Source organism: Vombatus ursinus, unplaced genomic scaffold, assembly GCF_900497805.2.
Source record: "Vombatus ursinus unplaced genomic scaffold, bare-nosed wombat genome assembly UNPS02014170.1, whole genome shotgun sequence".
NCBI lineage: Eukaryota > Metazoa > Chordata > Mammalia > Diprotodontia > Vombatidae > Vombatus > Vombatus ursinus.
In genome coordinates, this window is record NW_020953948.1 from 2346208 (window position 1) to 2418296 (window position 72089).

A 72089-nucleotide genomic window follows, 5' to 3' on the forward strand; every position below is an offset into this window, starting at 1 on the left:
TTGTCTAACTGCTCCTTCTCAGTTGTTTTTGCTGGGGTTGCACCCAGGTCATGCCCATGAACTGTGGATGTTTCTTCAAGGTTCTGTTCTCTTTTCACTATATACCATCTCACTTGCTGATCTCATTAGCACATGTGGGCTCAATGATCATTTCTATGTAAATGGTTCCAGCATCTATATGTCCAGCCCTAATCTCTCTCCTGAGCTCCAGAGTTGGTATAATAACTGTCTCCTGGACTTCTGTAATTGGATATCCTGAGAACATCTCTAACTCAACATGTCTGGAATGGAACTCCTACATCCTCAAACACTTCTTTCCTTCTAAACTTCCCCATTACTATTGAAGGTGCTATCATCTTCCCAGTCATCCAGTCCTTCAACCATGGTGTCATCATTGACTCTTCACTGTCACTCACCTCATGTATCCAATCTGTTTCTAAGTCTTGTCATTTTTACCTTTGCAACATTTCCCATCTACATCCCCTTCTCCCCACTCCTATAGCCACAATCCTAATTCAGGCCCTCATTACCTCTATCTGGACTACTGCAATAGCCTTCCAACTGGTCCCTCTGCCTCATATCTGTCAACACTCTAACCCATCCCCTACTCAACTGTCAATGGGATTTTCCTAGAGTGTGGGTATGTCTGTGTCACTTCCTTCTCAATGAACCCCCAAGCACATAAGGATCAAATATAAAGTACTTAATGTTGGGCATGTCCAATTCTTCATAACCAATCTCTGTACACCTTACCTTCTCCTTTTCATACCCCACCACCCCATACACTCTCCAGTCCATCCATACTAGACTCCTTGCGGTTCCTGGAACATGGCATGATGCTTTCCATTTCTTTACTCTTTCACTGGCTGTCCCTCATTTCTGGAATACTCTGCCCCCTCCTTTCAATTTCTTAGTTCCCCTGGCTTCCTTCAAGACCCAATTTAAATCCCACCTTTCCCAGGAAGCCTTTCCTGGTTCCTCCAGCTACTAAAGGCTTTACTTTTGACATGGCCCTCTTATGCCACACACACACACACACACACACACACACACACACACTTTGTATCCTCTTTCTACCTACACGTTTAGATGTTCTCTTTTCCATTAGAATGTACATTCATTGAGAGCAGGGACCTTTTTGTTTTTACTTGTATCTCTAGAGCTTAGCAAAATTCATGGCACACTGTAAGCATTTAATAAATACTTGCTGAGTGACTGATATTCCCAAATGCCACCAGGATGGTTATACCTAGGCAAAGACTGTTTGAATGGGGATATCTTTACATAATTTTGAAAGTGTGGTGGAAGAGAGGATATCAGTGACTTCTAAATTTAAGGGCTTAAAATTTGGAGGAATGATTCCAGACTTAGTGTAGAAGACCTGTGCCGTCCAGTCCATGGTTCAGTCAACTTCAGTGATATGGAGGCTATGAGTCTGGGAAGCTGTCAGCATAACTGGCATACTTTTAATTTTTAACTTTGATGTTTCTGAGGATTTCCAGTATCTGCCAATTCCAGAATGCCACTACTTTGCCTGACGCAATATTTGTCACCCTCAGAGTCACAGCATGGACTTTGCTTTCAGAAGGACACATGGGTTTCACAGTCCATGGAGGCTCTAGGACCTTCCTTTCCTATAGGTCTTTCCTGGTAATTGAAAAGGAGATACCAACAAGTACTTGTGTTTTTTCTTGGTTACAGGAACACAGGTGTAGTGCTTCCAGGCAGGAATGATGCTCACTGAACAAGGTCTGCCTCCCTGGAGGTAGGAGGAGGACCTAGAGGATGAAGGGAGGGGGAGCCCAGGCCCCTGTTCATCCTGAATATGGACCCTAATGGTGATAATTACGTGTCACAGAAACTTTATAAGCACTGCCTTTTAATCCAACACTGACTTTGTTCTGGACAAGGGCTGGACTCATGTTGTATTGTGTTATCTCAGGTATCAGAGGCAAAGCAGAAACTGGAAATCATTTAAGGGAGGAGACCTTTGTGGGAGAGCTTTCTCATTGGAATGTAACTGCAATTACTCTCACCCTGAACATGGTTTGTCAGCTCCATATAGACTGAGAGCTTTGGGGGTGTTCAAGACATCTTGTCTGGATGCTCACTCCAATTTTCCTGTTACTAATCATTGAGCTGCCCTTTTCTGTGTCGAGGACAGAAAAGTTCCTCTCCTTCCCACAGAGCAGTCCTCATGTCTCCCAAGATGGGGACCTGATCATTGGGGGATTTTTCTCCCTATATTCTCTTGAAGTAAGCAGTTTCACAGGATCTGAACATCACAAGGCCTGCCATACTTATCAGTAAGTATGTCCATGGCATCATTTCTGAAAGAATGGGCTTGCTCCTTGATGATTGTGAAAGGGACCAATTGGAAAGGCAGCCAAGTATCCCCACGAACTCCAAACCAGCCCCTAGGTTGCCCTTAAATGGAAATAAAAGAAAATCATACCTTTTTCTACTCTGGGGTATAGGAAAGAGGTAGCAAAATGCACTGGATGACCATATTGATAATAAATCCATATTGTCCCTGCCATCCTGTGTCCTACTAAGGCTGTCCCAAAGATGAATTGACATTGTACTTTAGTTCAATTACAAAAAGCAATTATTTTATCTACTTGTGCAATATTCTATAGAACAATGGATATAAGGGTATAATTGCAAGATAGCAACTTGTCCCAGTGCCATTTGGATCTGAATTCCATTGAAAACTGAGAACAAGATGGCAACAACAGTGGTAATTTTTGGAAGAGAGGCAATGAGGTGTAGTGGATAGAGAGGCAACCTCTGAGTCAGAAAGACAAGTTCAAGGGCTGCTTCTGATACTAGTTGACTGAAGAATACTGGATAAATTACTAATTCCATTTCTATCTCCCCAGTACCTCTATTGTTTTTTTTTTCTTTTTGGTGAGGTGATAGGGGTTAAGTGACTTGCCCAAGGTCACACAGCTAGTAAGTGTTAAGTGTCTGAGACCAGATTTGAACTCAGGTCGTTCTGACTCCAAGGCTGGAGCTCTATCCACTGCGCCACCTAGCTGCCCTACCTCTATTCTTTAAATAATAATTCTTTAAAGCATTATGTTGCAGAACTGTTTCTAATCTGTATTAATAGAGGTGATTTTGTCACTTGAAATTTTCAGATCTGGATAAAATAACAATATCTCATGTTTATATTAACACTTTAATATTTGCTAAGCACTTCACATCTATTTTCTCATTTGATATTCCAATCCTGTGAAGTAGGTGCTATTATTATTGACATGTTACAAATCAATCATTCAGTTGATCAACAAGGATTTATTACGTACCTAATTTATTTCAGGCATTTTATGGATAAGGAAACTGAGGCTGTCAGGAATAGTGTTTTATTCAGGTCACAGAGTAAATGCCTGAGGTAGGATTTGAACGCATATCTTACCAATTCCATAATTGTTGTCCTATGGATGGTAGTCTGGCATTGAATCAATCAATCAATAAACATTTATTAAGGGGCTGCTATGCACCAGTCACTGGGAGAAATACTGGGGATAAAAAAAGAAATGAAGAGAGAATGGTGAGAATGAAGAATGCGTTTAGGAGTAGTAAGGAAGAAGAAGGGAAGCAAGATAGTGCAATGGATAGAACACTGGGCCTGGAGGCGGGAAGATCTGAGTTCAAATCCAGCCTCAAACACTTACTAGCTGTGTGACCGTTGGTGAATCATGTAACTGTTTGCCTCAGTTTCCCCATCTGTAAAATGATCTGGAGAAGGAAATGACAAATCACTCCAGTATCTTTACCAAGAAAACCCCAAATAGGATCACAAAGAGTCATATATGACTGAAACGCCTGAGCAAAGGGAGAGGGGAACATGGAATCACAAGAACGTTTATGAATTTGGAAGTAGAATTGAGTGAGGAGCCCAGTGCTATGACCTACTAGCAGGGCTAGGGGAGTGTTTAAGGGGAGTGGAGTTCCAGTTCAGACATGCTAATCCAACAGCAAGAATTCTTGAGTCTCTTTCGCTTTGGCTGATAATCTGCTATAAAATATCTGTTCATTCATCTCTTTTTTTTTTTTGTGAGGCAGTTGGGGTTAAGTGACATGCCCAGAGTCACACAGCTAGTAAGTGTGATGTGTCTGAGACTGGATTTGAACTCAGGTCCTCCTGACTTCAGGGCCAGTGCTCTATCACTGCACCACCTAGCTGCGCCCTGTTGATTCATCTCTTAAGTCATTTATCTTTATCTCTTCTGTGAGCCCAGGCTCCCACTGTCAATTTCTTTTTCTTTTCTTTTCTTTTTTTTTTTTGGTGAGGCAATCGAGGTTAATTGACTTGCCCGGGGTCACACAGCCAGTAAGTGTCATGTGTCTGAGGCTGGATTTGAACTCAGGTCCTCCTGACTCCAAGGCCTGGAGCTCTAGCCACTGTACCACCTAGCTGCCCTACCCCAATTTCTTTAAGTGAAACTATTTCATGTCACTATTGATCTCTTTATCATGTTTAACTAGTCAGCAATTTCATCTACATTGGGAATTCTCTATGAGGAAACTCTCTCTACTGATGCAGATAGGCACCTACTCTTCAGTTTATGATCTTAGAGTTTCTTGGGGCACTAAGAAGTTAAGTGACTTGCCCAGGGTCACTCAGTCATATGTTTCAGAGATCAGAGTTGAACCTAGGTTGTTTTTTTAAACCTCTGACACCAGCCCTCTATCCACTATGCCATAGTTGCTTTTATCATCAAATACAATGACTTTTTAATCAACCCTAATCCTTCCTCACCCTCTCTGCAGTGTTTAAACCTGTTATGTTTGAATTAACCTCCTTCTGACAACTTCTCTATACTTACTAACAGTGGCTTGCAACATCCCAATTATATTTTTACTCCCTGAATATTTCTTCTCTATCTCTATTTGTGGGGAATTTCTCCTCTCATACTCCTTAAGTGTGGATATTCTTGAAGGGGTTGGGTTTTTACACTTTCCTCTTGGTATGTATATTTTTTTCCTCTGTAATATCATCCTCTCTCACAACCTTATCCATCACCTCTATCTCAGCAGCTCCCATGTTTCAGTCTCTGGCTTCAATTGCTCTTTTGAGATCTAGTTAAGTAATTCCTGAAATATTTGCATTTGAATATCCCGACAGCAAGCTTATATGAGAAAACAGATAAAAATGATCTTTCCTCTAAACTAACTCCTCACTTTTATTTCTCCATGACTGTTAATGACAGTACAAGTTCCTTAGACTTCAAATGTTGAATCTTTGACTTATTCCTCTTCCCCACATCCCATATAAATCATCAAGCTCATAATTCATCTTCAATCAATTCTTCTCTTCCAGTCTCACTGCCCCCTCCCTGGTTCAGGTGCTTAATCAACATGAATCCTAGAATTATTGCAATACCTTCCTAATTGCTCTCCTGCCAACATTACAAACCCTAGTCATTTTACTATGTGTTTTAGTGGATTAAGTTTCCTAGACTACAATGACATTGTAGCCCATAAAAATTGATGGTGCCATGCTGCCTAGAGAATAAATCTGTATACCCTTAGCTGTACAGAATCTAGTCCTTCCAATAAAATCGTACAATCTTGTGGACCACTACTATGTAACCCAGCCCTTATACTTTAGTCAAATTGAACTGGTTGTAGTGAATGTAAGCAGAATGAGGGTCAGGACTTTCATCTGGTTCTTTGTTGTGATTTTTCATATATTTAGCATTTTTTAAAATCAGGAACTAGGAATAAATTCCTAGGACTTAAGTCAATGAGTTTAAGAAGGATGAAGAGTTAAGTCATACAAAGTCAAATTGCAGGCATCAGGTTTTGGCAATTTATTGTGTCCAGTAAAACAATGACTTTCACATGTTCTTGTAGTCCAATTGAAAATTCTAGGATTATTTTCCAAATCTTATTTTTACTCTACTTGAAGTTATTTCTTCCTCCCTCCCTTCTTTTCTCCTTCCTTCTTATCTTCCTTTCTTCCTTCTTTTCTCCCTCTTTCCTTCCCTTCCTCCCTCCCTGTCTTCCTTCCTACTTTTCCTCCTTCCTTCCTTGCTTCCTACATTCCTCCTTGCCTTTCTTCCCCATCCCTTTCTACCTCCATTTCTTTTCTCTCCCTCTCTTCCCTCCTTCCCTCCTTCCCCTCCTTCCTTCCTTTCTTCTTTCCTTTCTCCCTCCTTCTTTCCCTTCCCTCCCTCCCTATCTCTCTCCTCCTTCCCTCCTTCTTTTCCTTCTTTCTTATTATTGCCCCTCCATCTCCAGTTTATGATCCCATGATTTTTTATAAAACATTACACTGTTTGCTCATAGGATAATAACAAACAGAATCATAGATTTAGAGCCAAATGGAAAATACAGGCCATTTAGTCCAAACTCTTCATTTTCAAGATGAGGAACTTGAAGCTAACAGTAGTTCTGACTTGCCTGAGGTCAGGAAGGTAATGGGTAATAGGGGACAAAACCAGCATTTGAACTCTTGTCCAGTAACCATTGCAAAGCCAGTTTTCTTGCCATGGTGTCACATCATCTTTTACTGAACTAGCAGTGCACTACAACCCCCAGATAGTCTTAGGACTAACTGCTATATAGCCACAGCTTGCCCACCTTCTCCTTGGGAAATATATTTTTGATCTCAGATATGAGACTTCCACTTATATTTACTGAGGCGTTCAGCATAGTGGGAGAAAATGGACAAGAGTCATACAGTATGTTTAGGCTTTGGAGGGAGCTTCTAAATTCACAATAATGGCAATTTCCTGACAGTATCTACCCTTCATAACAGATGGATGCATAAAAATTACCAGCAAGTACTGGCTCTGAAGTTTTCTGTGGAGATCAACAAGAACCCCAGTCTGTTACCCAACACTACCCTGGGATATCCCATCTACAATGCCTACCCTAGTGATGCAAGGACCATGGAGAGCTCCCTGATGTGGCTGTCAGGATCAAGCCACATGATACCCAATTACAGCTGTTCAAGGCAGGACAAATCTGTGGCTCTCATTGGAGGAGCTACATATTCATTATCTGTCCAGATGGGGACCCAGGTGGGAATAATGAAACTTGCATCAGTAGTGTCTTTCAGAGGCTGCCTCCCCCGAGTTTTCCCCATATTATGCAGCTAGGAGAGAATTAAAATCATCTATTTTAGAACTAGAATTGACCTTGGAGGTCACCTAAAGCAGCTTCATCATTTTACAGCTCAGAAAACTAAAGAAATGGACAAAGTAATTTGCCGAAGCTCTTACGGACACAACCCAAGTCTCATTACTCCCAGGTGGCTGCTCTTTCTACTATACTATCTTATCATTTTGCCTCTCAAACTCTGAGATGATCCTGGCTATCAATAAATTCATCTTTTTAATTAAAAAAACAGATTTATGTAGATACTACTGGGTGCCGCATGGAAATACGCAGATTATTTTGGACAATGGCAAAAGAAACTATGCATTAAATGAAAGGGGAAGAGGAGGACATGGGAAGGAGACATATCTTACACTCTTAAAAAGTCCATACATAAAATATACCTATGTAAAATATTTTAGATTTACTTTCCACCCCCGTGTGATAGTAACATTAATTGATGCACTGAAAATCAAGTGTATGAAGCTATTAGGATGACTTTGCCATATCTGTCACTGCTTTGGTATTGAGTCAAATGAATAATTCATCTACATTTTGCTATTGAGCATTACATAGAACAGCTTTCTGGGTGGTATAGAATGACATACAAATTCACCTCTGCCCATAAAAAAATTGGTGTTTGTCTTTTTGTGACCTTGAATGCTTCTCAAACTTAGAGAAATCCAGGAAGTCATTTAAGAGGTAAGAAGATAAGTTTGTGGATAACTTCCATCCATTTCAGAAAGAGGTCTCTAAATTGTCAGGTTGAGATCTGCACATCTTCTTGAGCCTTGCAGTACCTACACTGTCAGATATCATCATCATCATCATCATCATCATCATCATCATCATCATTATCATCTATTACTTTAAGTTTTGCAAAGTGCTTTAGATACATTTTCTAGACATACTCTATAGGCCTTTTCCAGACTTTGCTGAACTGAACCTCCAAGAGTCCTACTCAGAAACATATGACTTTCACGGAATTTGGATCTGGAAGGGACATTAGAATATGTATATGCTTTGTTTCTATTTATTTGCATAAATAATATTTTCCCTGTCTACCAAGCTTTCTACAGAATCTAGGTTTTTTGAAGTCAGAAGGTTTCAGTGTATGTGTGTGTGTGTGTGTGTGTGTGTGGGACTAGGCATTTCACTTGCCCTGTTGTTCAGTCATATCTGATTTTGTGACCTCATATAGGCTTTTCTTGGCAAATATACTGGCATTGTTTGTCATTTCCTTCTCTAGTGGATTAGGCAAACAGAGGGTAAGTAACTTGCCCAGGGTCACAAAGCTAAGGATATCAGATTTGAACTCGGGTCTTGCTGACTCCAGACCCAGTGCTCTACGCCCTGAACCACTTAGATGCCGGCAGACATCTCACTTAGCAGGCACTTAATAAATGTTTGTTGAACTGAATTCCTAGCATCCATTTTGATTCGTGCTTCCTGGTCTGAAGACCATGTTACTTGTCAGGGAAAATAAAGAGTTGGGCAGGTCCCTTTTCTCTGCATCCATCATCACCATTCTGTTCAGAATCACCAAACCTCTGAGTTAAATGGAGAGCCCTATGAGGACACTTAACCCAACCCATACATGAACAAGAATTGTCTCATGTGTGACACACCTGACGATTCTTCCTTATGGATTTTCAAAAAGATCTCCAGGGATAGGAAACCTATTGCCTCCCAAGGAAGCTCATTAGAAAGCGCCTTTATCTTTTTTGGAATTTTTTCCCCTTTAGCTAAAGCCTACGTTTCCCCTTGAAATTTCCACCCCTTGCTCCTATTTCTGCACTCTAAGGCTAAGTAGAACATATTTAGTCCTCCCTTCCATAAGACAGTCCAAGTATTTGAGGACACCTAGAATATTCCACCTAAATTATCCTTTCCCCAGGCTGAACCTTCATTATTATTTTAAAAGATTCTCATATGGAATGAACTTGAGATCCATCACTAATGTGGATGCCCTCCAATGTCAATGTCCTTCCTAAAATGTGACATCAGTAAATGAATGTTATACTTACAATATGATCTGAGTAGAGCAGAGTACAGAGGTGACTATCATATCCTTATTCCAGGAAGCTCTGCCTCTCTTAATATAGACCAGCACAAGCTCATATTAAGCTTGTAGTCCACTAAAACGCCAAGATTGTCATTTAAACGAATCATTATGTAGCCATTTCTCATCTATCTTGGGCTTGTTGAACATACTTTAATACAAATGCAAGACCTTAGATTTCCCCCATTATACTTTATCTTATTAGATCTAGCCCAAGATAAGTCAAGCAACACCTTAATCGTATCTTGACTGTTATCAATTGTGTAAGATACCCTTCCCAAATTTTTGTGTTTTCTAAATTCGATTGGCATATTGGTGATATCTTTATTCAGTTCATTGTTTTTCTTTTTTACAAAAAGGTTAAATGGTACAGGGCTGAGAACAGACTTCTGGGACACTCACTCGGCAATGTCCTCTCAAGGCAACATTGAATCATCAATGACTACTCTTTGGGTCTAGTTATTCAGTCGTTTTGAATGCACCTAAGTGAATTATCATTTAAATTTTTTTTCTTTGCTAGTTTAAGCTCATTCTGACCTTCATCAGTCCTTGTGATATTCTTATGTGACAGGGCCATACTTTCGTATTTGTCCTTAACTATTTGCCCTTGCTTCTATTTTGTTTATGAGTCAATGAATCGGCAAGTATGCATTAAACACCTGCTTCATGGGGCATTATGCTAGTTGAAGAGTGAGGGGGATGGGAATGTAACTAGAAAGAATGAAGCAATCAGCTCTTGAGGAGCTTGTGTTCCCCCACAATTGACAACAAATGAATATCTAACTATATAGAGAATGAATAAAAAGAGAAATAGCACAAAGTTGCCAAATACAAAGTAGCTTGGGAGGGAGGGCATTACTAGTTAGAAGGGAAGGATTAGGAAAGATTTCATATAGGAGGTTTTGCTTAAACTATGTCTGGAAGGAAAAGAAGGTTTGTCTAAGGTAGAAGGGAGGAGGTAATACATTGCAGGCACGGGGGATTTCAAGTACAAAGGCAGAGAGATGGGCAATATAGTGTTATGTGAGCAAAAGAGAGAAAAGGGAAGTTTGGCTAGATTGCAGAAGGTGAGAGGAGGAGGCATGTGTAACGAGTCTAGAAAACTAGGTTGGTGCAGGTTTTGAAGGGCTTTAAATGCTAAGCAGAAAGGTTTATCCTAAGGCCAACAAGGAGACATTGGATTCAATTGTATAGAGAAGAGATATGATCATATCTCTCACTTTGGGCAGATAGAGGAGAGATATGGTCGTATCTATCACTTTGGCAACTGTGCAGAGACTTGCAAAGGGGAGAAAATGAAAGGCTGGTGTAATGATCTAGGTCAGGTGTGGGGAACCTCGAGGCCACATGTGGCCTTCTAGGTCCTCAGGTGTGGCCTTTTGACTAAGTCCAGGTTTCACAGAACAAATCCTTTCATTAAGGGGATTTGTTCTGTGAAGTTTGGATTTGGTCAAAGGGTCACACTCAAGGACCTAGAGGGCCACATGTGGCCTGGAGGCTGCAGGTTCCCTACTCCTGATCTAGGTGAAAGGTGATGAGGTCCTTAAATAAAGTGGTAGCTGTATGAATAGAGAGAAGGAGTAGAATTGACAGATGCGAAAGTAGAAATAGTAAGATTTGGCCACTGTTGGAATATGTAAGTTTGTACATAACTTTTCTCTTTCTTCCTCAGGGGTTAGAGACAGATGACGGCACTGTGGAGAGGGCTGGGCCTTGAGTTAGGAAGACTAGTTCAAATCTAGCCTCAGCTACTTACTAGATGTATGACCCTGGGCAGGTCACTTAATCTCTGTTGCCTCAGCTTCCTCAACTGTAAAATGGGGATAATAATAGCACCTACTTTGCTGGGTTCTTATGAGAATGAAATGAGATATCTGTAAAACGTCCTTAGAACAGTGCCTGGTACATTGCAGACACTTTATAAATGCTTATTCCCTTTCCCTCATCAGTGGAATCGGTTGTCTTTGTGTCATGAAAATGTCATTCTTTAGAGATCCTTCCTAGTATGATTTGTCCTACAGAATTTCATGCCACAGATTCTAATCTAGCCTGTTTCTAAAGTCTCTGTAATCTACCATTCCCAAATCTAATGTGTAGGTCAAATTATTCCCAGCATTTTCTTTCTTGTCTATCAACAATTCTCAGATGAGATGGACCTTTCCTTCCGGGGTTACCACCATTCCCACCACAGCACACAGTTCTTCATGGGTTAAAATCATATCCAGAATAAGATCATAGGTTTAGAACTGCAAGGGACTTCACAAACCATTACATTTTTACAAATGAGGAAACAGTGGCCTGGCAAGATTGAGTGACCATATAGGTAGTTAGCACAGAAGAGTGCCATGCACAGGACTTTTCTTGTAGGAGATTGAAGTTAGCATTTTGGAAGGTTAAGACATTATTGACCTGTTTACTTTCAGCAGAGAGAAAGTACTAGCAGGTCTCAGGGTAATTGTGCAAGCTTGTAATTTGTTTCCTGAACTCTATCTCTCTCTTCTCTTCATTTACAAGTGGTTTGTATTATGCCTAGGTGACAATAGCGCTTCTGTTTCTGCCCCCTACTGATGACTGCCAAGTATTCTCCACCATACTTCTCCACAGTATCATCGGTTTGCTTTGTAATCCTTTGTATTTAACTTTTATGAATGTAACCCCTGTCCTAAGGCCCATTGGTAGGGGACTCGCTCCTTATTGGTAGAAATGAAGGTCTTGCCCAGGGTAAGGGGTTGGGAAGAGTTGCTGAGAGTGGAGGAGCTTCAGTTTTCAGCCCTTTGGGGACTGTTCAAGCTGGAATTCTTTGGAGCCCTCCGAGCGAGTTCCCTTTTGAGTTTCCTTTGAGGATTCTCCAAGTGAAAATCTTCATTGGGTATCAAGTCAGCTTCCAGCTTCGAGAGAGAAAATGGGAGAGGACAACCCCACTACAGGTGTTGGAAGGAAAAAACCCTGGGAAGGCATGAGAGGAGCAAGCAGTCTTCACCATGTACCTATCCCCAGCTTGCCACTTTGGAGATTTCTTTGCTATTCACTGTGTGTGTTCATCGGGAAACTGGTATTAGGTGGGAAAAGGGTCAAGCTCGGGATTGGGGTCCACCCTTCTTCCCAAAGTGACAAAGTGATCAAAAGTTAGGTGGGACCTGATCATATCCCCTAGGTTAATAATATTTAAGGGAGAAGATAGATATACTTCTAACCTGGTATGCCTTCTCTCTGAGGAGAGTGGAGTGGTGGCCTCTGAACCCAACCTCATGCTTCCCCTATTGGCAGGAATGAAAGTCTCCCTTGGAGAGGGGTGGGAGGGGGTTAGAAATGTCTATACTGCCCCAACTTTGAACCACACAAGGACAGTGTCCTCCTTTCCACAAGTGGAGTCTTACCATACCCGTGGGGCTCACTCCCCACTCCAACTGTTACATACATTTAAAAACATTATTATGAGAAGGAGTCTATGAGCTTTGCCAAACAATCAGATAGGTCTATTACATGCAAAAATGTTAAGGACTCCTGGTATATTTGGTATAAAAGGTAAGAATCTCTGGCATTTTGCCTGAAATATAGATAGATAGATAGATAGATAGATAGATAGATAGATAGATAGATAGATAGATAGATAGATAGATAGATGGAGAGAGAGGCAGACAGAGACAGGGAGAGAGACAGACAGACAGACACACACACACACAGAGGGGGAGAGAGAGAAAAGAGAGATAGAGAGAGGAAGTTTTTCTCTCTTCATTTTCAGTTTAAATCTTTTTTGATTACACTTGCAAGGCTCTAAATAAATTTGATATTATTAGCTCTTGTTAACTGTTGTCCATCTCTCAGAAGGAGAATATCATAACTGTATTTAAATTGTGATCCCCAATCCACATAATATTCTCAAACATCATCTCCTAAACATTCTATTTTCTTCTCAGGTCTACCTTTATCTTCTAAATTATTTGCCTTGGATGGACTGTGGTGATGATACCACCACATATGCCCCTAATATTTTGATCTAACATCCCTAATATCTAGACATCCTCCTCTTTAGCAATATTTTTTAGGTTCTTTCTGGGAGTAGTGATCATTTGTGTGAATGAATCATCAGAAGTAGGGAGTACTGCAAATCTTGGAAATTTCTCCATCATGTTTTGGATACATACTGCCAAAAGATAGAAGACCACTCTATTATGGATATCATCAGGTCAATAAGCTCACCAGGCCTCACCAAACACTCTGACAAAGCTCTTCTTCTTCTGGCCCTGGTGGATGAGTTCTCACCTGCTCATAGCTGTGGATCCACCTTAATGGTTCCTTGGAAGACATCATATGTAGGTGACTTTTTCAAACTCTGGGTTGGTGAGTTCCTTACACTTCCACATCAGTTGCATCCTATTCAGCCTGTCTAGTTTCCTACTCTTCTAAATATATCTCCTATTTATTCCTGTTTCAAGGGGTCAGTGTTCCTTCTTCCCTGTCTCTTCTGGGTGACATTCTTCTGCTCTTCAACTTCCTGACATTGGATTTCCCTTGAATCTATGGGTTCTTTGGCCTCTGTTTCCATTTTGAAACCCTTTTTGGTCATTTTATTTGTTTTTTAAAGAAGTTATTTCAGGGGCAAGTAGGTGATGCATTGGATAGAGCACTGACCCTGGAGTCAGGAGGACCTGAGTTCAAATCTGCCCTCAGACACATAACACTTACTGGCTGTGTGACTCTGGACAAGTCACTTAACCCCAATTGTCTTACAAAAAAAAATTGGGGCAGCTAGGTGGCACAGTGGATAGAGCACTGGCCCTGAAGTCAGGAGGACCTGATTTCAAATCTGGTCTCAGACCAAACACTTGACACTTACTAGCTGTGTGACCCTGGGCAAGTCACTTAACCCCAATTGTCTAAAAAAGAACAAAAAGGAGTATTTCATACTTCTCAATAATCTTAAAACGGGGGGGGGGCAGTCTTTAAGCCTTTTTACCTTCTCTTCAGCTTATGCTTTATCCCTTGACCACAATAAGAATGTAAACATCACATACTCTCTCTGAGTCATGGTGGAATTCCATCTACTCTGCATCTTGCTAAAAGTGATACCCTCCATCCTTACAGTTCAACTAAAAAACCGTGTATCACAATTCTGTTTGCTCTCACAACACTATTTGCTCTTTCACTTATAAAAAGAGTCACCTTCATGTTCCCTCCTCACACTTGCTGAATAAGAAAACAGTTTTACCCCAGAAAATAATTTAAGGCAAAGAATTAAAACACACACACACACACACACACACACACACAGGTACAATGAGGAGGTATCCTGGTATTTGGGGGAAAAAAGAAAGATGGCTGAGGTGTGCTGTGTGAGAGATTACAGGAGAACTAGAGTCTCTAAAACTACTAGAAAAGTTATTTCCCAACAGTAGCTTCAATAAGGTCTTCTAAGTGTGACATATGACAGAATTTTCAACTACCCTTTTAATTGCCAGTATAATCTGAAATTCATATATTTTTTTCTTTTTAAGATTTTTTTGTGAGTGATTATTTGGATTTTCCTGATATCACTCTCTCAGTATGTTTCCTGTAACTCAAAACAAATCATGTTTCTACCTATTCAGATCAGCTATTGTCCATTTGATCCCATTCTGAATGACAAAGTCAAATTTCCTTTTCTCTATCAAATGACTCCAATGGACTCCTTTCTCCATGTGGGTATAGTCAGGCTACTGTTATATTTTGGCTGGAACTGGGTGGGGCTCGTTGCCCCAGATGACATGAGTGGTGAAACATTCTTCTGGGATATGCAAACAGAGATGTCCAGTAATAATGCCTGCGTAGCCTTTACAGAGAAGATCTGTTAGTGAGAGACGCCATGCTGAATCCCATGTGGCTTTCATGCCCAGGATCCTGCAATCATCAGCCACAGTGATTGTCATTCATGGGGATTCAGATACACTAATGATCCTGAGACATTCACAGAATCCTGCCTTTCTAGTATTGAAGGTGTGGGTTGTCACATCTCATTGGGATATTACAGTTAGACCTCATAATTTAGTTGCATACAGTTTTCATGGGGCTTTAATATTTTCACAACAGACAAGAGAAATTCCTGGATTCAAACATTTTCTCAGATTAATAAACCCTACTAAGTACCCTGAGGACACTTTCCTTAAGAGTTTCTGGCAATCAGTTTTTATGTGTACAGGTGATCCCATAGTAGTGGAAGGAGAGAAATGTTCACCAAATACTTCCTTGGAGAATCTGCCTTTGCATCATTTTGACATGACCATGTCTGAACTGAGTTATACCATCTACAATGCTATGTATGCAGTGGACTGGGCCCTTCATGAAATGTCCCTGATCAGATCAGAAATAGAATTTATAGACAATGAAGAAAGTCATCTGGTACCTTGATTCTAGCAGGTGACATACTTTCATAATGAGTTATATTATCCCTTTAGATTCTCCCAGGGCCCAAGAGAGTGAGGTATACCTATGGTCTATCATTTCTTGGTTTTCTTATGTTTCATCTTGGAATCCTAAGAGATCTGTCTTAGAATTAAGGATGAGCGGTAATAATGGTGAGTTGGCAAAACCTGTGGTATGGGGAAACTCAAGATCTTTTCTTCCTGAAAAAAAAAAAATTGTATCCTTTCTAAGGGTTTCAAATGTCTTTACATGTCCTGTTGCCTAGGAAGGAGTTTTAAATTAAGAGAATCAAATTTGTGGCCTTCCCAGTGCTGCCCAAAATAGATTAAAATGTGAATGGGAAACATTAACAAAAGAGATAAAAATGCAGAAAAAGTAAATAGTATTTCATTTAAAAATATATCAATATATAGCCTACAGGGATCTGTATGTGTGAATTTGTGATCCCCAGTTCTATTTGAGTTTGACACCACTCATATAGATTCATTATAGGTTTAATTTGTTAAGAAATTTTCCTTATGGGAAAATTGAAAAACAAAAGTAGGAATGAAGACAGAATAGTACCTCTCAAACTCAAATTATGCTATGAAACAGTCATTATCAAAATTATTTGGTACTGGTGTAAAAATTGAAAAAAATTAGATCATTGTAACAGGGTAAGTTAAGGAAGAATTTAAAACAACTGATTTCAATAAGCCAGTGATGAACAAACATGAACACAATAATTATTTGGGGAGAAACTCCCTATTTGATAAGAACTGCTGGGAATGTTGGAAAGTAATTTGACCAAAATTGGATCTTGACCAATACCATACACTATATGCCAATAATGAAAAAGGTATATATACAACTGAAATTTTAAAGCACATTCTAAAAATATTAGAAGAGGCATAAGATTATCATCTAAAAATATTAAAAGAGACATAGATCAGGTACCATTTATAACAATAGCTAGGCAGAGAATCCTTAAGTAAATAAGAGATGGGAGATAATAATTCCGTGTATGTAAACATAATGAATAATTTCATGAATGTGAAAAGTTATTTCATTAATCAAATCAATGTAACTAGAACAAGAATGGAAACTAATAATTGGGTAAAGTCTTTATATCAACTATCTCAGATGAAGATCTAATACCAAAGAAACAAAGACAAATAGGGAAAACCAAGGTGCATTCCTCAATATGTAAGTGGTCAAAGAATATTAATAACAATCCTTAAAAGAACTGAAATTTGTTTAAAAATCCACATGAAAGATTGTTCCAAATCACTACCAATAAGATAAATGAAAATCAAAACAACTCTGAAGTTTCAATTCAAATCTAACAAATTGGTAAAGATGTCAAAAATATGAGTAGTCAACATTGGAGGGAACGTGGAAAGACAGGTACACTAATGCATTATTGATGATGCTGTAAATTGGTTCCATCTTCCTGGAAAGTAATTTGGAATGATTCTAAGAAAAGTAACAAAATGTCCATAGTCTTTTACCCAGAAAATCTGGTTCTATGCAAATATTACAACAAGGCCAAAGAAAGGGAAAGGCCAACAAATACATCAGAATATTTTTAACAATACTTTTTTTGTGATAGCAGAGAATGAGAAACTTGGAAGAAAAAGATATACCTGTTGATTGGCGAATGGCTAACAAAATATGGTACATACCTATAATGGAATATTAGTGTGCCATAAAAAACAAAGAACATGAAAAATTGAGAGAAGCATGGGAAGACTTAAGTGAACTGATGTACAGAAGTAAGCAGAATTAGGAGAATAATATATAAGACTGCAATGATGTAAGTGGAAAGAATTTTTAGAATTAACTCAGTGTTATATGATTATAATAACCAAAACCTTTTTCCTAAAGAAGATATGAGAAGATGCATATTTCCCTTCGTTGGAGATATGGGTGGAACTTTATATAATACTGTCAGACTCAGTTGATATGTTGGTTAGCTTTGCTTTCCTTCTTCCCTCCTTTACTTCCTCCTTTTCCCCCTTCCTTCCTTTTCCTTCTCCCTTCTTTTTCTTCCTCCTTCCTTTATCCTTCCTGCCTTTTCTTCCTTCCTTCTCTTCCTTTCTTCTTTCCTTCCTTCCTTCCTTCTCTTGCTTCCTTCTTTCCTTTCCTTTTTTGCTACAATAGATAAATCATTGGATGGGGAACCAATAGATACACTATAAAATGAGGGTGATGTAATAACAAAAGATATCAATAAAATATTTTGTAAAATGAAGCAAAAATAAAATTAAAATGTTCTGTTCAGAAACAATGGTGAAATTAGCAAGTTAAGGAACATACTCCAAGTGACTACATTTTTCTTTCTATACATGTACCTCCCTAAAAAGGTAATCTTACTTTCTAAGTCTGAAATTCGTTTTCTTTGTATATGAGTTTCAAAACAGGGCATCTCAGAACTTTAAAGAAAAGAAAAGTTTACTCTGTTAGATGTGTAGAGAAACAAGATGAAGTCATGCACTGATCTTTAACCTTTTTTCTTTGAAGAAGTATAAACAGAATCACTTTGATAATCTATTTAGTATGTTCATAGGAACCTTTTTCTACTAAATTCCACCCATTTTCCCCTTATAGCTTGAAAGTGACATTGGTTTTCATATACTATGGTAGTGGGGTGCAAGTTCTGGTACTTACTGTGAAGCTGGACAGATATTAAGTATGGGTTCCTCTGTCAGCTGAGAGCCAACTTCCCAAAGTGAAAGGTGATACATTGCCATCGTCAGGTAATGAATCCTGTTCATAGCAATTCATGAAGTACCTTGCTGAGGAGAAAAGTTGTCTTTGTTAAGAGAGACAATCTCAACCAGGAAAACTACAGGTCTTTGAAATACGAGGGGAATAAATCCCCTGTAACTGTTATTCAAAAAACTTTCTGAGCCAAAGAGGTTGAATGATGGTATGGTACACAAGGACACCTAGGATGCCCAGGAATAAATATATCCCTGACTCCATCTTCCTCTGAAGTGGAATTAGCATATATGGAGAAATTTTTCCTTCAGTGAAAGAACCAGGTCCTCTTTATAATAACTGATGTAAAAGCTGACTCTAGTAAGTATTGGTGGTTTAGGAGTGAATGAGAATATTGTTCACTCAGAATTTCCTTAAGTATTTACAGTGATATCTAGATGACATCTGTATGGTCACATTGCTGAATGATGTCTGGGATCCTGCTGAATTCAGTAAGTATAACAATGTCTGGAACATAATAGGTAAAATAATAAATGCTTTTTCATTGATTTAAATTATATTTATTGAATACCTACTGTGTACTATATTAGATTCTAAAAGGATACTAGCATTTCCAAATCTTCTTGTATTATTGAGATTTCATCCTAGGGGTGTCCTGGCAGGAGGAGGAATTTTTATCAAACTTCTAAACAATAGAAAAATGGGGGGAGGGACCATGAAGCTGCAGTATGTCCAAAATCTCTAGTACATTTGACATCAATTGTACTTAAGGAACGTTTGTTGAATTGCCAATTCTCCAATGCAATTATTCTCATGATTCTTAGTCCTCAAGCAACAGAGTGTGATTGGGATTTCTCATCACGTTTAGGTCCATTCCTTCCTGAAGAACATCCAATTTAACAACAGTACTGGGTACCAGGTGGTTCTGGATGAACAAAGAAATTCCGTGGCTGAATATGATATTCTGAACTACCAAGCCTGCCCTGATAATCCTGAAGTTCTTGTGAATGTTAGGAAGTTTCTGCCCCAGACTCCATTTGGGCATGATTTCACCATCTGTGAGGAGACAATTGTGTGGGGCTGGATTGATTCAAAGGTAAGAAATGATTCATGTCATTTTTCCACTTCTAGTTATGGACATTACTCTCTGCATTTGGATCATTCCATAACCCAAATTCTTTTTATAACTTCATCCAAGGCTATTAATAAATGCTATTTATCCAAATCTTTATCTCTTTGAAATCATACATCAAAATTATTCAATTCAGGAAAATAAATTATACAATCCAATCATTTTTGGTGCCATATAGACAGATTTTGAAAGATAGAGTTCTTATTTATTGTTTTCCTGAATTGACTATATTTCTAGGTATCCTTCAGAAATCTAGTTGTCCATATGTCTTTGAGATCAACCATTTTCATTAAAAATTACAGAATTTGGGTTATGGAAATGAACTTGGAGATGTTTGATCTAATATATTAATTTTCCACATGAGAAAATAAAGAACTATGGAGGGTTAGATCATGAGACAAACTCACCCAGCTAATAAGAGAGATGGGAGTAGATGAGAGACTCCAAATTGAGTGAACATTCTATTCCATCAAACTAGTCTTGATTTCCCCCCCTGAATACATAGAGCACACCCAGAAACTATAGATTTGCTATTTTTTGTCTGTACCAAACCAATATCATTAATTTTATTTTAAAATAACATTTTATTATTTTTTCAATTAACAAATATTTGTTTTCTTGGAGAGCCCCCCCCCAACTAAACAAGTAAGCAAAAAAGAGTATACACACATACATGTAGTTTATGCATACATACATATGTAGCCTATGTGTGTATATATACACATATATGTAGTCTATGTATGTGTGTGTATGGATATAGATATAGACAGTTAAGCTAGGCAATTTCTCACATTGACCATGTAAAAAAAATGTATCTCATTCTTCCTTTTCAATCTAACATTTCTCTGGCAGGAGGTAGGTATCATGCTTCATCAGCGTCCTCTGGTATGTGGTTGGTCATTGCATTAGTTAGAGTTTTGAAATCTTTTGAAGTGTTTCTTTATAATGTTGTTATTGAATAAAATATTCTCTTGCTTTTGCTCACTTTACTGTGCATCAATTCATTCAGTTCTCAGTTTCCCATACTTTTGGTCATTTTTTATGATACAATAATATTCCACTACATGCCCATACCATATTTTGGTTGGCCATTCTCCAATAGTTGAGCATCCCATTTATTTCTGGTTTTACTACTACAAAAAAGAGTTGCTATAGATATTTTTGTATATATCAGTCATTTTCCTCTGATCTCTTTGGGGTACGGATTCAGTAGTGGTATCAATGGATCAATGGATAAGCAAAGTTTAGTGCCTTTTGGGGAATAATTTCAACTTGTTTTCCAGAACGATTGGATTAATTCACAGCTCTACCAATAGCATAGTACCTCTTTCCCCACAGCTCCTCCAGTCTTTGTTTAACTCTTTTGTCATTTTTGTTAATCTGGTGGGTGTGAGGTGGAACCTTAAAGTTGCTTTAATTTGGATTTTTCCAATTTTTTTGTGATTTGGAGAATTTTTCATAGGTTGTTGTTTGCATAGATTTCTTCTTTTGAAAATTGCCTGTTCATATGTCTTGACCAATTATTAATTGGGGAATACATTTAAATCAGTTCCTTATATATCTCAGATATGAGTGCTCAAGAGAAAATTGCTGCAAATATTTTCCTGGTTACCTATTTTCAGTCTGATTTCAACTGGATGGATTTGGTTGTACAGAAACTTAAATTTAATATAATCAAAATTGACTATTTTTATCTTCTGTAATCCTCTCTGCCCTTACTTGGTCAAGAATTCTTCCTCTATTTATTTATAGGTGCTAAAGGTAATTTCTCCCTTGCTCCTATAATTTGATGAAGATGATGATGTCACCTCTTTAAATCATGTATCTAATTGGAGTATTTCTTGGTAGCAATGGCACATGCGGGCATATGCCTAATTTTTCCCATACTGTGTAACAGTTTTCTCAGAAGATTTTGTGCAATAGGGAGTCCTTAATCCCAGGGAACACTTCATGTGTACCTTTCCTCTGTAGTCAATAATCATCTTTATGCTTCCCTCCAATTATTGCTCAAACATCCCAGGCTAGGTGCAGTGAAAGTTGTGGCCTTGGATTCAGGAAGCTGTCTCAAGACAGGGAACCTGTTTGTTGCTTTGATTGTGTCCAGTGCCCAGAGGGGGAAATTTCCAATCAGAAGGGTAAGTTTACTCCCCAAGTCTTGTATGGTCACATGCAAATCATGGGAACATCTCTGTCTAAAGAACAATTGCCATATGTAGTCAATGGGGACATGAGAGCAAAAATCAAAAGCACTGACAGAATTAGGTCTCAGAGTGGCTGACATCTGTGCAAGTGAGGCAATTTGCTCTATGGTCCCTGAAAAGTGTCCTTTTATTAACTGTTTATTAATGTATCTTTTTTTTTAATACACCTATGGTCTGTCTTTTTAATTGGAAACTGTCAGGTCTGACTTGGGCTTGGAGATGTGTTATGATGTATCTAGGCTTATATTCAGGGATGGAGATGAGATAAATGAATGAAAAAAGACATTTATTTGCAAAGCACTATGCTAAGCTCTAGTGATACTAATACAAAAGCATGCCCTGCTCTCAAGGAGCTGTGATTTTAATAGACAACATAGAGAGGAAGTTTCAACTTCAGGAAATGTGGTTGGGAACATTGCTTCTGCATATCCCCTCATCAGGGTGATGAGTAACTGCTGGGGTATTGACAGTTGTAGTCCGTTGACAAGGAAAAGTGGGGAATGGGAGATGTAATTAGGGGCAGAGACTCACGTGGGGAAATTAGGAGCTCCGGATAGTCTGTAAACCCTGCATTACCCAGCCAATGAGGAAACAGGGGAGGGAACTATGATTCAGACCTAGGAATAAAAAGATCTGCTCTCCCTTTTGCAAGGTGTGTCCACACATGGGGCACCCAGCCTTGCTTGGTCATTAATAAAAAGTTTTTCTGGTTTGCCAATGGTTTCTTGGAACTTTTGCTGCTAATAAATGGGGGCCCATACAGAATCCAAATATCCTGAGTGAGGATGGCTGATGTGTAAGGACAGGAAGATGTATCCTGTTGATTTCAATGGTTCCATTTATCCTCAGTGGGCGTCTCAGCTCATGTACTGTTCAAGATCCTAGGACCAGGTTAATGAGTGAGGTCATTGCTGAACCAGGAACAAAAAGGGAAAAGGGAAAGTAGGCATGTGGTAATTAAGCAATTCTGTGTAAGACCAAGGTAAGAAAAGAAGATTATTAAGTATTGCCTTGGTGGGGCATATTACTGGGGTCCAGAGACTGAGTAAGTCTTGGATAAATAAGTAAGATGGGGAATAATAATTCAAAGGCACCAGAGAAACCAGGGGAAATGAGGAGACCTTTGTGGACAATCTTCCAGATATTCCCTTAGGGAGGATGTGGAAATACTGGGAAAATATAAGATAGAAAGATAAGGAAGATCACAGCTGATGTCAGTTAACTGAAGATAGCCTAAAAAGCCAACAAGAAAATTAGATTTGTGCGTACTTTGTCTTGTCCAGCTGTTTGTCTTTGTGTGTGTGTTTGTAAAATGTTTGATGTTTGTGGTGAAAGATTTAAAATGAAGGTCTGTAATTAGAGAAAGAACATTGGGAAAGAACTCCCACCTTCGACTCTCAGTGGGAGATTTTTGGGTCCTAGCACTGGTCAAGTTGGGATATCGGAATAAAGTTAGATAATGAATAATGGAATCAAAAAGCAGGGAAAGACTCTCTCAGAAGTTAGTGGAAGGTTCAGCAAACAGCCTTTACAGCCCAAGATAGGAAGAGCTGACAGAGGGAAAAGCTAAGGCTTTGAATTCATGTTTAATCAGATCTCAAAGCTATTTGTGAAGGGTGTAGTGGAAATATAGCTCTCTTGATTTGCAAATTGTTAGGCATTAATTCCCTCCAGATTCCAATTAATTATTGAAACTCTAGAGGTTTTCTGACTTGGGGGGAAACTGACCACACCCTATCGGCATTGATTCAAATTCCTCAGGTTGTCTGAGTCAAACTCTTAGCTAACCTGAGTGATTACAGGTGATTTTAAACTGTTTGTAAAACTTATAAGCATCGGCCTCAAACTCCCAGAAGGATGAAATGCTTAGGGTATTGTTTTATCTGATAAGCCTCAAAAAGGAGACTTTTCAGCTCTTAAGGAAGTAAGTTATTTAGAGCCAGGAATTGTCACCATGTGTCTTTTTAAGGGAATATATGAATTTGTGGAGAGTATTTACTTTTAAAGGGGCAAAAGTATTAGATTAAAAAATGTTTTTAAATGTTTATCATTACCAGATCTGACAGGTCAAGGAAGGATTTTAACCAAATAAGTTGGGATTTAAAAACGTTAATATTCTCTTAACCCTTAGAATACTGTATGTCTTCTGCATCATTAAGAAGCTGTTAGGTCATTCTATCTGACCACGTGTTGTAACATTTTGAAGTCTATATTTAAAGGGAAGTTTCAGCTAAAATTATTTGGTTAATGAAGCTATTTGAAGTTATTATTTAAATCAAGTATTTGTAAAAGCATTTTTGTGAAAGGAAACTTGGTAATTGTGCAAAGAAAGGACCGTGTAAAATCTCCTTGTAATTAATTTAGTTTGTTATAGTAATGGGATAAATTGTAAGCTGTTTTGAAGAAAGAGAAATAGTTTTATGAAGAAATGTTTTGTAAAATCTTTTGTGTGATTTTTAGAAGGCCTACTGAATTTCTATTTGCAAGAATTTTGAGTTTGAATTTCTTAGGTTTGTTGTGTCCTTGGACTGGTCTTAATGAGTGTTTTCTGAGAAACAGAGTCAGTCAGCAGCTCAGTGGGAGAAGCATCAGAGGTATTAATACTAAAGCAATTACTGCAATGAGATGTAAGTGGGGCAATTGTTCATGAGTTAATGGTGATGGCTGGCCCCTTCTAACAAGGGTTTGCTCCTTTTCATGACGGCTGAAGGAGGTGGGTTGGAAAGAGGGCAAGTGGTCTGGAGGTGATGCTATTTTTAGAGCTCTTGGCCTTCCTGGTCCATCGATGACAGTCGGCAGTTGGTGACGGGTCCATTTTCATTATGGAACATTCTCCTTGATGATGACTGTAGGGGCACTTTGTTTCTTCCTGTGGCATCAAGGATAGTGCTATGAGTTTTCCTTTTGATCTATGAGAATCCATGAAGAGCTTATGGAGAAGACAGGAAAAAAATATGGAGAAAAGTGAGGAGAAACTTCTTTCTTCTCAAAACTGTTACCTGTTATATTATAAAGAAACACCATAAAGAAAATTCTATGAGTGAGTCAAGACTATTTTACTATAATGGGTGGAGAGAAACTAGAAGTCATAGGAGATGAAGAGTTCTTCCTTTATAATGAAGACATTTTCACCTTTATTTGTCAAAGTGGATTTTTTGAGGTAATTGGGGTGAAGTGATTTGGCAGGGTCACACATCTAGTAAGTGTCTGAGGCTGGATTTGAACTCAGGTTCTTCTGACTCCTGGTCCTGTACTCTATCCACCATGCCACTTAGCTGCGCCCAAGTGGATTTTTGAAGAGAAACTTTACTCGTTTTCTTGGGAGAAATTGCATCTTGTAGGAATCTCTTCGCAATTGAACAGAAATTGTCTATCACTGTAGTAAGGTTTTGAGGTGGTTTTGACTGTGACACTTTCCACAACTAAAATGTGAGAAATAATTATCCGTGTTTATTTATTGAATTGTTAACACATTGTATATCCCATAATTTCATTATTTATTTAATCATAGGAAATCAAAGGATTTAACAGAGAAGGAGATAGGGAAAGAAAAAGAGGGAGAGAAGAAGGGAGAATAGGAAAGAAACAGGTACAGAGAGACAAAAATAATTGGGAAAGGAGGTTTCACTAGTTTATTTAATCAATAACAATGAAATAGAAAGAGGTTCAGAGTCTGCTGGTTAACTAATGAGAGAGAAAGAACTTTGAATTCAAATTACTTTTAAAAAAAACATTCAAAAATCCTTGGATTATCCTAAAACTCGTGAAGAAAAGAATAAATATGAAAAGAAACCAAATAGCAGATTGAGAACTATCCTATAAGTGAGTGTAGGTGATGCTCATGCCTCACTACAATGGAGGATCATCGGATCAAATGGGTTTGATTTCAACTGAATATTCGCTCATCTTAGAATATTTTTACTTTTTAAATTAACGTGCATTTCCCCCTCATTCCTGCGTCTTCACATTGTAGAGGGAAAAGGAGAACAAAAGTCTCATGATAAATATGCATAGCCAAGTAAAACAAATTGTCACATTGATCTTGTCCAGAAATGTGTGTCATTCTTTATATTAAGTCGAGTACCTCTCCATCAGCAGGTGGATAGCATTCTTTATCATTGGTCCTCTGGAATCATGTTTGGCCATCACTTTAATCAGAGTTATTAAGTCTTTTAAAGATGCCCTTTTTCTGGTTTTTGCAATGTTGTTGTTATAGTATAAGTTGTCTTCCTGGTTCTGCTTTCTTTACTCTACATAAATTCATACCCATCTTCCTTGGTTTCCCTGACATCATCCCCTTCAATAAGAAAATGTAAGTTCTCTTTCTAGAATCTTTCCCAAACAAACTACATATGTGGGCTACAGTTTTGTTTATGCACTGAAACAGATGCAGTCTAACATACAGAAATGCACATTTTTATTGGGAAAAATACAATAAAAATTACGGATCAGATCCTGCATTTCAGCTAATGAAAATTCCACATGATTATGAAGCCTGAATTGAAAATGGGAGGGGATAGATAGGGAGAGGTGGATGGGCATGGTGAACCTTTCTTTAGATGAAGTCTTTCTTCTTAAGTCCCTCAGAAGTTGGTATTATATAAATATTCTATTTAAGGTTTTGATCAGTCATCTGGGAGGAAGTAATTTAATTACACAGTGAATTTTTTAAGTGTTCAAATGATAACTTTCCCATGGAACAAGTTAACAAACTGATAAGGATATACTTCACAATGATCTCAGAGTTTTAATTATTGGATTGAAATGGGACTAAGCTCAAACATGTATAAGTGTATATTTGCAGAGACAGTAAATATTATGCACCTACTATGTTCCTGGTACTCTACTGAGCACTGAAGATACAAAGAAAGTCAAAAGAGAGGCCTGATTCTGAGGGGTGGAGCCAAGATGGCAGAGTAAAAGCAGGGACTCACTTGAGTTCTCCCCCAAACCCCTCCAATACTTATAAAAATGACTCTAAACAAATTCTGGAGCAGCAGAACCCACAAAAAAGAGTAAAACAAATTTCCAGCCCAAGACAACCTGGGTAGTCGATGGGAAGGGTCTATAGCCCTCAGGCTGAGAGAGGAGAGCAGTTCAGCATGGGCTGCTCCCGCCGGCAAAGACCAGGGCCAAGCAAACCTGGAGCACGCCTCAGGAGATTGAATCATGGGCAGCTATGGTGGTTTCCAGACTTCTCAACCCACAAACACTAAAGGCAATTTACAAGGGCAGTGGGAAAGATCTGTTGGACCCGGGTGAGAGAGGAGCACTGTCTGGCCCTGGCCCTAGTGCAGCCCAAGGGTGGCAACCACAGCTGCAAAGCTCTCAGCTCACAGATGGTGGGGCAATCAAGTGACTGATCAGAGGGGGATTGCAAGGATCTCTTTGCTGGTGCTGAGGCAGGATTATCTTGCTGTGTCCTTGCTTGGATCTGGGTCCTAGTCCTGGGGTGAGCAGGAGCACTGGCATAGCAGAGCTTATGTCAGCAGTGGAGAGGGAACCCTCTTCTCATTTCCAGGCAGAAAAGAGTGCTTGTGGTCACTCATGGACCAGATCACAGGCCAGGAGAGAAGTAAACACCTCTCCTTAGATCGTGCCACATTGAAAGAACTGAAAACTTACAGTTCCCTAGAAGTACCTCTGAAATAGTTGCACAAAACTCCTGAAGCTTGGAGCAGTACATTCTCCACTCTAGAAGCAGAGCCCTACCTTAACAAAGAGTTAAAGTCAAGTGACTGACTGGGAAGATGAGCAAACAGAGGAAAAAACCTCAGACTACAAAATTTTACTTTGTTGATGAGGAAGATTGAGGTATATAGCCAGAAGAAAACAACAAAGTCAAAACTCCTACATCCAAAGCCCCCAAGAAAATTATGAATTGGTCTCAGGCCATGAAAGAGCTCAAAAAAGATTTTGAAAATCAAGTCAGAAGTAGAGGAAAAATTGAGAAGAGAAAAGAGAATGATACGAGAAAACCATGAAAAACAAGTCAACAGCTAAAGGAGACCCCAAAAAATGCTGAAGATAATAGCACCTTAAAAATAGACTAGACCAAATGGCAAAAGAGGTCCAAAAAGCCAATGAGGAGAAGAATGCCTTAAAAGCAGAATTGGCCAAATGGAAAAGGAGGTCCAAAAGCTCACTGAGGAAAATAATTCCTTAAAAATTATAATGGAGCAAATGGAAGCTAATGACTCTCAGAAATCAAGAAATTATAAAACAAAACCAAAAGAATTAAAAATAAAAGACAATGTGAAATCTTATTGGAAAAACAACTGACCTGGAAAATCAGGAAAGAACTTAAATTGGACTACCTGAAAGCCATGGTTAAAAAAAAAAAGAGCCTATACATCATTTTTCAAGAAATTGTCAAGGAAAACTGCCTCACATTCTAGAACCAGAGAATAAAATAGAAATTGAAAGAATCCACCGATCACCTCCTGAAAGAGATCCCAAGAAGAAAACTCTCAGGAATATTATAGCCAAATTCCAGAGGTCCCAGATCAAGGAGAAAATATTGTAAGCAGCCAGAAAAGAAACAATTCAAGTATTGTGGAAACACAATCAGGATAACACAGCATTTAGCAGCTTCTACATTAAGGGACCAGAGGGCTTGTAATATGATATTCCAGAAGTCAAGAGAGCCAGGATTACAACCAAGAATCATCTACCCAACAAAACTAAGTACAATCCTTCAGGGGAAAAATGAAAATTCAGTAAGATAGAGGACTTTCAAGCATTCTTGATGAAAATATCAGAGCCGAATTGAAAGTTTGACTTTCAAATAAAAGATTCAAAAGAAGGTCAAGAAAGTTAACAGGAAAGGGAAATCATAAGGGACTTAATAAGGTTAAACTAATTACATTCCTACATGGGAAGATGATATTTGTAACTCATAAGTCCTTTCTCATTATTAGGGTAGTTGGAAGGTCTATATATATATACAGATATATATACACATATATATACATATATACATATATGTATATATATGTGTATATATATCTGTATATATGTATATAGACAGAGGGCACGCAGTGAGTTGAATATGAAGGGATGATATCTAAAAAGAAAATTAAGGGGTAAGAGAAATATACTGGGAGAAGGAGAAAGGGAGAGGTAAAATGGGATAAATTATCTCACAAAAGAGGCAAGAAAAAGCTTTTACAGTAGAGGGGAAGAGAGGGGAGGTGAGAAGGAATGAGTGAACTTTATTCTCACCAGATTTGGCTTAAGGAGGGAGTAACATACACACCTAATTAGGTATGGAAATCTATCTTACCCTACAGGAAAGTAGGGGAGAAGGGGATAAGAGAGGGAGGGGTGATAGAAGGGAAAGTAGATTGGGGAAGGGGGTAATCAGAAGCAAACACTTTTGAGGAGGGATAGGGACAAAGGAGAGAATAGAATAAATGGGGGCTGAGATAGGATGGAGGGAAACATAGTATTTCACACCATGACTTATGGAAGTGTTTTACGTGACCGCACACATATAACCTATGTTGAATTGCTTGCCTTCTCAATGAGGGTGGGTGGGGAGGGAAGAAGGGAGAGAGTTTGGAACTCAAAGTTTTAGAAAGAAATGTTAGAAATTGTTTTTACATGCAACGGGGAAATAAGATACACAGGCAAAGGGGTATAGAAATCTATCTTACCCTACAGGAAAATAGAAGGGTAAGGGGATAAGAGAAGGGGCAGGAAAATGGAAGGGTAAGTGGATAAGAGAAGGGGCAGGATAATAGAAGGGAGAACAGATTGGATGAAGGGGGAATCAGAATGTAGGCCATCATGGGGGGAGGGGACGGATGGGGAGAAAATTTGGAACTCAAAATCTTGTGCAAGTGAATGTTGAAAACTAAAAATAAATAAATAAAATTATTTATTAAATAAAATAATAATATTTTTAAAAAGTCAAAAGACAGTGTTGTCACTATAATCACAGAATCCTAAAATTTAAATTAGAAGGTACCTCAGAGCTCATTTTGAGAAACTCTTACCCAAAGCATAGGTCTCCTTCATAACACCCCTAACAAGCGATCACTTAGTCTCTGAAGAGTTCTAACGATGGGCATCTCACTATGCTGACAGGCAGACCATTTCATTTTTGAGCAGCTCCAATTATTCAGACTTCTATTTTTTTCTTCCTAAGTCAAAATCAGCATCTTGGAATCTTATACCTATTTATCCAAGTTCTGGCCGCCATGGCCCCGTAAGCCAGGTCTATAGTCTCTTCCGTATGACTACCTTACAAATATTTGAAGACAGTTGGCACGGTCAATTAAATTTCTTGTCCAAGATATAGAATCCCAGTTCTTTCAATTATCTTATGACATGATCTCAAACCTGATATCCTTTCTCAAGATACACTCCAATATGTCGATATCCTTTCTAAAATATGGTATCCAGAATGATACACAGTACTTTAGACATGATTTTATGAGGGCACACAATATATGCCCAATGAATCTCGGAAAAAGAATTGCAAGCCAGTTAAGAATTCAGCATAATTTTTTGCCTGCTAAATTTACAGATGACACCAAGGTAGGGATATGTCACATTTTATGACAGTCAGGATTCAAAGAGATCTTGACAGGATAGAACTCTATATAAAACCTAATAAAATGAACTTCAATAGGGATAAATGTAAAGCCTTACTCTTGGATTTAAACAATAAACATCCTAAATTCAAAATGGTAGAAAAATGGCTAGACACATTTATCCAGTTAAGATGTGAGAATGTTAGTGGATTCAATAGCAATTAATCAAAATGGTAATGGTAATTAGATGGCACTGCAAGAAGCATAGTGTCCAGAACAAGGACAGACCCTGAGCTGGTGAGAATATTGAGTTCAGCTATATCATAGGAAGGATACTGGTAAGCTAAAGATGGCCAGAAGGTCTGGGACCAAAACAGATAAAGGCCTAGAGAAAATGATATAGGAGAAGGAATAAGGATATTTAGCTTGATCGATTAAGTTAATAAGGGTGTTCTCATCTTACAAAGGTATCGAGCCAGAGTGCCTTAAGAGGGTAAAGAGCGATTGATTGACACAACTGACAACCACTCTTGCACCAACATTTCATGTGCTCTGTCTATTTCTCTGGGGGTCTTGTGTGGTACATGATGGGGTTGTAAACTGAGGAAATCAGAACATGGTTTAGAGCAGCAGAGGGCCTTTGTTCTACGGAGATAGCAAGACTGACTTGAGCTACTGAGACCATTTTTAAAATCCAGGTAAATCTCTAAATTGACTATCATACATTAGGAATTTTTTGTCTGCTGTAGATATGGACAACTGTGTGAAATGCCCAGAAGGTAAGTTTCCAAATGGAATGAGAGATGGCTGTCTCTCCAAGGTAGTGACCTTCCTCAATACTGAAGAACCTTTGGGATTTGTTCTGGCCTGTACTGCTCTTTTCTTCTGTCTCCTCACAGCTGTGGTCTTTGGGATCTTTGTGAAGTACCAAGATACTCCCATAGTCAAAGCCAAGAACAGGAATCTCAGCTATGCTCTCCTTATCTCCCTGTGCTTCTGTTTCCTCTGCTCCTTGCTCTTTCTTGGCCGCCCATCCTCAGTAACATGCCTCCTACGGCAGACGATGTTTGCAGTTGTGTTTTCTGTGGCAGTTTCCTCAATTCTGGCCAAAACTATCACTGTGGTTCTGGCCTTTAAAGCGACAAGACCAGGAAACAGGATCAGGAACTGGGTGAGCCCTAGAGTGTCCATCTCTACTGTTCTCATCTGCTCTCTGATCCAGGTGACTTTTTGTTGCATATAGCTGGGAACTTCTCCCCCCTTTCCAGGTATAGACATGAATTCTGAGCCTGGATACATCATTATGGAGTGTAATGAGGGATCTGTCATTGCCTTCTACTGTGTCCTGGGCTACATGGGCTTCCTGGCCCTTGGGAGCTTCATCATGGCCTTCCTGGCCAGGAACCTTCCTGACACCTACAATGAAGCCAAGTTCATCACCTTCAGCATGCTGGTCTTCTGCAGTGTCTGGATCTCCTTCTTCCCCACCTACCGGAGCACCAAGGGGAAGGCCATGGTGGCTGTGGAAGTCTTCTCCATCTTGAGCTCCAGTGCTGGGCTACTGGGTTGCATTTTCATTCCCAAATGCTATATAATCCTGCTGAGGCCAGAGAGAAACACTCAAGAATCATTAAAAAAAAAAATGTGAGGTTTCAGGGTTAGGGGTCATTCAGTAATATTTCCCTAGAGATCTTGCTAGAGGGGGAAGAGATGCCTGAAAATTTATTCATGTCCTTTTTGTGTATCTGTGATTGAACTTTTTTGGTCGTGTCTTAATTGTAACGACATTTGTCAATAGACAACCCCTTCTTAACCCACCAGGTTTTATTATCTGAAAAAACCTTTGAATTTTTATGCTCGTCTTTCTCCATTCAAAATGGAGAAAACATGCCCTAATCATGCCTCTTCTCCCTTTCTAGTACCCTGGGAGCCCTTCCTTCCTGCTTTTTGTCTCTTCCAGAACCCCAGCAGCTAAATTTTCTATCCCTGGCAGCTTGCACACTGAAAATTTACAGTTTTCTAGATGATTGTCAGGGCTCTGCCTGTGAACCAGACAGACACATCTGAGTGGGTAACCTTCCCCTCTCTATAAAACACTTGAGCTTCTCTGACTCCAGAATGGTCCTTAAGCATAGACCCAAGAAATCTCATATAAGAGTTTGGAGTAACAAGTCAGATCCTGGAGATACTCTCACCAGGGCATGTGGTCTCTCTCCTCTTGGCACGGCCTGCAGACAACTGTGCCTCTGAGGCTCCCTGGCTTTATCTCTTCCCTATCTTTTCCCATCCTGCTTTGGAGGTGTCAATCCCAACCACAATATGGGGATATCAAACTGGGCTTGTTTGGGAGATGTCAGCTGATACCCAAGCAGAGGAGTAGATGCTCCACCAACATCCTTCCTAACTTGTTCCTACAATCCCCTTGGTGCTCCCTTGGGTGCACCCTGACAAATAAAAGGTCCTGCTCTTTTCAGCTTTGACTTGTTTGTCTATTTTTTTTTCATTCTCCCTGGCTGCATCCACACTACTGAAGACTGAGCCGTAAATGGGTCTCTGCTTTTGCTTATGAACTGCCTTCTAGAGGAGGATACCTCATTCTTAACACACACTGGGATCACTTCCTTACTCACCAACATGCCTTACTATCGATTCTTTTGCTGAACCTCTACTAAGGGCCATTTTTTTACAATTGTTCAGAGACTGGTGAGGCTTTCCCTTGGAAAACCAAGGATTCTTTACTCAGGATCTATGAACTTTAAAAATAAGTGAATGAATGCACACACACACACACACACACACACATATACATATTTAAATATTTTATTTTCCCCTATTTACATGTAAAGACAATTGTAAACATTCATTAAAAATTTTTTTGGAGTTCCAAATTTTCTCCCTTTCTCAACTTTCCCTTCCCTGAGACAGTAAGAAATTTAATATAGATTATATATATGCAATCATATAAAACATTTCTATATTCATAGTCATGGTTTGACAGAAGACACAGACCCAAAGGGGGAAAACATGAAAAAAAAAGTGAAAAACAGTATGCTTTAATCTGCATTCTGACTCCATCAGTTCTTTCTCTGGAGGTGGATAGCATTTTTCATCATGAGTCCTTTGGAATTGTCTTCAATCATTGCGTTGCTGAGAATAGCTGTCATTCACAATTGATCATCCTTATAATAATCATGTTACTGTGTACATGTTCTGTTTCTGCTCACTTCACTTTGCATCAGTTAATGTATGTCTTTCTAGGTTTTTCTGAAATCTGCCTGCTCATCATTTCCTATAGCACAATAGTATTCCATTACATTCATATACCACAATTTGTTCAGCCATTCCCCAAGTGATGGGCATCCCCTCAATTTCCAATTCTTTGCTACCACAAAAAGAGATGCCATAAATATTTTTGTACAAATACGTTCTTTTCATTTTAAAAACTTATTTTGATAGCTGCATTTCAATATAATTGATTTTCTTTTTAATCATCTCTATTTTATGCATTTAAACTCTTTTGAGAAGGGGAGCTTCACTAGGCTGCCATAAAACAAACAAAAAGGGTTAAGAATCCCTGCCCTTGACAAACATAGTTATTTGGGGTCTGTGTTCCTGTATGTCTACTTGGATCCCAGAGAAAGACTGGGTCCAATATGACCAATTCAGTGCGATGTATTCCTACCTAACCCAAGGTGTATGGAAGCTAGGTCTTCAGTCTATCAGGTCAGCGCTGTCTTTTTCAAAAGGTCAATTAATGGTGGAAAAAGCAATGAGGTATTATCGGAAAAGTTCTTTTACCACCTCCATAACTTCAATCATCTTATCCTTTACACTACTTCTATATATTTCACTTGGGAACAATTCAGTATATAGATGTGTCACTCATAGCCACCATATATGAGCACTCAGTGAACCAGACTGCTGTACTGACAGTTTTCTCTTATAGGGGTTATAATCCACAGGAATTTGGTGCATAGAGACACTGTTTCTCCTCCCACAAGAGAAAGGGAATCAACTCCTTAGGGGCAACTGACACCCAGAAGAGTGGGAAATTATGGACACAGGGAGTAGATTTTGAGGCAGATGGTTAAAAAAAAAAAAGACCAAGTAGAGGGCAAAGGTCAATCATGAATTGCACTGATAAAGAGGAGAAAAAACCATTTGTACATGTTAATGCTATGACAGCATATTTTTAAAATCCTAGGGAATCGGCAAATACCAATCAAGACAAAGCTGCAGGCTATAAAATAACAACTCAAAAATCTACTGAATTTCTAAATAATAATTTAAAAAATCCATGAGGAAATAATAAAAAGGGAAATCCCATTCCAAATAACTACAAAATGGACAAATTATCTCCAGGTCAATCTACCGAAACACATGATTTAGGAAAAAAGATGCAGAGAGACAATATAAGAATTATAGATTCAATTAAAATGTGTTCTTGAAGAAATAAAGAACTTAAATAGCTGGAGGAATATTTGATGCTCATGGCTGGGCAATGCCAATATAATAAAAATGACAATAGTACCAAAGTTAATTTATACTTTTAATGCTATGCCAAAGTATCAAAGGGAGACTTTATGGAACTTGATAAAATTATTTTAAAATTTCATTTAGAAAAACAAAGTATTTAAAATATCAAGGGGAATGATTAAAAGAGGCAGTTATAAAGGGGAAAGAGAACTTCCAGACCCCAAACTATATTATAAAGCAACAGTCATCAGAACTATCTGGTATTGGTTTAGAAAAAAAAAAAACAAAGATAGGTCAATGACTGGACATGGGAGAATCAGAAACAATGGAACTTAATAGTCCAATGTTTAATAAAGTAGAAAATGTAAAGTACTCAGACAATAACTCCCTATTTGATAAAAAGGGCTGGAAAATTGAAAAACAAGTATAGCAGAAATTAGGATTAGACCAACATCTTACATAATTATCCACAATGACTTTAATATTAAAAATCAAATAAAAAAGAAGAGAAATAGATCATATACCTCTCCTAGCTATGAGTAGGAGATATATTTTAACCAGATACGGGATAAAATGATAAAACAGTTAACTTTGATTACATGAAACTGAAAAGTCACAGACAAAATTAATGCACTTAGGATAAAAAGGGAAGCAGTTGAATTCTATCAAATTTCACCTTATACTCTGCAAGTTGGTGAAGATGACAACAGATAGGAATAACGCATTGTTTGGTAGATCTGTGAATTGCTAAAAACCATTTTGAAAAGCAATGTGGAATTATGTAAATAAGTGATTTAAAATGTCCAAACCCTTTGATCCAGAAACTCCATTAATGGGCTTATCAGTTATGCTGATTTTTCCTCTTTTATTTTTTTTTAATACTATTTCTATACTGGATAGATGGCTCTCAGGGAGGCGGAAGAGATATTGGGGAAATTATGATGATATAAATACACAAAGATATCACTAAAAATGTAATAAAAGAATAAAAGGACCGCAGAAGCACAGATTACATCATCTTTATTCACACTGTTCCTTATGCCTAAAGTGTCCTTCCTTATCCTCTTTTTCTATTAAAGTTCTATCTATCATTTAAAGTTAAAATTAATTGTCACTTCTTCCATGGAAGCTTCTCTGATTTCTGCCACCCCAAGTTGATAATGACCTTTCCATTCACAGGCCTCACACAGCACTTTCTTTGCTCCCCTCTAATGTAGTTATTTTATAGTACTTTGCATTTTAGCTGTCATATTTCTATACTAATTGCTTAGTTCCACGAGAGCCAGCATTTATACCTCCTGTTTCTACCACAGTGCTCTGCATACATTAGGTACTTAATGTTTGTTCAATTGAAATGAACATTTCTTCCTCACCATCCAGTTCTTTCATCCTCATTCCCAGAGGTAAGTTTTATTCTTGGGGACCTGAGAACTTAGGGAGAAGAATATCGTACAAAATAGCAGATATCTTTCAAACAGACATTTTCTCTGGGACTTAAATGTGAACTCTTCATAAGTTCCTAGATTCAGAGCTGCAAGAGACCTTAGAGGTCCTGTCCTACACTTTACAGATGAAGAAACTAAGACACAGAAAAGTTCAGTGAATTGCCCGTGGTCACACTGCTAGTGATTGTCTGAAGTGGTATGATAACCTAGGTGTTCTTGACTCCCAATACGGTACCCTGTCCACTACACCGAACTGATTTTCCAGGTCAGAATGGAGCCAAGGACTACATTGTCTGAAACTCATCACAAAGTCAACTATCATTCAATAAAACCTTTTAAAGCCCCTACAATGGGCCAGGCACTTGGCTAGACCCTGGGGAATGGGTTCTGTACTCCCCCTGGCTCCCGGCCCTCCTCAGAGCTGGACACCGCGCCTGCGCAGGCACTACCTCTGGACTACATTTCCCAGAGGCCTCTGGAAAGACTCCATTTCCCAGAAGCCCTGAGAATCTGTGTTTCGGGTCCCGCGGCTAGCGGCCTTTTCTGGTTCAGTCTATGCAGCCCTGATGCCTGCTGGGAATCGTAGTTCTCGTGGTGGGGGAAAGGGGGGGGGGGGGAGGGGGTCATTCTGCGCAAGCGCAGTGCCAAGGGCTAGGTGGTCAGCCTGGTATTTTCCTTAGGAGATGCGGAGGTGGCGGGGTCGGTGAGTGCGACCCCCTCCCCCGGGGGCGTGGCAGGGAGTGGAGTTGAGGGGGGCTTGCGGGGATCGGGGTGAGGGGGAAATGGGTGCTATTTTGTGCTTATGGTGCTGTCTATATGCGTGTGTTTGTAAGTTTCGTGTGCCTTTGTGTTTGAGTTTGTGCGTTTGTGAGCGTGAGTTTCCACGCGAGTTTGTGCGTGTTTATCTTTTGTGTGCATGTGTGTGTTTGTCAGCTGATGTGCGTTTGCGTGTCTGCCTTTGTGTATTTGCGAGCTTTTGTGCGAAGGTGTGTTGCTATTTGTGTTTGTGCTTTAGTTTGTGTGCGCGTGGATTGTGTGTTTTGTGCATAAGTTTGTGTGTTTGTCAGCGAGCGTGGGTTGTGTTTTCTCAGTGTTTGAGTGTGTGTGTGTTAGCCTAGGATGTGTGACTGATTCCTCCGTGGGGGAATCACCCCTTCTCTACCCTGGGCGACGCCACGTGTGAGGTGCCAGGAGTCCTGGCCGTGCTGCATGGTGTGTGCGTGCGTGTGTGTGTGTGTGTGTGTGTGTGTGTGTGTGTGTGTGTGTGTGAGAGACCGAGACAGAGAGGTGCACGTGTAGGTGTGGCAGCTAGACAGCAGGCACCCACTAAGCATGAACTACGCAGCCAGGTAGACCCGTGGACCAAGCGCCGGACCTGGAGTCAGGGAGACCCGAGCTCAAATCAGCCTCAGACGTTTCCTAGCCCTGTCCCTTACCCGCTGCCCTCCTCAGCTTCCTCGTTTGTAAGGTGGGGATAGAACAAGATAATATTTGTAAAGCACTTTGTGGATGTCACAGGGCTGTATAAATGCCCGGTATCCTTATCGTTACTAGCCAGCCACTGTGCAAAGTGCTGAGGACGTAGAAAAAGCTAAAAAGATGATCCCCGCCCTTGAGGAGCATGGGTTCTAATGGGGGAGACAACCAAGCTATATCCGCTGTAAAGGTAACGGGAATTTTAGAAGGAAGGGACTGGGTCGGGGCAGCGTGGGGTGGAAAGGATCAGAGAAGGCCTCCTGGAGAAGGTGGGAGGAGAGGCACTGTCCCATCCTTGGGGCTTGATGATGGTTGAGCCACTGGGGCAAAAGCTCCGGGCTTGGCTTAGTTTCCTCCTCCCATCCTGAAGACAGGTGACCATGGACAGCTCACTTAACCTCTCAATTCAATTCAGCAGACAGCCAAGTAGTGCCCACTGAGTTACTAGGTACTGGTGTTAGGGGTAAAGTGGTGGACTGGAAACGGGAAAACCTGGGTGCAAATACAGCCTGAAGACCCCGGCTGTGGGATGCTGGGCAAGCTCCTTCCTCTCTCTGGGCCTCAGTTTCCTTAACAGGTGCCTTCCAGCTCTGAAGCCAAGATTCTGTGATTTATTTCACGTAGAGAACTCTCGGGGCGAAAGAACAGCAGCTCATCCATTGGACAGCTAAGGGAGCACTAGAGGGTTCCATGACTTGCCCAAAGTTGTGCAGCTAGTAAGGGTCTCAGGTGGCATTTGAACCCGGGTCTTCCTGACTCCTGGACCTCTTGAGGAGATTCCATCCTCTGAGAAGATGGGGTGGGAGTATAACATGGACATAAGTAAGTCTGTTGCTTCTGACTCCCTGACTGTGTGACCCTGGGCACGGCCAGTGTAGGGAGTAGTCAGTTTATGCAATGAACATTAATTAAGCACTTACTGTGTGCCAGAGGGGCAGCTAGGTGAACAGTGGATCGAGTGCAGGGCCTTGAGTCAGGAAGAATCATCTTCCTCGGTTCAAATCTGGCCTCAGATACTTTCTAGCTTTGTGACCCTGGGCCAGTCACTTAACCTCTGTTTGCCTCAGTTTCCTCATCTGTAAAATGGGGATAATAATAGAACCTACCTCCCACAATTATGGTAAGGATCAAAAAGGATAAGTACTCCATGGGGGCTTCAGAGTCGCATTAACCCTTAATGACCCTTCCTTTCTCTAGAGTTGGTGTCACCGCCCCCACTTCAGGCTGTTGCCCCAAGGCCCAGAGAGTCCCAGAGGAGTGGGATGTGGCATGTGCCTCCAGCCCCCTCCAGGGCGTGGGGAATTCTACGTGGGCAAGTTGGGAAGGAGCAGGGCTTTGTCGGCCCCCTCCTGACTTCTTTTTCTTTTCCCCAGCTCTGCCTCCTCGGGAAAGAACCATCAGGAAGAAGAGAATGACTTCTGGGCTCTTGACAGCCAGGTTGCAGGTGAGTCGGGCTTTTTTCTCTGTGATGTTGGGGCTAGGGAATGGGGACTGGACCTGGGATTTCAATAGTATAGGGGACTCCCTGGTGAGGAAACGCCCTTCACCAATGCATGTTGGCACCTTCCTTGCAATTCAGTCTTCAGTAATTGCCTAGTGGTCCAGATAGCTGCCTGGCGGTTCCCTGGTGGTCTAGTGGTTAGGATTTAGCACTTTCACCGCTGTGGCCCCTGTTCAGTTTCTTGGGCAGCTAGGTGGTGCAGTGGATAGAGCACTGGGTTGGGGATCAAGAAGACTCATCTTCATGAGTTCAAATCTGGCCTCAGCTATGTGACCCTGGGCAAGTCCCTTCACCTGGTTTGCCTCAGTTTCCTCATCTATAAAATGAGCTGGAGAAGGAAATGGCCAACTGTTCCAGTATCTCTGCCAAGAAAACCCTCCACAAAGGGGTCGTTAAGAGTCAGGCATGACCAGAATGACTAAACAACATCGACTGAGAGGTTGAGTGATTTTGCCTAGGGTTCCACAGGCAGTATGTTTCAGAGGGAGGGCTTGAAACTGGGCTGTTCTCTTCCTTCGGTTGGTGATTGGCTTCTGGAACCACCATTTTTTTTTTTTTGGAGGCACTCGGGTTAAGTGACTTGCCCAGGGTCACACAGCTATTAAGTGTCTGAGGCCAGATTTGAACTCAAGTCCTCTTGACTCCAGGACCAGTGCTTTATCCTCTGTGCCACCTGGCTGTCCCTGCAGCCACCATTTTGAGGTAGGGCCCCGCAGGTACTGCAGCCATCCGTTACTCCTCAGGACTTGGCCAGCATGTCCCCATGTACCTTCTCCCCATTCTTCCTTTCTGCTCCTTTTCTTGTGTGGTATTCCTCTGTTAGAATGTAAGCTCCTTGAGGGCAGGGACTGTCTTTTTGCTTGTATTTGTAGCTAGTGCTTAGCACATTGCTTGTTGTCTAGGAAGAACTCCAGAAATGTTTGTTGACTGACTGACTGGTCCCAAGGTGGGTTCTCTGTCCTCTGCACCATGACACACCTCAGTGTTTTATATCTATTTAAAAGGAAAAAAAGGCACAAGTGTATAATCCAAACCACTAGAAAGCAGCTAACTCTATAACCTTTCCTCTCCCTTTATGTAGTTGTAATCTCTGTGTATACAACAGTCTGTGTGCTTTTCAAAAATCAATAAACATTTATTAAGCACCTATTAAGTGCCAAGCATTGTACTAAGCAGTGGAGACATACAGAATAATAAAAAGATGAGAGGTCCCTTGCTTTCAAGGAGCTGATCTTGTAGTGCTAGAGGAAGCTGAAAATTGGGAGAGAGGGAAATGGTGCTGGTGTTGAGGTTTAAATGTTAAGGGTGCTGAGACCCCAAAATCATAGCACACAGGTCCTGCCTGAATGAATTCGACCCAAGCCTTCTTTCAGCCAAAGACAAGATTTATTAAAGATGAACCATACAGGCCAGACTCTTAAGGAATGTGAACATTTGTGACGCTTATAAGGAGAAGCAGGCATGAGGAAGTCTCAGCCCCTAAATGGTGGCCAGGATGGATCTTATATACAGGAACACTATGGGAGGGATCTGGGAGTGGTCAGGTAGTTTTGGGGTGACTGGGGGGCTGGGAGAGGGGGCATCTTGATGGGAGTGGCCAGTACTGGAGGAAGAGTATAGGAATCTTGAAGCTGGGGTGACTGGGGGTGGGTCCTGGGAGAATCCCCATGGGAGTGTCTGGGAGGTTGAGTGGGGTCTGGATAAGATCATGGATGGGAAATGTAACCAGGTCTATTAGGCCAGTAATAGATGATAGAAAGCTAGGCTTAAATTAGGGTAACAAAGAACTGGGAGATAGGACCTCGGCAATAAGGAAGAGCCAGTTGATCAGAATAATAAGAATAACTTCAGGGGACTGTTAGACTTCCTTGACCAGGTAAAGGTTCAAACAGAGTTCAAGGGTTTTCTGGGGCCGTAGACAAGTGGCACCCAAATGCTTTTTGGGGTGACGGGCAAAGGTCTCAGCTTGGGCCCTTACCCCATCAGTGGTGGTGGTGGTGGTGGGGCTTTGAGGAAGTACCCAATCCTAGGGCATGATGGAGAACTTAAAAGCCAGGCAGCTGATAGGAAATGGGGTGAAGATTGTGCTGGGCCCCTGTATAAATGGAGGCCCAGGAGCCCAAGGTCCTGGGTCCAATTAGAGGGCCAGAGGGGACTGAGAAGGTAGTACCAAGGCTGATTCAGTCTGGCAGCATAATGAAATTTTCTAATGAGGAGTTTTCTGGGGCAGGAAGGCATGACGGAGTAGTACATAGGTTGTGTCCAATTCTCCATGGCCCCATATGGGGTTTTCTTGGCAGGGGTACCAGACTGGTTTGCCTTTTCCCTCTCTAGTGGATTAAGGCAAACAAGGTTAAGTGACTTGCCTAGGATCACACAGTGTCTGAGACTAGATTTGAGCTCAGGTCTTCCTGACTTCAGGCCCAGCCACTCTATCCATTAAGCCATAAGCTACCTCCTAAAGATGCCTTTACTAACTGATAACTGACAGGCTCACCCAAAGACAGCTGAGATCCAAGCAGCAGGCCTTTTTTTTTTCTGCACAGAGTAAATGATTAATACATATGGGTTGAAGAAGCTAGGGGAGAATTTCGCGCTGTTGAGACCTAGAATAAAGGAAGTAGTAGCTTGTGGAGGAGACACCAAAGTCATGTTAGTGGCTGGAGACGGGGAGACCCCCCCCCCCAATATAATTTGTGGCTTACTTTCTGAGATTCAAATGTGATTAGTAAATGTGATTGTTGTGGGAGAGATAACTGGAATTTAATATTATAGTGTGCTTGTTGATTGATTTTAGGTTCCAGGGTTATGTTCTAGGATTTAGGTCTGAGGATTGAAAAGCCAAATGGAGGATTTGCTACTGGAGGCATCCATAAAGGCTTCATGCTGCAAAGTCTAGAACAGGGGGTTCTAAGCCTGGCATCATTTTCATGAGGTCTATGAATTTAGATGGGGAAAAGTACATCTTTTTCCATTCATTAACCTGTAGCTGAAATTTAAATTATTTTAGAGCATGATTTTGAGAGGGGGTCCATAGGCTACTAGACTGACTACCATAGTGGTCTGTGACAGAAAAAAAAGGTGAGGGGCCACTGGTCTAGAATAACTTGAGGGATACGGTAAGTATTCACTAAAATTTGACTTTAAAAAAAATTCTAAATCCTCAGTGCTTTGAAAGCCCATTCCCTCTATGTCTTATCTCCTTTCATCCGTAGTGCATGTGAGGGATGGTCCCTGCGTAAGCACAAATACGTTTCCTGTTTCAGGAATCAGTGACGTTTAAGGATGTGGCTGTGGACTTCACCTGGGAGGAGTGGAAGCAGCTAACGCCAGCTCAGAGGCACCTTTATCGGGATGTGATGCTGGAGAACTATCGGAACCTGGTGTCCCTGGGTAACGGCAGCTTTCTCCCGCGACTCAGAATCTGCCCATTGCTAAGTCTTTGCATTCTCGTTTGCCAAAGGGGGCCCAGTCCTTATCTAAAGTCCTTATCTCAATAAGTTAGTCAAGAAGCATTTATTTTTTGATTGATCTTGTGAGCCAGGCCCAATGCTAAGAGCTGGGTATACAGAGAGAGGCAAAAACAAATTCCCTTGCCTGCAGGGAGCTTGCTTTCTAATGAAGGAGCCAATATGCTAACAACTATGTATGCATAAGTGAGATAGATGAGAAAGAGACAGAGAGAGACAGAGAGAGAGAGATCAATTTAGATAGATAGGTATCTATCTAATATTTAGATAGATATCTATAGATAGATAGATAGGTAGATCTAAATTGATCTCTAGATAGATAGAGAGATAGATAAAGGATAGATAGGATATACCTAGATCTATATGTCTCTTGCTATCTATCTTATCTATCTATCTATCTATACACATATGTATGTATGTACGTGTGTATGTATTTTGTTCAGTCATTCAGTTGTGTCCAACTCTTAGTGACCCCGTAAACCATAGGACACCTATACTGTCCATAGAATTTTCTTGACAAAGACACTGGAGTGGTTTGCCATTTCCTCTTCCAGTAGATTAAGGCAAGCAGAGGCTAAGTGACTTGCCCAGGGTCACACAGCTAATAAGTTGTCTGAAGCCAGATTTGAACTCAGGTCTTCCTGACTCAAGGCTCGGTGCTCTATCCACTAAGCCACTACCCAGCTGATGTCTTTGTATGTATGTTCAGAATAATGCCTGTTGCCCACCTTGATAATGGTAGGAAATACTGAATTTTAGTTAGAGGTTCATGAAAATAAAGGTGTATTTTTTTCCCATCCAACCTCATGAATCCCCTGAATCTATCCACAGACCCCTTGGTGATGGGGAGGGGATGGGGTGGTCTGTGGACCCCCAACTCAGAAGTTTTGCTTTGGGCAGAGAGAAGGCATTTGTGCCCCCTCTTTTGGGGTGAAAGATCCTTGTCATGTAAAGCTGTTGGAGCCAATGAGTCTTTGTGAAGCTCCAGCTGGATGCCAGGCACTGTGCCAAGTACTGAAGATACAAAGAGAGTTCAACAACAGTCCCTGCTCTTGAGATGCCCACAATCTAAAAGGAGAGATCACATGTAAATACCATGTACCAACATGATACATTTGGGATAAACTGGAAATAATCTTGGAGGTAAAGCCCTTGGCTCGTGAAGGCTCGGGGAAGGCTTCTTGTTCAAGGCGGGACTTTTGTGCCAGTCCAAATCATAGGGCAACTCCCCTACGGACATGAAAAGCTCCCTTCCTCTAAGCAAGGAGTGGCTCACATCTTGTTCTGAGCCCAAATCAGCTCCATGGCTCATACGGTTTCAGAATATGGTGGAGAACATCCTTCTGAGGTCCTTTGTGTCACTCTCTTGGCCTTCCAAGTATGCCTTCCTTTGCTTGAGGAAAAAAAAAAATGATTGGACTGGATATCCTGGGGGCATCTTAAATTTAACACATCTATACTTGAGGTCATTATCTTTCTTTGAGAGCCTTCCCCTCTTCTTGACTTCCTAATTGCTATTGAAGGAGCCATCGTTCTCCCAGCCGCACAGGCTTCCATCGTGGGTGTCATCCTAGACTCCTCCCCCTCATTTCTTCGTATCCAAATCTGTGGCCAAGTCCTATTGATTAGGCCTTGTATACCCCCTTCCTGCTCTGACGCTGACACCGCTTTGCTGCAGGCTCTCATCGTCTCTAGCACGGGCAACTCCAGTAGCCTAATGGTTGGTCTGCCTTCCTCAAGTCTCTCTCCATCCCAGTCTGCCCTCCACTCAGTTGTCAAATCGATCTTAACACATGTCTGACCACATCATCCCCCCATTCAATAAAGTCCAATGGCTTCCTATCACCTCTAGTATTAAACACAAAATCCTCTGTTTGGGGTTCAACTCCCTTTATACCTTCCCCCCTCCTGTTTTTCCAGTCTTCTTCCCTTTCCTCCCTCCCTCTCTTGCTCTCTGGTCCAGCACACTGGACTCTCTGTGGTTTCTCCCATAAGACACGCCATTTCCCAGCTCTGTGTACTTTGCCTGGCTTCCCCCCATGTCTTCAGTCCTTTCCTTCTTTATCTTCATCTCCTGGTTTCCTTTGAGTCCCAGCTAAAATCCCATCTTCTACAGGAAGCCTTTCCAGATCCTTCTTATTACCAGTGCCTTCCCTCTGAGGTTAGCCCCAATTTATCTTGTTCATAACTTGTTTGTATAGAGTTGTTTGCATACCCCCAGTAGACTCTGAGCTCCTTGAGGATAGGGACATCTCTTGCCTTCCTTTGTCTCACCAGTGCTCAGCGTGTTGCCCGGCACATATAGGTATTTAATAAATATTTGTTAATTGACTGATTTTCTTAGCACTTTCCCATTTCTTTCCCGTGAGCAGGACTTCCAGTTTTTCAACCAGATCTGATCTCCCGGTTGGAGAGAGGAGAAGTCCCATGGATACCAGTGGGAGAAGTCTTGAGAGGCTCTTGCCCAGGTGAGTGAAAAACAGACAGATCTAAATGAGCTCAACCAGACCAGGAGTTTGGGCTTTAAAATGCCAGTTAAAACACTGTCTTCCAAGTCCCTGAGGCCTGTGGGGAAGGTTGGAAACTGTCACATTTGCACTCTCATGGAGCGTCATTGTTCACTTTTTTAGTAACTCTCCTATGTTTCCTTCCAGTCTCAGAGAAAAAAGTGTGTGTTCTTTTCTAATATTAAACCCTTCTCTCCATACTCTGAATTCCATCCTTTTTTGCCTCCTCCCATAACTATTTCCTTCTCTCCATCCTTCTCTGAATAGTCTCTCCCTATTCACAGACGTCTTTCTTTCAGCTTTCGCATATGCTTGTCTGACATATATTTGTAAAAAAACAAAGCACCTTTGCTACCTTCTATTTTGAGATATTTCTCTGACTCGAAATTCCAGACTGCACAAACGTGACATCCATGCCCAGTGTCTCCAATTTCCTTAAATCTCTTTTCCTTCTTAAAGTACAATACTGCAGGTTGACTCCTTTCTGCTTGCACCATGCCATAGAGAATGCTCCATAAAGTCATCACTACCTTTAGAATTCTAGGAAGGACAAAGAATCACACATTTTAAGTGGGAAAGGACCTTAGGGTTTTTCTTGTACAGGAAACCCCCAAAGTAGTCACCTGGCCTCCAGGGAGAAGGAGCCCTCTCCCTCTCAAGGCAGCCCATTGCACTTTGCATAGCTCCAGTTCATAGAATATTTTTCCTGGCGTCGAGCCTAAAGCATCCTCTTGGCAGCTTCCTCTCACTGCTTCTGGGGTCAAAGAGAAGCATTCTGACCCATCAGGACATGAGTGCCTTTCAAAGTCCAGGTTGGCCCTATCTGTGCATTCACCTGATCTACTGCTCCAGTAACTGGGGAAAGAAAAGGAAATGGAGCTAGTGTTCCTCAGTCTGTTCTGTATGAAGCGATGTTGGTTCTTTGTGGTTACTGCTTCCCGTTCTCCCAGCAGCGACCCTCTTTCTTCTTGAATTCTCCTTTCTTCACTAGTATCGGTAAAAACCACCCTTTTTGTTATCGCTAGCTTTCTTTGCTAGCCTCATTTCATCCCAACGCTTGGCACTTCTGACATTCTAACAGGACTGAGTCATCCTATTTTGGCCATTCTGTGGCCTGCCCTTACTTCCACTTTTTTGTGTATGTGTTAAAAATCTAAGTTGGTCAGTGAATTCTTTTTGTATTCCTATGAATAGTTATGATGATACTTAACATTATTTTACTGTTGGGTCCTGTTGAGCGTATGGTCAACTAAAACCTCAGGTTTTTTTCAACATGGCCTATTGTTAAATTGTTTCCTTTATCCTATATTTGTTCAATTGATTATTTGAAGAAATATTTTTTATTGTTTGTTTTTTTGTTTTTTGGCGAGGCAGTTGGGGTTAAGTGACTTGCCCAGGGTCACACAGCTAGTAAGTGTCAAGTGTCTGGTCTGAGGCTGGATTTGAACTCAGGTCCTCCTGATTCCAGGGCCGGTGCTCTATTTATTGCACCACCTAGCTGCCCCTGAACAAATAGTTAAGACATTGCATTTCTCTGATGGTTTTACCTTATTTATTTTGGGTTTCAATAGAGTAGATTGAAATACATATACAGTGTGTGTGTGTGTGTGTGTGTGTGTGTGTGTACATATACATATATATGGAGAGAGAAAGAGAGAGAGAGAGAGGACACATTTTTTTTTTAATCTTGCACCATGCCATAGAGAATCTTGACCCAATCATTCAGTGGATTTCCTTTCCCATGCTGTTTAACGTTATCTGCAAAATTGTTATGGGTTCTATATTTTTATCTAAATTGTCTGAAAATGGAGAACCCGAATAGGATCAAGCCTGAAGTCCTGGGGCATGACACTTAAGAATTCCCTCCAGGTTCATGTAAATCTCTTGGTCATAACTATCAGTCAACAAGCTTCAGTTCTTTGTAGCTATCCTATCATCCAGCCTGTATTTCTCTGTCTTGTGCACAAAAATTTCTTGATAGAGATTGTGAATAGGCTTGTTGTGAGGGAAATGATGATTTCTCTTTTGTATTTAATAACTAATTATTGAATTAGGACCAAGGTTTTTCCCCCTTTTTTACTTCCTCATCCAGAAATCAACCAGCGTTGGAAATCTTTCTCAAAGACTTACCCAGGATATAGATCGAATCAAAGATAAAAGAAGTTCTAAGTTCAGGCTAATGGGTAGATTCCTGCTCATTGTGTTTACTCAGACAGGTCTGGGAAAATATTGGTTCTACTTTTAGTCAGACAAGTGATATGGAAATTGATACGTCTCTTTGACCAAGACTTGGGTGATCCAAATCACTACCCCCCACGACCCTCATAGTATATATAACCAGCCTCTTATTATAATATTCATTCTCTATTATTACTTACTAACCAGTTAGAGTTGATTTTCACCCTCAGGTGCACCCCTTTTTCAAAAGGCTTTATAAATATCAAAGGTTCAATAGGCTCTCTCTCTTTGCCATTGAGGGGACAATGAGCCTGCTTGGTTGACTGCTTTCTAGACACAGTCAATAAGATTGATTTTAATTTACCAGCAACTGTGTCTCTATGAAATTTTCAGTCATCACAGTTGAAATATGTGTGTCTATAATGTTTTCTGATGAACCTATCATTAGGTCCTATAAGAAATAGAATTTGTGGTACATGATTTTTTCGTGTTGAACTCATTTTGTGTCTGATCAAGCTAAGGTTTCTTTTCTAAGTGTGAGTAAAAGAATTTGCTTGACAAGTAAATGCTAGACTTTTGCTGGAGACTGACATCAGGGTTTATCAGTCAGATTTCAGATTTAGCCAGTTTCCCCTTAAGGAAGATATTTACCTTTGCCCTAAGGTTAGGTACAATAATTCCGAGTTGGAGAATGATTAGGAATATGAAATAAAGTAAGAGTGATAGGACAAGCAAGAAAGATAATTGAGGCACATGATAATTATTCATTTTGTCCTGAAGCTGTCAATTCATTTGGAGAAGCTAGATGCTCTGTTACTATCTCTTCACCTCTCTTGGGTGTTATATGCCTTAACAATGCTCTTCACTTTTCATGTTAATGATTTATCTCCTTCATGGAGAAGATATTCTTTCTCCCTGCAGGGGATATTGACATGACTTCATTTCTTTCAGATTCCCTTATTCAGGAAACAACATGTAAAATCATGGAGACTGCCCTAAAGCACAACCTTTTTGTGGAAGAGTCATCCAAGGGAAGATTCACAAACCATGACCCATGGGATTCCAAGTTGGAAGAAAATTGGGAATGTCATGTTGGGTGGGGGTGGCAAAAAGACAGCCAGAAGGAAAAATACAGGCAAATGACAGTCATTCAGGAAGGTCAGATGTTCTCAAGAAGTTTGAGTCTGTGGTCGGTTTCTTTTGCACAACAGATAGATGCTACCAGGAAAACTCTCCATAGACATGGTACACATGGTGAGTGCTTCAGACCGTTTTCAGACTTGGTGAAAAGTAATGGAATCTCCTCAGGTAAAAAACCTTATAAGTATAATAAAGGCAAGAAGATCTCTTTTGATTCAGGCCTTATTCAGTATCATAGAAGACATAATGGACAGACACAATATGAGTATAATGAATGTGAAAAGACCTTCAGCCATAGGGGATATCTTGATCAATGTAAGAGGATTCATACAGGAGAGAAACCTTTTAAATGTAATAAATGTGGGAAAGCCTTTAGCAGCAGTTCATCACTCAGGAAGCATCAGAGAATTCACACTGGAGAGAAACCATATGAGTGTAATGAATGTGGGAAAGCCTTCATCAGCAACTCATCCCTTAAGAAACATCAGAGAATTCACACTGGAGAGAAACCATATGAATGTATTGAATGTGGAAAAGCTTTCAGGCATGGGGGGTATCTTGCTGAACATAAGAGGATTCATACAGGAGATAAACCCTTTGGATGTAATGTTTGTGAGAAAGCCTTTAGCAACAGCTCCTCGCTAAGGAAGCATCAGAGAATTCATACTGGAGAGAAACCATATGAGTGTAATGAATGTGGGAAGGCCTTTAGCAGCAGCTCATCCTTTAAGAAACATTGGAGACTTCATTCTGGAGAAAAACAGTATGAGTGTAACGAATGTGAGAAAGCCTTCAGCAACAGTTCGTCTCTTATGAAGCATCAGAGAATTCACACTGGAGAGAAACCTTTTGTGTGCAATGAGTGTGAAAAAGCCTTCATACAGAGGGGAAACCTGACTGAACATCAGAGAGTTCACACTGGAGAGAAACCCTTTAAATGTAATGAATGCGGGAAAGCCTTTAGCCAAAGAGGAAACCTCACTGAACATAAGAGAATTCACACAGGAGAGAAACCCTTTAAATGTAACGAATGTGGGAAAGCCTTTGGCAACAACTCATGCCTTATGAAACACCAGAGAATTCATACTGGAGAGAGGCCATATGAATGTAAGGAATGTGGGAAAGCTTTCAACAACAGCTCATCCCTTATGAAGCATTGGAGGATTCACACTGGAGAGAAACCATACACATGTAAAGAATGTGGGAAAGCCTTCACTAATAGCTCATCTCTTCTAAGACATCAGAGAATTCACACTGGAGAGAAACCATATGAATGTACTGAATGTAGGAAAGCATTCACCAATAGTTCATCCCTTATGAAGCATCAAAAGATTCATACTGGGGAGAAACCCTTTGAATGTAATGAGTGTGGGAAAGCCTTCAGCCACAAAGGGTATCTTACTGAACACAAGATAATCCATACAGGAGAGAAACCCTTTGAATGTAATGAATGTGGGAAAGCCTTCAACAAAAACTCATCCCTTAGGAAACATCATAGAATTCATACTGAAGAGAAACCCTTTGAATGTAATAAATGTGGGAAAACCTTCAGCAAAAATTCATCACTTAAGAAACATCAGAGAATACATACAGGAGAGAAAACCCTTCAGTGTATTTAATGTAGAAAAGATTTCAGTCAGAAGGAACATTTCACTCAACATCAGGGAATTCATAAGAGAGAAAAACCCTATAGGTGTAATTAGTGGGAATTAGTAGGAAAACCTTTCAGATCTTGGCCATTCCTTATCACACTTTCTGGATGTTATGTCAAAAATTAATTATGGATATAAAATAATACGGGAGAAGTTCCATTTAGACCTGTCATGTTAAATGCTGGAAAGTCAAGATGTTGGAGTGTCATCTGAGATATCGTTGCTTGCTAAATTTTTTTTTTTTAGATAAAATGACCCTAACTTCTTTTATAGCCCTCTTTGCTATAATGTACATTCCTTGGAGAGTTGTATTAGGCAGTATAGTATTATAAGATCTGAGAATTTAGATTTCAAAAAAACCCTATTTTTAGTAACTCACTATGATTTTTTAAAACAAAATAGTTTAATTTTATTGAATTTTTAGAGCAGAGGTATAAAAGATGGAGCACTGAATGAAGATTACTAGAAGGCAACTAGCACAATGGGTAGGGTACTGGGCCTGCAGTCAGGAAGTCCTGTGTTCAAATCCAGCACCAGAAACTTCCTAGCCGTGTGACCCTGGGCAAGTCACTTAATCTCTCTCTGCCTCAGTTTCCTCATCTGCAAAATGGGGATAATAAATAGCATCTAACTCAGGGTGTTTATGAGGATAAAATGGGATATTTGGAAAGTATTTCTCAAGCCTTAAAGCACTGTATAAATGCTAGCTATTGTTGTTCTTTTTTAAGGCAGGGTGATGTTGTCAATGGAGACTAATGGAAAGCTCCTCCATGATGTAAATTAACGCTAACTGGGCCTGGGTAGGTCTATTCTCTACCCATGACCTTTCAGGGTTGGGAGAAACTTGGAGTTAGTTAGGTCAGAAAGTAACCTTAAAAAAATCATCCAGTCAAACAGCTAACCAGGAGACAAGTTGGGAGGTTAAATGAGGATTAGATTAGGAGTATTTTTCTTCCTGATGCAAGCAAAGTTGAAGAATTTTGGGTAAAACCAGCCTCAGAAATTATGATGATCTGTGTGTCTTAAGTACAGCTGACTCAGTAAATGAGATCTGGATGATGGGAGGTGTTGTGATAGCCCTGGTGCTACAACAGATCCAGATCACCTTCAAGAGTTCCTCAACCTTCTCAAAAGGTTTATTAAATATTTGTCCTTCACCACACCCATTTTCTTTTTTATATAATATTTTATTTTTCCTCCTATTATGTTAAAACAATTTTTAACATTTTTTAAAGTTTTGAGTTCCAAATTTTATCCTTCTCTCCCCTTTTCCCTCCTCTTCCCCCTTGCTGAAATGATAAGCAATCCTGTAAAGGTTATACATGTGCAATCACGTAAAACATTACTACATTCATTTTGTACAAGAAGACTTGAATAAAAAAAGAAGGAAAGTGAAAAACAGTATGCTTCAGTCTGTAATCAGACAACATTAGTTCTTCCTCTAAAGGCAAATAACACGTTTCATCATGAGTCCTTTGGGATTGTCTTAGATCATTGTATTGCTGAGAATAGCTAAGTCATTCACAGTTCTTCATCGAATTTCATCGAACATCATTGCTATTACTGTGTATAATGTTCTTCTGGTTCTGCTCTCTTCAGTTTGCATCAGTTCATGTAAGTCTTTCCAGGTTTTTCTGAAATCATCCTGCTTGTCATTTCTTATAGCACAATAATATTCCATCACAACCATGTGCCATTGTTCAGCCATTCCTCAATTGATGGGTATCACCTTGGTTTCTAGTCCTTAGCCACTACAAAAAAAGCTGCTAGAAATATTTTTGTACAAATAGGTTCTCCTCCCTTCCCCCCCCTTTAAAAAATCTCTTTGGGATATAGACCTAGCAGTGGTATTGCCATGTCAAATGCTATGCAGTTTTATAGCCCTTTGGATATAGCTCCCAGTTGCTCTTCAGAGTGGTTGGATCAGTTCACAACTCCACCAGCAGTGCTTTGGTGTCCCAGTTTTTCCATATCCCCTCCAATATTTATCATTTTCCTTTATTGTCATATCAGCCAATCTGATAGGTATGAGGTGGTACCTCAGAGTTGTTTTAATTTACATTTCTCTAATCATTAGTGATTTAGAGCATTTTTTCCATTAGTATAGATAGCTTTGATTGTCTGAAAACTATGTGTTCATATCCTTTGACCACTTACTGGTTGGGAAATGATTTGTATTCTTATAAATTTGACTTAAGTTCTCTACATATTTGAGAAATGAGGCCTTTATCAGAGACATTTTATTGAATTTTTTTTACTACAGTTTTCTGCTTTCCTTTTAGTACTGGTGGCATCCCCACATCCATTTTTTTTCATTCTTAATAGTATTTAATTTTTCAAATTACATGTAAAGACAATTTTCAACATACACTTTTTGAAAGATTTTGAGTTCCAAATTGTTCTCCCTCCCTCTCTCCTCTCTCCTTCCTCAAGACAGCAAGCAATCTGAGATAGGTTATACATGTGCAATAATGGAAAACATATTTCCACATTAGTCATGTTATGAAAGAGGAAACAGAGCAAATGGAAAAAATTGGAAAAAACCAAAGAAATGAAAATAGTCTGCTTCGATCTGCATTCAGACTTTATAGTTCTTTCTCTGGAGGTGGATAGCATTTTCCATCATGAGTCTTTGGGAATTGTCTTGGATCATTGTATTGCTGAGAAGAGCTAAGTCAATCACGGTTGATCATCACACAGTGTTACTGTTACTGTATACAGTGTTCTCCTGGTTCTGCTCATTTCACTCAGTATCAGTTCAAGTAAGTCCTGAAATCCTTTTCTGAAAGCCAGCTACTCATCATTTTTTATAGCACAATAGTATTCTATTCCATTCATATACCACAACTTGTTCAGCCATTCCCCAATTGATGGGCATTCTCTCAATTTCCAATTCTTTGCCACCACAAAAAAAGCTGCTGTAAATATTTTTGTACATGTAGGCCCTTTTCCCTTTTTTATGATCTCTGTGGGATACAGACCTAGAAGTGGTATTGCTGGATCAAAGGGTATACACTGTTTGACTGCTCTTTGGACATAGTTCCAAATTGCTCTCCAGAATGGTTGGATCAGTTCACAGCTCCACCAACAATGGATGAGTGTTCCAGTTTTCCCACATCTTCTCTACCATTTATCATTTTTTTCTGTCATGTCAGCCAATCTGATAGGTGTGAGGGATACTTTCACATTTTCTAGAATGTTACAGAATGTTCTAGAGTGCTCCTCATGTGGACCATTGCTGTTGTATGGCATAGCCTAACATTCCTCTAAGGGTTGTTTTATATTTTCACAGCCACCCACCATCCCCAACACCTGCTTCTTAAGTCCCAACAGATATATAACAATATTGTATCTGTTTGCTAAAATATTCAACCTTATTTGCACCATTCCCATCTGCCAGCACCTTTGCAAACCAAGTACAAAATTCCAGCCACCACAAAACAGCCATGATGATTTAGTGCTCCAGCAAAAGACTGGTGGCCCATTTGTTTTATAGCATTGAGGAGGAAGGGAGTACTCTCCTCTCCTGTTTTCCTTAATTTATAGGCTAAGCATATACTTGGTAGGCTATCTCAATGGTAGCATAACTGCTGGATCCAATACCTTTGACTCGTTTCCAGATATAGATTTTCTTCCTGATCTTGGAAAAATACAAACTTGAACCTACAATGTCTGAGACCAAAGTGTTGTGGAAATGATGTTCTGCCCCCCATCAATGAGAGAGAATCTATTGCCTGCCTCCTGTAGCAACCCATTCCAGGCAATCCCTGTGATGTTATAAATGCCCTTCTTACTTTACCACAGGAGTGAGCTTTGTGAGATTTCAAGCCACAGACTCTGTAATCTCCAATTTCCATGAGGAGGTAGCAGGCTAGTATACAGTTCACAATTCGTAATGCACAGATAATGTTGAGGAAGAACATGCCCCCTTCCCACAGGAAAATATCTACCAAGAGTAAATTGTCTTTTCTCGAATTCTTGCTCATCTTTTAAATTCCAATTTAACTGCCACCTACTTCCAGGAGTCTTCCCTGGTCTTTCCTGTAAGTAACAACTTTCCTGTTAGACGTCAAATAGCATTTTGTTTTGAACTGGAATGAACTTACTACATCATACTTTGTGCTGTTGCTATCGGCTCATACAAGGACAAACTTGATCCTCTCCTAATGCCTAGCATGATTCTTTACATACAGGAGTAGCTAGATAAATGTTTGCTCTTATAAGGGCAAGACATTACTCTGACATGTGTCAGAGAGCCAGTGAAAGATCTTCCACAGGGGAATAATGTGTTCATGTTTATATAAAAGGAAGATTAAATAACAACCATGTGAAGGATCACAGAATCATGGAATTTTAAAGTTGAAAGGTATCACAATGGCTATCTAGCCCAACTTCTATCTAAAAAGAATCCCCACATTAATATTTGCCCACTGAACTGTCTCATTTGATCCTCACAAGAACCCTGGGACATTAGTGCTATTGTTATCTTCATTTCACAAATGGGGAGACTGAGGTAAACAGGTTAAGTGACTTGGCCAGGGTCACACAGATCAAAGTCTGGATTTGCACTCTGTTCTTCCTGACTCCAGGCCCAGAGCTCTATCTACTTTGTCATCTAACTGCAAGGAAGGGGTTAGGAAAGCAAGTTCACAAAGGAACCAAGAAACTCCAACTATGAGTCATTTCTATTTATTTTCAAGATTTTAAAAATTCTGCCCTTAAACACGTACAAACACAAAATTAGCATGTCCATGTGCATAGAACACAAACAGGATTGCATATGAAACAATTTCATACCATTTGATTTTGAGGATATTTCATACAATTATATATACTAGTGATATAAAATGGTTATAAAGATTATTCCTGCTTCTTACCATATTAGTAATATATGAACATGTATATGATCCATACATCACTTTCAAAACTTTCCTGCTTGTCTGCACTTCTGTATATTTTCTTCCATGCTTTTATAAAACTGCTTCAAGGGATCTCTGTTTAATTTTGACGTCACTATTGCTAGCTTCCTCTCTTTTCCCCAAATCCAACCCCCAAATTAAAAACATTAAGAAATTCTTGAACCAAATAAGCATAGCCCACCAAACCTGATCCCTAAAGTGAACTTTTCCACAACTGCTTGTGGCAGCCCCTTCAGTCCCTTACTTCTCTGTGTTTATCTTAGGTCCCCTGGAGATCTGGTTGGCTATTGCTTTGATCAGAGTTCTTGAGACTTTCAGAGTGTTTTTCTTTACAATGTTGTTGTCATGTAAATTTTTGGTTCTGTACCTTTCACTCTGCATCAGTTGATACATCCCAGGATTCTCAAATCATTTCATAATTTCTTCAGGCTAAGCAATATTCCTTTACATTCACATACTACAATGTGTTCAGACATTCTGCATAGTGATAGACACCACTGCCCACTTTAGGTTCTAATTCTGGGCCTCTCTCTTCTTCCCCTTTTAATTTACCTACTGCTTTCGGGATGACAGAGTTTGTTTTTCTTATGACTGTTCCCTACACGGTATTATCTCCCCTCTTAATCCCCCTTTTCTACCACCAGTTACTTCCCTGTTGAGTTTAATGTATTTCTACAACAAAATGTGTATGTGTTTATGTGCTCGTGTGTGTGCCAGCCAGTGAAGGTCACCTGATGCCTGCTTCCTCTACCCCTTTTTCCATATTTGCATATTTTTTTCATGCACCCCAATTATAAGAAATAACAAATTCTACTCCCTCTTCTCTCTTTTCTACACTAATGAAGTCCTTATTCTCTCCTTTATCTCTGCTCTCTTAAAATCTTCAGAATAGAATAAGTTTCACCCCCCCCCCCACCAAGAGCCTCTCTTTTTGCTGACTCCCCCAACACCCTTGAAGACATTAAGGCTCTGAAAGGACCTTGTTTCTTAAACCCATATTTAAATGTTAGCATTGTACCCAGATTTAAATGTTAGCATTGTATCATCAATCGACTCCTTCTAATTACTCAAATAAATTTACTTTTTAAAGTTTTTCTGGAGTACAGTTTGTATTTTAAAGTTCTTACTCAGTGCTGATCTTTTCATGATAAATGCTTGAAATTCATCTATTCAATTAAGGGTCCATTTCGCCCCCCCATAGGATTCATCTCATCTTTGCAGAATGAGTTACTTTCTATTGAAAGCCCATATCTTTACCTTTTGGAATTTTATATCGCAAGCTGTCATCTCCTTTAAAAAAGAAACTGTCAAGACTTGTGTAGTCCTGGTTGTGGTTCCTTGGTACAAGAACTGTTTTTATTCTGAATGCTGGGGGCATTTTTCTTCTTTAACATGGAGGTTCTGGATTTGGAGTATGATGTTCCTGGGGCTTTTCCTTTTGAGTTTTCTTTCAAGAGTTGATTGATGAGTCTTTCTATCTTTACCTTGCCCTTTGTTTCTAATAGACCTGGGAAGTTTTCATTTATGCTTTCCTGAAGCCTATGGAGGGCAGGGCTCATGGGCTGTCTTTTTTCCAAGAGAGCCAACCTGAGGAGTTTTGCTGGGAAAAGAAGCCTAGTGGGCTGAGAGCTGATCATACAAAGCTGAATCTCGTGGAGGGGAAGAGCTGACTGGTTTTGTCTACAGAGAGACCCACCGTGAGAAGTTTTGTAATTCTCTGGCCTAAGGGCACTGCTTATCACTGTGAGGCCCAAGGCTTGGTAATAAATGCTCTTTCCATTTATCCTCCTAGGACAGTAGGACTCTGATGTGAGTGAAAAGATCTCATCCTACTTCATTAGCCCCAGAGTAGATGATGATTAGATTTCCCCAGCAACAGAGTTATGAGGACCAGAAGTTGTGGAGGGTGGGATAAGGGAAGAGCAGGTTTTAAATAGTGCAGATTGTTCCTGCAAGAACCAAAGACATGAAGGCCTGCAGTGCAGAGTTTTGAGTTGCCCTGATCCATTGGATTTCCTCGCTTACATGCTTCCCTACTAGGTTTCTATAAGGGTGTGCCTTTCCTCTGCCTGTCTGTCCATCTGTCTGTTTCTGTCTCTGTCTCTGTCTTTCTCTCACACACACACGCACACACACACACACACACACACATACACATACACATACTTACACACCTACAAAGACCCTATGTGCCTTAGTGAGAAAGTATGACCCAGGTTTATTGATGGACTGTGGTTTATGGACATGGTTTGAAAGAAACCGAAGAAGACAGAAAGAAAAAAAGGTAATGAGAACTTTCTTGGTGGAAACATTTTAACTCACAGTGTGAAGAAGATGAGAATTCTTAAGAAGAAATCTTGCTTGGTATTGTCAGAATGAAGCCCTTCACATGGGGCTCTGATCTACTTTCTAACCTTACTAGATGCACCTCCCACCTCCCCTTACTCTAGAACAGAGGTGTCAAACCCTCAGGACCATCACAAAACTTTGAAATCAGTTGAAAATGTAATTGGGAAATGTTTAACAAAATAAATAAAAATATAACACGATATAGATGATGTTCTTTCCTTGGAATAGTTTATGTTCTAATGGGGGAAGATTGCACATAAAAAAACTGGAAAGGGGAGGAAGGCTAAGTTCTCTGGGGCAAGGTTTGGAGCCAGTGGATGGGAAGTAAGGTGGAGGATTGGTTCCAACAAAATAAAGGAAAAACCTAGGGTCATTCCAGGACAGAATCCAAGTTTCTGATGGGGAGTAGATTGGGGTGATGGCTAATGATATGAAGTAGTTTGATGGTGAGATTGATTGGTGAAAGGCACAGGTGATCAAACAACTTACATCATATAGCAGCCAAACTAGATAATACCCATTATGTGGGTATGCTGCCCTAGAACTAACCCTAAAAAAAGAGAAGGATTTTAAAAGGTGAATATATGGGTGGAGGAAATTTGAATGTTCCGAGGTAGGAGAGTACAGGATGAGATCAGGGAATGACTAGTCTATGTCAGAATTGTGTGTGTGTGAGGAGGGGTGTGCCTTCTTCTCTACCTTCAGCCTCTACCTTATTTCAGGACATCGTCACCTTCTTACCTGGTCTATCACAATAACCTCATTGACTTCCCTGATTTTAGTCTTTCTTCTCTCCAATACATCCCTCACACAAGCATCAAAATCATCTACCCAACCTCCAGTGGCTTTCTATTGCCTCTACAGCAGCCACACCCCGGTAAAACCATGTAAACTATGGGTAAACCAGATTGAATAACTGTCAGACCTCAAACCTGTTGGTGAGTTAGAGGGATATCTGTCCCAAGCATGTGAATGGAATGGGTGGATGAGAACAGTTTGTTCCAACGGCCTCAAAGGCAGCTGAAGCAGGCACTCTGGAGCAGTTAGAGCTTGGTCAGACATCAAAGACAGCACAGTCGACATGATATCTATAGGAACTCACATATCCAAAATGGAATTCAACTTGCCTCAACAATTTGTCTTTCTAATCTTTCCATTTCCGACAATGGCATTGCCATCTTATCACCTACTTATACTCATAATTGAGCCATTATTTCCCTGTAGCTCACTTGAGATATATAATCTGTTGCTCAGTTGTTTTCCCTGGTAGTTCTTCCTGCCCTGACCCATCACTTCTCCAATTAATTCTTTTCATAATGGCCTGAATAATCTTCCTAATGAACCACTGTAGTTATTCCTTCCCTCTACTAAAAATAATCAGTGACTCTATGTAACCTATGGAACACCACATTGAATCCTATACTGGTGTGTAATGCCCCTCACAATATGGTTCCAGTGTGCCTTCCAGGTTTATTTCACATAATTCACCTTCATATGCTCTCCATTCTAGCCAAACTGTACTAATTGTCTATTTGCTTTTCTCATCATGCCATTTCCTTTCACTTATCTTTGCTCATTCTATACCCCATGGCTAGTACTGGCATATGATTAAGCCCCTTACTTTGGCACAGCTCATGTGCCAAATACTTCATGAAACCTTATCTCACCCACTCTTAAGGTAAAAACTATTTCTCCCTCTAATTCCTCATTGTAAACTTAACCTTAACCTTGAATTATCCTTGGAATTTCCCACCCTGATTTGTGTCTTTAATTAAGTGTGTACATTACCCTCTTGGTTATATTTTAAGCTTTCTGAGGATAAGTTCTTTGTGGTGTCAATGTTTGTGTCTTAGCATTTATAACAGTGCATGACACGTAGTAGGTGTTTTAATGTTTTGGGATATTGAATTATAGCAAAGTGAATTCCCATAGATATGTAAGAATTAGCGTGGTTGAAATCTAAGCTTAATGTACAGAACAAGAGACATTTTAGAATGAAGTATTACATAGACAGTTGTAATAGTCCAGAGATGATGATCGAGTTGAGAATAACAATAGCTATGAAAGGTTGGCATCTTTAGTGGAGAACCTAGTAAAGATTCCGATATTACCACATATACAATTCTCAAACTGATTCAAATAATTTTTTCAGGAATCCCTTATACTGTCAGATACGCCTCCCAGTTAAAGTTTCAGCATTACTCCTTCTAGAATCTGCTTTCTGCTTTAGATATTCCAAGATGTTCCTCTCTGGTCTCAGAAGGATCACACAGCACTTGGGAAGAAAGATGCAGCCTAATAACCCAGCACTGGATGCAAAAATACAGAAGATCTCCACAATCACCATAGCCTTTCCTTTGGGGTTCTGATAGGCAGGGATGAAAGATAGCCACACACTGCAGAAGATGAGCATGCCGAATGTGATAAACTTGGCTTCATTGAAGGTGTCAGGAAGGTTTCTGGCCAAAAAAGCCACTATGAAGCTCCCCAGGGCCAGGAAGCCTATGTAACCCAAGACACCATAGAAGGCAATGACAGAACCTATTTTGCATACAATGATTATATCAGCAGGTTCTGAGTGTAAGTCTAGTCCTGGAAAAGGTGGAGAGGTTACCAGCCAGATGCCACAGAGAGTCACTTGGATCATAGAGCAGATGAAGACGACAAAATTAAAAACTCTGGGATGCACCCAGCTTTTCATCTTGCTTCCTGGTCTTGTGACTTTGAAGGCCAGAACCACAATGATGGTTTTGGCCAAAATAGAAGAAACGGCCACAGTGAACACAATTCCAAATACAGTTTGTTGTAGGAGGCAGGCTGCTGATGTTGGACGGCCAATGAAGAGCATGGAGCAGAGGAAACACAAGGTAAGGGATATGAGGAGTGTGTAACTGAGAGTCGTGTTATTGGCTTTGACTATGGGAGTGTCTCGAAACTTCACAAACATCACAAGAATCAGAACTGTGAGGACAGAAAATGAAAGAGCTGTACAAGTCAAAGTCAATCCAAAGGACTCTTTGAAAGTGAGGAAGGCCATAGTCTTTGGTAGGCAGTTATCTCTCCTTATTTGAATACTTATCCTCTGGGCATTCATGCAATGGTCCATGTCTTCAAGGAATAAAGAGTATCTCAATATCACATAGTTAATAATTTTACCTTAGCCTCAGATCAATACAATCATTATATCATATCAAATCAATTCTACTGACTCTCTAGAACCCTTCTGAAATAGTGGGATATAGTGTCACCAGCATGCAACACAATGAAAGAGTATATTTCCACATTGCCCAAATCAATCAAGATTTGGTGGACATAAGTCATATTCATTCTCAAACTATACAACCTTTCAGTTTGAAATAGAGCTATTTTAATGTATTCTTGTGATCACATAACAATAGCAACCAAATACCTTACCATACTTCTCTTTTGTTTCAGAGTGGCAGTATTTGGAGTAGAAAATGTTAATGGATTACCAGAAAAGTAAAATCATTTGCTACATTACAGCCCTCCCCTCTGCCCCCGCCAAAGTCCCTTCTGATAATGTCTAACAAATTAATGACTTTTGCAGCAACAGTGATACGTTCAGATGAAGTCTTAAGAAAGTGGTTGCCAATGAATCTGATACCCTATAGGTATTCCACCTGCTCCCTCAGACACCATCAATTGATTAGCATAATTTACAATTTTTCTTCTCTTCATACACTAGCAACTGATAATATTGGACCTAATAAGGCATATCTGAATTCACAATATATTCTTAACATTTTGAGTAAAAATGGTTCCTTTTGCTAGAGACTTTAAATACACAAGAATCACTGGAATTGCTTAGGATGTGTAGTCAAGAATATCATAAGGCTTTGAAAAGTTATACCTCATTAAAATGACCTGAATGTAAGACATGACAAAGTGAAGGAGCATTTGCAATCATCAGCATGTACTTATAGGAAGAAATCCAGGGGAAAAAGTGAGAAATATAGTTTAGAAGACTTGGATAGGAAGAAAGAAGACTTAGAAATGGAGAAAGAAACACAAGTGATAATCTAGTGGGATTATAAAACAGACAACCTGGAATGGGAAATTAGAGGATTTGGGAAGACATATCATGACCAAAGTCAAGGCAGCACAAAGTCTCAGAGCAAGAATATATCTGAGAGGCTATTTATGCCAAATTGTATCAGAACAAAGATCCCCTCCAAAAAGTAACCAATGAATGTCCAGCCCTTGATTGGAGAGCGATGAGAGGGAACTTACAACTTCTTAAGGCAATGGAAGAGCTTAAATTTATTCATTGAGCATATCTTTGAATATATTAATCTTCCATGCATTGTTTCTCTTTGTGGGCAAATAGATCAGCTCTAATCCGTCTTCCTGTGGACAACTCTAGAACTACCTGAAGAAAGCTATAATACTCCTTTATGCTAAACCATCCCCTTTGACACTTACCATTTTTCAGGTACCTGCTAAAGAATTAGTTGCTTTGGCTATTTTTCTGATCCAGATATCCCAAGATTTCCCCCCACAATGACCAATCCTTTCCTCAAAAAAGAAAGAAAGAAAGAAAGAAAGAAAAAGACTAACCTAGACCTATAATTCTATTGTGGTTCAACAACATATTGACAAACTGTGAAGGTCTATCTGCATCTTTATCTACTTCTTCTGAATATATGGAGCTCCAGATGTTTTTCTACCAGGATAGTAGATAATCTGCCTCCAAATTCTCCTTCATTATTTAAAAAAGTTTTAATGATATGTAGTATCCTCTGATTCTCTGTGAAAGTCCTGGAAATTGGACTTTCAGGTCATGTGATCAACAAGAAAGGGGAGGCTAGACATTTTCTCTGATCCTCATGACCTCTCACCCCTCTCCATTAGAGAAATTATACTTCAAAGGGAAAGCAACTTCAACTGTCTCCATGGCCTAGGACACCAAGAATCCAAAAGAAGGTAAAACAAAACCATGAACTGACACCTACCCCAAGCTAATTCAATATACTCTCCCCCATTGGCCATCACACTTCTGGCATCAGGGTGTACTAGTTGACCAAAGGACCTGATGTATGATCCAAGGACCCAATGCATGGGCTTGCAAGAAAATCCAACTCCACACACTGATCTACTTTCCCTCTTCTTAGTGCTCTATAGGTATGGGCACCAGGCTGCAGAAGTTTGCTCACTCCAAGAGAGAGAACCCATGTCAAGTAGCACTACACGCTGTTGAAGCTTGTAATGGCCCTGAAAGACAGCCATCCTGGTGGTTGTAGCATTTTGTGCTGCAAAAGATCTCTGCAGGAAAGTGGAAGAACAGAGGGAAAGGGGAAGAACACATTTCTGACCTTATGATAAAGCTCAACCCCACTGCCCATCTCAATCCCTCCCAGTGCCTTAGAGAGTTACAGAAACCAATCCTGTAGCACTGGCTTGGCAGCTGTCTGAAGTGTGGGTGTGAGGCAAGCTCTACAAGAAAGTGGCAGAAAGTTCTAAGAGGAGAGAACCCAGAATGGATATGTTGGATGTTATGGTTCTATAAGGTATACAGAGAATAGAGAAAGGCTAGATAATTATGGGGGGAGGGGCAGGAACAGGAGAATGAGGGTCCAGAGTGAACAGAAAGAGAAGATAGATAATGAAGAAAGTGAAAGAATCTCTCTCTCTGGAAAGAAGCGTAAAAAATGAACAAGATGAGTTGAAGGGAGGAGAGGAAAGGTAAATCTATCTGAGAGGATAAAAACAGAAAAGAAATAATCAGATAAAAGAGAAAATAAAAAGAAACCAACAAGAAAAACCTCAAAATGAAAGGAATGACAAATGGGAGTGAGAGGAGAATTGGGGTGAGAGGAAGAGAGCCAATGGAAAAGACCCACCTTAAAAAAGAAAAAGATTAAGCTAAAGTAACTGAAGGAACATTGTACCGTGTTTATAGCAGAAGAGAGAAAATACCTTAACTAGAAAAAATCCAATATTAGAGGCAGAGAGAGGAAATTATAAACCAACTATCACAACTTTAAATGTGAATGGATTAAACAATCCAATAAAATGAAAAAGAATGGCATATTGGATAATAAAATAAAACCCTACAATCTTTTGCTTACAAGAAACATTAAAAATCCCCAAAGACATTAAAAAAATAAAAAAGGGGTGGAAAAAATTGTTATACATCAAATAAATCCCCAAAAGCAGGACTTGCAATCATGTTATCTGACAAATCAAAGACAAATATTCCAAAAATAAACTACAGACACTTATTCTAAAGCGAACCATAGATAAGAAACCAATGTCAGAATAACTTATATGCTCAAAATGTCTTAGCATCCAAATTCATAAGGGAAACATTAACTGAACTGCAAGAAGACATTGACAGTAACATAATAGTGACAGGAGTTCCAATATCCTTCTCTTAGTTTTAGATATATCTAACAGCAAGATAAACAAAAGGGAAAATATGCAACTGAACAAATTGCTGCTGGTGTAATTAAAGCTAAAAGATTTGTGGCATCTTCTAAATGGGACAGCAAAAGAATATACACACCCATATACATATGTATTTACACACATACACAGATACATACACATATGTATGTATCTGTGTATGTGTATAAAATTTCCCAGGATCATATGGAACTTTCAGAAAAATTGATCATGTATTAGGGCACAGAGATATTGCAAGCAAATGTAAAAAGGAAGAAATAGTATATCCTTTACAGATAATAATATAATAAAAATGATTATTAGTCCAGGTACTCCAAACAAAAGACACCAACTGAAACAGAGATTTAATAATGAACTCCTAAATAATGAGTGGGTCAAAGAACAAATCATAGAAACTATTAGTAATTATGTGAAAGAAAACAATAACGATGAAACAACATCCCAAAATTTCTGAGATGCAGCTAAAGTAGTCTTATGTGTAGAAAATATATTCTTAGCCACCCAAGAGACAGAGACAATTATAAAAGATAAAAATCAGTAATGGATTACATGAAACTAAAAAGCTGTATAGACAACGTTTATGCACCTAGCATAAGAAAGGAAGTGTTTGGATGGAAAAAAAAATCTTTGGGGATGTTTCTTGGGAGAATAACTCTATGGACTCAATTGAAGAGATATGAGAGGCCACTTGCAACCCACCCCTTAATGGAGAAGGGAGGGATACAGGTGTTATATATTATGTTTTCAGATTTTTTTTTTGATGTATCAATCAGTTGTGCTGAGATTTTTCCTCTTACCAATAGTATTTGTTATATGGGATGATTCTCTGGGAGGGGAAGGGATACTGGGGACACTGGGGATGGTATGGTGATGTAAAAATACAGGAGAAAGCAACAAAAAACATTTTAAGAAAGAAAGGCCTGGAAATCCATTTCTAAGTGCTTTAGAAAATTTCTACCTTACCAGGAATTTAAGAGTCTATATTCTTAAGCAACTTATAGGAAACATTTTTTTCTCCTGATATCATTTAATACTTCACATCTCCCAAAAGTTTTAATATATTTCAATATCCTCTCAATATCCTTGGTTCTTCAGTCATGTGGCACTCCTTTAACTAGGAGTTCTCTGTGTGGATCTGATTGCATTTCTAGGCACCAGTGCTCTAGGGATGCAATATCCATATTGTGAATACTTGCAGTGAGTTTGATATATATATATATATATATATATATATATATATATATAAATACTTAATGAAACAAATGAAAGCTAGGAAAAAAATCTGGTCTGACTTGAAAAAGAAATAAACAGGAAATTGATCAATTTCAGATTAACACAAAAATAAAACAAAAAACCAATAACTGTTCTCCAGTTGATCCCTACAAAGCCAGAGGATCCTTGAGTAAGAGTCCCAGGTGGAGAATCTTTCCAGTGAGTCCCATCAAAAGGCAACCAAATTTTCCCTATACTAGCACCCCTCATGAAACAGAGCTGCTCCCCTGCTCTGAGGCCTCACAAACTCTGTAGGCTCATTCTTCACAGTTGGTCATTACTCTGGGTTGTTTTTTTTTTTTTATTGGTTTTCCCCATTGGCTAGCCATAAGTTAGGTATAATACATGGGCCTCATGGAGTAATGTTCCCATGAGCTGCATGTGACTGCAAGAACTTGACAAAGGTTCTTTGCCAAAGGCTGTTTCCCTATTCTTGTGAAGGAAAGTTATCTGGGATTTGGGGAGGAGAATTATTTTTAGACACTTACCTCTCTGATTAGAAATTTCCTCCTCTGGGCACTGCACACAGTCAAAACAGCAGGCAGGCTTCCCTTCACAAGATTGCTTCCTGAATCCAGGACCACAGCTCTCATTGCACACAGACTCTGGAGCAGTCTAAGCAGTAAGCAAAGTAAATGTTGTGAGGGATGTGATTTGTAAGTACAAGGGGAAGATTCATGGTTCTATCAAAGTAAATGATGTTGCTTTGGTACTGGCTATGAAAATATTTTGTATAAGAGTTTCAGCAATTATATATTGTTTATATGTTCAGAAAAATCAGTGCTATATAAAGCAGTTGGTGGTAATGGAGTATCTATTGGTAAGTTCACTTATATTGGGAGTGTACTTTCCAGGAGTGCATGTATGTGCATGCGCGCGCACGCACACACACACACACACACACACACACACACACACACACCCTTTTATATCTAAAGCATTCAATTAATGCTATACTGATATATAACATAAGATACTATATTATCATAAATAATACATTGCAGCAACATTATATATCACATATAATAAAGCATAATATTACATGTAATATATAGTTTATTTATCATATATGTCCTGCATTATTGGATCCTTTGGCACATAACAAATGATTTAAAATATTTTAAAATACCTCTGTGATCGGCTCTTTTTCTTTGTTATTCATATACTTGCTGTGAATGAAAAGTAGGTAAATTACAGAAAGTCTTTTCATTAATGTGGCTTGTGGAGGAACTCAAATGGGTAAGAATAATTCTTGTGACTGGAAATGAAAAACTGACACTCAAATTTTTACACACCTGTGAAATACCCCATACTATTGAATTCTCAGAAATGGTGAAATTTTGATCCAGCAGACTCTTGGGAATAAACTGCCCAACTTTCACCAAAATTTCATTTTGCTTGAAGAAGATCAAGTAATTCATGATATCATATTTAGCCACAGGATTTTTTTGCTCATCCAAGATCACCTGGTCCCCAGCACTATTATTAAACTGGATGTTCTTCAGGAAGGAGTGGAGCTAAGTGGGGAAGAGAAATCTCAGTTACTCCCCATTCTCTGAGAGTAGTGTGGGCCCAGTATCAAGATCTGAGAGTAATGAAGGAAATTAATTAATATAATCTTTCTTTTTCATCAGACATATTGTTTCTTTTTCATGAAAAATGTTAGACATTTTGTATAATGTTCTGTGCTAGATATGTCAAGTTGCTGGAACCTTAGGCTATGAGATATGTCATATTCTTTAAGAGCAGGGTTTGGTTTTTATAAGCTGCTCTCTGAGGGGCTGTCTCTAGTAGGAAAATTCAGAGATCCACAGAGTTTTTGAAGGGGTCATCTTGTTAGCATTTCAAACACTGCTTTGCAGAGAGTACGTTAAGCCTGGACGAGGAGAAATCATTGAACCATATTGCTCTTTGATCACAATTGTCTGGTTCCTCATTGTCAAGGGGCAAAAAAGTGCCTTAGAAGCAAAGTTTTTATATTCACTTCTCAACTTTACAGAAATGAATATCGGGAACAATATACACCACTGAATATTTTTTTGTTCAGTTGCTTCAGTTGTGTCTGACTCTTCAAAACCCTTTTTGGGGTTTTCTTGGCAAAGATACAGGAGCAAGTTGTCATGTCTTTCTGCAGTTCATTTTACAGATGAGGAAAATGAAACAATCAGGATTAAGTGAGTTGCTCATGGTCAACAGCAAGTGTCTGAGGCTGGATTTGAACTCAGGTTTTCCCGATTCCATGCTGGGTGCTCTATCAACTGCACCACCTGGTGCTGTTCAGTCATTTCAGTCGTGTCTAACTTTTTGTGACAGCTAATAAGTGTCTGAGGTGGTATTTGAACTCATGAAGATGAGTCTTCCTGACTCCAGGCCCTGCACTCTATCCACTATCTCTTAATGCAATTATTAGTTACCACTAAAACAGTGGCATGAAGTTTACAATATATGGTGGGATATCCATTGAAAATAAAACAGGTTCTGTATGTAATTGTGCTTGTCATATTTTTTTGAGAAAGATGGTTAATATTTAATTGCAAAACTTCATTGCATGTTCTAACCCAGGCAGCAGTGAAATTTTCTGATCTGCTAGGTGAAGATACTTTTTGAAGTCTATGGCCCAAGAAATGAAGTGTCAGACTCAGAAAATGGAGCTAGCCCTTTTTGGAAGGGATCTTGAGTAAAGAGGAAAGGCTTGGGTTGGATATATGGTGAAACCGAACAATTTGGTTGTGAATTCTTAATAAATATGTTGACATTTATCCAGAGCACCCTCCAAAATGCACTAGGATTTATAAAATTAAAGGAGAAAAATCAGCTCTTGAGCAACAAAAGATGATAAAGTATCTTGCATTTATTACTGACCACATTACTATCATGGCCATAAACACACACTTCATACTTACCCAACAAGCACTGTATATGTAAGAAGTAGAATGAGCTCCGTGAAGGCAAGGGCTTCGCTTAGGTCTTTGAATCCCCAGAACCCAACTTTGAAGACTTATTCCATCTTTGTTGAAAGGAACTGTCTATTTAAGTGGGATGTCCACATTTCAGAGGTAAGACCAAGTATTCTTAGTTCTTAGTTAATGCAGAAATGTGGAAAGTGAGGACCATCCAGAATAGAATGAAAAAAATGTCCATCCAATTTCCATTGCCTGATGTATGAAGATGTCATAAACGGCCTGTCATGCTCATACCATTGTGTGGTTTTCTCCACACACCCTTCATTCCAGACAAATAAAACTGTTTGTTTTTCTCTGAATTCAATATACCATTTTCCACCTCCACATTTTTCACACGCTACCCCTCATGGCTGCAATATGTTGTCTTCTCGTCTCTGCCTCTTAAAATACTTTCCTTCATTCACAGCTTATCTCAGGTTCTATCTCCATGGAGTCTAGCAGGATTCACTCATTCAGCAAGAATTTACTAAACACCTACTGTGTTCTAGATGATATTAGTACAAAGACAAAAATGAAATAGTTTTTAACTGCAAGGAGCTTCCATTCACCAGAAGCAGCTGGTGGGTACACTGGGTCCCTATCACCTCCATGACCAAGTGTAAAGTTCTCTATTTGGTATTTAAAGCTCCTCATAATCCAATCCCTACCTACCTGTGGAGTTTTCTTTCACCTTAATTTACTCCACACTATGACCTAGCTACACTGGTTTACTTGCAGTTCCTCAAGCACAGCACCACATTTCACATCTCCGTGCATTTGCACTGGCTGCCTTCCACATCAGGAATGCTCTGCCACCTCACTCCTCTTATCTTCCCCAGCTTCCTTCAAGGCTCAAATGCCATCTGATGCAGGAGGCTCTTCCTGTCCCCCCACCTTAATAATGCTGTCTCCCTTTCAGATTACCTTCATTTATTCTCTCTCTCTCTCTCCTCTCCCTTCTCCCTCTTTCTTCTCTCTCTCTCTGTCTCTGTCTCTCTCACCCTCTCCATTTATCTTTCCTCCTCACCATGTATATATACACATGTAAATATGTGTATTATATATATAGATGCACATATGTATATATACACAGATATTTGCATGTATTTGTAAATATATTCTGTATACCATGTTATTCCCTCATTAGAATGTCCACTTAGGGCAGGGACTGTTTTTACCTTTTTTTTTTTGCATTTCCAAGGCATCCTGCAATGCCAAATACATAGTGAATGCTTAGTATATGCTGATAGGCAGACTGACTGACTGGCTTGATGATTTAGAGGGAATGTTACCTGCCAGGGTTGAAGGGTGAAATTTTCTCCATGTCTCTCAAATCCCATTTCTGCTCTCACCAGGAACATATCATGGAGGGCCCATGCCACAGCACACACACTGTTATAGATGGAATAACTCAAGCTAGACACAGTCATCTCAAAATATTCTAGAGGCAGATCTTCCAGAGAAGCATTTGGTGAACATTCCCCTCCCTCCAGTTTTGTAGGGTCATCTGGGCAATTGAAAGTTAAATGCCAAAAGCTCTTCAGAAAAGTGTCCTCTGGATATTTAACAAGGTTAACACTCTTGAGAAAATTAGAAAAACCAGGAGCTTCACTAGTCTGGTGTTTAAATACTAGAGCACCATGAAAAGAGTAATCATAATGATGGGCTTTTAGAGTAATATCCAAGTCAGACGTGATGATCCACAATTTCAATGATGTAAAAATAAGAGGTTGAGAATGTCTGAGGATCATGAGTGAATCTGCATCCCCATGAATGATAATCACTTTGGTTGATGATGCTATGATCCTGGGCATGAAAGCTACATGAGACTCATCTTGACGTCTCTCACTGACAGGAATCTTTTCTGTAAAGGCCACACAGATGTTACTCCTGGACATCTCTTCTGCAGTGTTCCAAAGGAATTCTTCTCCTCTCATGTCATCTGTGGAAACCAGCCCCACCCAGGTCCATCCAAAATGGAACAGTAGCTGAACTATGCCCACAGAGAGAAAGGAGTCCCTCAAAGCCATCTGATAAAGGGAAGTAAACTGGACCTTGTCATTTAGGAGAGGTTCAAATGGACCATAGGTGGTCTGGAAGGAAAAGGAGTGTGTGTCATTTTGAGTTCCATGAAAGTGGTGCTGGTGTAAGTCTAGTAGTAGAGTGTTTCACAAAGCCCATATATCCTCATTAGGAGAAAATTCTATGGGCTCATGAGGCACTGATCAAGTGGGAAAGTCTAACCACCCCAGTATTTATCCCTTCTGGGGTCCACTAGAAAACAAGCATTATAGATATACTTTTATGGTACTACAGACATCAGTTAGTATCTGTCCTAGTTCTCACCTCTGCTTTGTAATTTATATTCTACTTTATTTGGAACCTGAATTGACTTACTCAGTGAAAGTATCATTTTTACTGGGCTTTGTTTAAGAAAATGATGAATGGGGGCAGCCAGGTGCAGCAGATAGAACACCAGCCCTGAAGTCAGAAGGACCTGAGTTCAAATGTGGCCTCAGACACATGATACTCACTAGCTGTGTGACCCTGGGCAAGTCACTTAACCCTGATTTCCTCAACAAAAGAAAAGGAAATGATGAATGGTGACCAGAAGGCTAAAAATGAGATTCAAACAAGAATATATAAATAATTTTAGCAGTTGAAATTAAGGGCAGAAAATCATTCTACAAGAACACTAATTTTTGTGGTTTAATCACTGGATTTTTAAATGAAAATTAGCTATTTTTACATTGTAGGGGGCTTATGACTGATCCAAGATGTTAGAGAGAGAGAGAAAAAAAATAAAGCCAGGTTCCTCACTCCTGCAACATAAAACAACAGCTAGAAATACCAAAGAGAAGAGTGATGGTTAAACTGCTCATGAAAAGCTCCCACCCACAACCAGAATCAGGTGTCTAAAAATGGAAAGAATGAAGGTAGGAAAATAAACTACATAAAAATTATGGCAGTATATACTCTGAGATTAAAAAATACATGTTAAAAATAAAGTGATGCTAAAAAGATCATACCTAGGTTCCACTCTCAGAGAAATTCTCAGTTGTTTTTGTTTTTTTACCCTTCCTTATTTCCTCAAATCCCGTATTCATCAGATTGTCATGTCTTTTCAGTTCTATCTCCACATCTGTCCCCTTCTTGCCCAGTCAGGATGTGAGTCTGCACTGTGACCTCCAATCTCTTGACCCCTCAACTCCTTCCCAGGTCATTTCCCCTACACTAGTCATGCTCTCTTTTTCTTGCCTCAGCCCCTTAGTGAATCAATTCAACTCTGCTCTGTCCTCCTCTCTTCAATCCCTAGCCTTCTTGTCTTTTCACCAATTGCACTCTACCAAACCTCAGCCTTGGATCTCTCCCACTTTTCACTACATTCACTCCAACACACATACTATGGGATGAAGGTGGAGAAAATCACACAGTCATTCTGACTGGATCCACGACAAATTTATGTTACACCTGCCTTATTAATTCACTATCCCACTCTCCACAGCAAGTCCTCAAATCTTTTCGTTACTCTGCAAAACTCCTATGGCTCCCCCTCCCTCCCCCCTCTCCTCTGAGAATATTGCCTGATATTTTACAGAAAAAAATTGAGGCCCTTCACCATGAGCTTCATCTTCTTCTCTCTTCCTTATCTCCTATAACTCATCTGTTTTCTGCCACTACTTCCTCCTTCACAACTGTTACATGCAATGAAGTTGCCTCATTCCTTACCAAGGCTCTACCTATTCAATAGGCTTTACCTTACAGTAGCCTTACAATAGGCTCTACCTATCCAAGCAATCCTGTTCCATCCCATCTCCTTCCACAAACTGCCTCCTCTGTCATTCCCATTCTCACTTATTTTCAGTCTTTCCCTCTCCAGTGGCTCATTCCCTGCTGCCTATAAACATGGCCATGTCTCCCCCATTCTCAAAAACCCCATAAAACCCTAGCCTCATTTGATCTTTCCACCCTCACTAAATATCCTCTATCTCTTCTGCCAGGGTAAATGTGAAAAGGCTGTCCGCAATAGGTTCCTCCACTTTCTTCTCACTCTTTTCTTAACCCCTTGCAGTCTGGATTCTGACATTATCATTCCACTGAAACTGCCGTCTCTAAAGTTACCACTGATCTCTTAGTTTCCAAGTCCAGTGATCTTTTCTCAACTCTCACTCTCTTCAACCAACTG

General features: G+C 39.8%; 3 protein-coding genes across 3 annotated transcripts in view; 2 read left to right on the forward strand and 1 right to left on the reverse strand.

Moving 5' to 3' along the window:
- The first annotated feature begins 2103 nt into the window (after positions 1–2103).
- LOC114041226 (vomeronasal type-2 receptor 26-like) lies at positions 2104–31798 on the forward strand. Its single transcript, XM_027859579.1, is given in 8 exon segments — positions 2104–2306; positions 6773–7061; positions 14764–14999; positions 15001–15568; positions 19146–19373; positions 21162–21170; positions 21430–21544; positions 30900–31798. Coding segments are annotated over 8 exon segments (2547 nt in total).
- A 4915-nt stretch (positions 31799–36713) lies between these two features.
- Positions 36714–50064, forward strand: LOC114041228 (zinc finger protein 345-like). Its single transcript, XM_027859582.1, has 5 exons — positions 36714–36774; positions 38921–38991; positions 42315–42441; positions 44891–44986; positions 48155–50064. The coding sequence occupies exons 2-5, from the start codon at positions 38959–38961 to the stop codon at positions 49960–49962; spliced, it is 2064 nt and encodes a 687-aa protein (XP_027715383.1). The 5' UTR covers positions 36714–36774; positions 38921–38958; the 3' UTR covers positions 49963–50064.
- Positions 50065–59430: 9366 nt separating this feature from the next.
- Positions 59431–72089, reverse strand: part of LOC114041242 (vomeronasal type-2 receptor 26-like) — a 24520-nt gene continuing 11861 nt past the window's right edge. The window contains 7 exon segments of the mRNA XM_027859592.1: positions 59431–60319; positions 60321–60357; positions 60360–60371; positions 65450–65576; positions 65675–65677; positions 66257–66478; positions 69196–69996. Coding sequence (XP_027715393.1) covers positions 59431–60319; positions 60321–60357; positions 60360–60371; positions 65450–65576; positions 65675–65677; positions 66257–66478; positions 69196–69996 — 2091 coding nt within the window.

Excerpts from the sequence above, each read along its gene's own strand:
- LOC114041228 (XM_027859582.1), top strand. The coding sequence starts at position 38,959 with ATGACTTCTGGGCTCTTGACAGCCAGGTTGCAG. Across the intron at positions 42,442-44,890 it reads TCGGAACCTGGTGTCCCTGG|GACTTCCAGTTTTTCAACCA; the intron begins GTAACGGCAGCT and ends TCCCGTGAGCAG. Across the intron at positions 44,987-48,154 it reads CTTGAGAGGCTCTTGCCCAG|ATTCCCTTATTCAGGAAACA; the intron begins GTGAGTGAAAAA and ends CATTTCTTTCAG.